The following is a 72,089-nucleotide window of genomic DNA, read 5'->3' as shown; positions in this document are numbered from 1 at the left end:
CCCAAGCTGGGCATTTTGAAATGAGTTATCTAACCTCCGAAAGCAAATAAGCTCATTTCCTTTTGCATCTCTTTACTCCCAGCAATAACTTGACTGAATGTTAACCTGGCTCCGAATGGGGATGTGGCAACTACCTGCCTGACTGAGTATAGCAGGAATCCACATGCATCTTTTCTTCTTTTCTGAAAGCCGGTCTCTTACTATGATTCTTATTAATTTCTTCAAGCATATCTCCACGATCCAACGTGCTTGTCTTGCGTCACAAGGGCCCATGTTTTAGAGTTACTGGTCATTATATAAGGAAAGAGGGGAACATCCTCTGTGCAGCTAAATGATTTAATAATTATTAATGAGACATGATGCCTTTGTCCGTTTCTGACAGATGATTAAGTGCACTCTAAATGTTTAACACTGCTCTCTGAGGTCTGGGAATGTGAAGCCAGGTGCCTACTCATGCTTCACACAGTCAGAAAAGACAAATTAGATTATGGCACTATGGCAGCATTATTGATTCTTTTTTATAATATTTACAAATTTCAGGTAAAATGTAATATGAGAAAAAGCATGTGTGATGATGGCAGGTCCATTTACTTGAAAGTTTTTCCCTAAACTCATTTGGAAGCAATTTATCTTGTAGGCTGTGGTGTTGATGCAACTCTTGGGTAACTTCTTGAGCTGCGCTTCCTTCTGTCAGGCGCTAGACAGCAGGAGGAACCTCACTCTCGCCCTTAGACCCGTGGCCCATTTTTGCCAATCCTTGGACACAGGAACTTTGGCCCAGAAATGTGTCTGCATGTCAGAATCACCTAGAAATTTTTTATTATTTTTATTAATTAATTTATTTTTGTTACAGATGTTTCTCCTTTTTTCCCCATTGACACGCTCTTTCTGTTCTCACCTAGAAATTTTTTAAAATACAGATTCTCTGGCCTCCCCCAACCCAGCTGAACCAGAATGTCTTGAGATGGTCATAGCATTGCTATTTTATTTTTACTTCAAAGTATTTCTAAATACAGCCAGAGTTTGAGAACTTCTGATTTATACCATCCGCTGTGTCAGATTTATAACATGGACTCGAAACTCCTTGATGTATCTCCCATCAAGAGATGAGGTCTGGGACCCTCCCCTGGAATCTGGGCTTCATGACAACTTGATGAATAGAGTTTAAGGCAAAAGTCAAACTATGCCAAGTTTCGGGTCCAGTCCTTAACAACCAGCAGCTTCCACTTCTTTTCTGTCTCTTGACCTCGTTCCCGGAACCCAGCTACCATGCTAGGAGGAAGCCCATGCAACCTTTGGGGAGGCCCATGAGGAGGAGAACTGAGACTGTGAATGAGCCACCTTGGACGAGGCTCCTCCAGCCCCCAGCAGACCTACCCCGCTCTCATCGCGAAGATTAGAGATGTGCTGTCCCTGCCAAGCCCTGGCCAGACTTCAGATTCATGGGCAACATAAATAATCATTGTTATTTTAATCCATTCAATTATGTGGTGGTTTGTTAGGCAATAAATAACTGAAACATCTGCTCACCCAAATGGTGTCATGGGAAGGAATTTACTCTTTTAATGAGCTCAGTGCCTCAAAAAGTGCAGGATTTCACCTTCTCTTTGGCCAAAAGAACAAAACGTCCCTCCTCTCTTAACACATGATGTAGGTCTTCCACAAAGACTTCTCAGTCTGTGTCAATTCTCTATAACTTCTCTAATCATTTCAAAATTAATTAGTTTATCAAATTAATCAGTCCCTTGGGCACATAAAATTATAAACTCAAAATATTGAATACCGATTTTCATTTGGAAGGTAATTTGATTTTAAAACAATCATAGCCTTTGAAGAGCCAAATTCTGGAAAAGGGAATGAAGGCGTGAACGGAATTGAGAAAAACCCGATTGACTGTGTACGGAACATGATGACAGAGGGAGAGATTACAGCACGACAGAGGGGCGAGGGCTGCTCACATGGGGGGAGCTAAGTGTGAGCAGTGGCCTTAGAACAGGTAGAGTCAGCTCAGGCTGCCCGAACAGAATACCGCAGGCTGGGCGCTTAAACAGCAAAAGTTTATTTCCTCACAGATCTGACAGCTGGAAGTCCAACAGCAAGATGCCAAGGTTGGTTTTTGATGAGACCTCTGGGCTCTAGACAGCTCCCTTCTCGCTGTGTCCCCGCTGTGTCCTCGCTGTGTCCTCACTGTGTCCTCGCTGTGTCCTCGCTGTGTCCTCACTGTGAGCGTGTGGAGAAAGAGGGATCTCTGGTGTCTCTTCCTCTTTTTAAAAGGACACTATTTCTATCATGTTAGGCCCCCATTCTTACGACCTCATTTAACCTGAATTACCTCTTTAAAGGCCTTATCTCCGGTTATAGTCATATGAGGGGTTAAGGCGTGGACATATTGGAGGACACAATTTAGTCCATAACAAAATGGAAAAGCCTTAGAGCAAGTGGAGAAGTTCTAGATGGAATTACACCTTTCCTACAGGCCCCAGACTGGGTAGTTATTTTGCCATTATCATCACTAATAACAATAACAACGATAACCATTTATTGAGCAAATACCTAGAGTCTGACATTTCACATTATCACATTTGCTTCTCAAAAGAGTTCCACAAAATACACTACGTTGTCCTTGTTCTATACAGCTGACAAAGCTAAACACAAGAAAGGTCAATAACGTATCCATGTTCCATAGCTGGTAAATATCAGAACAAGAATTGGAATGTAAGTCTGTGGGCTTCAATGGCCCTTTTTGGAACGCTAAACCAGGTTATCTGTCCTTTTTTCTTTTCTTCCTTTGTCCCTTTACAAACTATTAATTAAGCCAGGCGGGTGTGGCTCAGTGTTTGAGCATCAACCAAGAGGGCACCGGTTCGATTCCCTGTCAGGGCACATGCCCAGGTTGTGGGCCAATCCCCCAGTATGGGGCATGCAGGAGGCAGCCAATCGATGTTCTCTCTCATTGATGTTTCTATCTCTTTCCTTCCCTCTTCCTCTCTCTATAAAATCAATAAAGAACAAAAATTTTAAAAAACAAATTTTTAATTGAGCACCCACTGTGATTCAGGTCCTATGTTAGATCCTAGGGATGCAAAGTCAAGCTGACTGTGGTCAAAGGAAAAATTATTCAGATACTTGTTGAGACCATAAGAAAAACTTCATTCAAGGGCGTACTGCAGTCAGACTTCTGCAACAGGGAGGAGGATGGGGCTCGACTCCAAATACAACAGGACAAGTGGGGATTTACAGCCAAAGAGCAAGGGGGAGGTCAGTGGATGAAAAATTACTGAAAGCAAACAGTAGGGGTAAGGGGCGATTCTTGCTAGACAGACAACAGATTCCTGCTGAAGGCAAACCAGGGTGATAAGATATTGAGATATGGGGGGGGGGGGGGCGGGGAATGAGGAATTTGATTAGATATACAGAGTACGGGATTCCCACTACACTGACCCAGCAGGATTCTTGCTTAAACTGGACTAAGCGGCCCAAGGACATGGCCCAAGGTCAGGACCTAGTCAGGAAGAGGGCACAGAGGAGCCTGGCTGAAGTTCCTCAAGGAGACAGGCGATCATTCCGCTTGCACGGAGCTGAGAGTTCATCGGAGAGACAGCAGGCAGCAGCTGCAGGGCGCGGGATCAGCCTGTGGACTATTTACACAAGTCTGTGTGCCCGTATATTCTGGTGTTGAATAGGGCGGAGAAAGTCCAGGAGAAGCGGTGGGCACTGCGGTGGAAGCCAAGCCAGGAAAGCCGGGAGGCAGACTTCTCAGGGCGCTGAGAGCTCTCGAGAGTGGTCCACCATCCTGTGCTTATTTTGGCATTCAGTAACTTCAAACATCAAACAGCCCCCTCCTCAGTCCAGCAGGGTAGCCCTAGAGGCCTCCCACACGGGTTTCCTCAAGGCGAACCAGTCGTTTCTTTACAACACAGGCTTCGCTTTTCTTCTCGTCCTTTTCCGTGATGCCACTAACCAAATTCCCGCTTTGTGCTCAGCCAACCTTAAAACACAGTATGTACGAGACCTCCTATGTTATCCCTCCCTCTTGCTTTGGTTTTTATTTTTAAAGCTGTGTTCCTCGGAAGCTGGTGTGGAGGTGTCAAGAACTCGGGCTCCCAAGGCAGCCCGGGGTACACCGCTGAGCCGGAGGGCAAGGCCCGGGCTGATCCTGCGCTGGCTCTCGGAGTGGAGCCGCCCGCTCGACGGTCAGCACTGACTGCTGTCGCCAGGAGGAGGCTGCTGAGCGAAGGAACCCGCAAAGCTTGTATTGTTCACGATGGTCCTTCTCCGCTCTCCCCCAACCAGTACTCTGTCTCCCAGGGGCCTCTGGCCCACAGCCCTGCTCCACCTCCGGCCCGCCAGGCAGCGACGGCACAGAAACTATGACATATTTGTTTTCATTTTTAGTATCTGAAACTGCTGTTCGCCCTGCCATTTCTAACACATAGCACTGTTGGAACTATTTCACTGTACTGTATAAAAACAAGTAAATTGTAATAATTTGTCACAAAGATTTTCAGAAAAGAATGTAAAACACTGGTATAACCACATGGACTTTAGCTCAGGGGTTCTATTTCCATTACATCGTTACAGACCGCCTCTCTTCTGTTCTTGTTGGATAAAACCGCTTGTTTTAAAACCTCTTAGGTTCTGATATAAAAGTCATAAAATGTATGTCCTGACAAACTTGTGTTTTCCAACTCCAAGCTGTTTCCAGATGACAGAGCAGCCCAGTGGTGTGTTTCCTGGTGATAAAGGATTTAGCCATCTGGGGCTGTCAGGTGAGACTCAGCAGGCAGGGGCGTGGCGCGACCTAGAAAAGAAGAGTCGTCATTGGAGGGAGTCAGTGGAGGTAAAACCTCTCTCCTGATGGGCAACAAAAACACCCTGGGGTTCACCCTGGCAAACAGGGTACACATGTCTGAAATCCTCTTCTTTCCACAGATCAGTCAATCAGGAAGTGAGGTTTCTTCTCAAGACAGAGAATAAACGAGGTAGTTGCATAGTCAAATTGCTGAGTTCTTTTAACTAAGTAATATTTGCCAGTGGAAGTTGTGTTTTTATTTTCTTAGTGGCATAAATAAACCATGTTTAACCTAGTTCTGTTATACTAGATTAGAATAGATAGAATGGGAGTCACAAATTCAGTGACTTCTTAGCTGGTCACAGCCTAGAAAAAGTGGGCAGGCGGGAAATATGCAGAGTGAAGCTCTGTGATATCACTGGATGTAATACAGGCATGAGGGTGGAGGACCAGCAGAACACACCTGAGAGCCAAATCTGACCCTCAGTCGGCCAGTTTAGGACGTCTGTGGCCCAGAAGTTCTAGATTGGTAGGCAGACCAATTCTGTGGTATGATGATTCATTATATGTGTCCACCTGACTGGGCCCCAGGGTGCCCTGATATTTGGCTAAACATCATTCTGGGTGTGTGTGAGTTTCTGGGGGAGATTAGCATTTGAATTAGCAGACTGAGTAAAGCAGAGTGTCCTCTCTGATGTGTGTGGGCCTCATCTGATCTGTTGAAGGCCTGAGGAGAACAAGAAGGTGTGAAGGGAGGATTCGCTCTCTGCCTGCCTTTGAGCTGGGCCATCAGTTTCCTCCTGCCTGTGGACTTGGACCAAACTGGAACTTACACCATCAGCCCTCCTATGTCTCCAGCTTACTGACTGCAGATCTTAGGACTCATCCATTTCCATAATCATGTGATCCAACTCCTTAAATAAATTTCTTTCTATAAGATGACAGGATAGATGATAGATAGACAGATAGATAGATAGATAGATAGATAGATAGATAGATGATAGATAGAATCTCCTATCAGTTCTCTTTCTCTAGATAATCCTGACTAAGACACATGGTGACCCAGGGGTACATAAATTAGGCTCTGCCAAGCCAAAGGAGTCAAGGGAAAGGCAAACAGACACAGAAAGATGGAGACAGACAGCAAAAGATGCAGACAGACAGGTACAGAGCAGAGAGGCACACAGACAGAGGCAGATAGAAAGAAACAGAATAAACAAAAACAGAAAGAGAGCAGACATGCAGACACACAGACATACAAACAAACAGAGGCACGAGAACAGACACAAACAGGAAAAGGGGAGAAACAAACAGTGTCTCATAAGGCACTCTACGGTTTGCTCATGGCGCTTTATTTCTCATTTCAGGAGGCACCTCTGAAGGGAAAACATGCCCTTCATATTTTGATCACACCTCTGTCTGGTCAGAATTTGCTGTCAACCTGTCTGCAACCTACCTGAATACAGTGCCCTGGAGAAAGGATCAGCTCCAACACTTTCCAGATACTCAGATACTAACCTAAAATCACATCCCAAGCCTGACACCTGGTCTTGCCTCATCGCAACACAGCTGCCCACTAGAGTCATCTCAGACCTGACCCCACCAGGACCAATTAAATCAGAATCTCTAGAGCTGGAGCATTACCATTTTTTACAAGCTCCTCGGGGGAACCAGGAAGCAAAGAGAGCTGGCCATGCCTGGGTTGCAGAGTTAGAACTTGCGAGCAATGAAACTGGCCAGGTTCAGTGACATGTGTCACCTAGACACATGACTGTTACCACTTACAACTCAGGAGCTCTATTTTCTGTGCCATTTTCAAAGCTCCAAAAAGCATGTTGTCCCCCTTTGGTGTCAGGCTAAGGGTTCTCCACATGTTGCCTCAGTTAACCTCAAACACCTTGTGTCATGCAGGTGCAATGTTCATTTTTGCAGGTAATGCAACTAAGGTCAGAGAGATCAGACAGTTTGCCAGGGTCAAATAGCCAGTGCATGGTAAAGACCGGATCTGTAACCCGGTCTTCCACACTGCTGCACAGAAAACACACTGAGGGGAGGCTGTGGTTTTATTCCCTTCCTGCTCCACGCTGTCTCCCACACAGATGGTTCTGGAATGAAAACCAGCATTGCTTCTGTGTGGAGCACCAGCCACACACGGGAAGGCACCAGGGGCCTCCGTGTGGGTGGTTTTGTTCTGGCCACGCCAACCGCACAGTACATGGTCTCAGAAAAGACACAATTAGAGCACCAGACCACCAAAAGGAAGAGAGGGCAAGGGCTTAAGCTTCTTCATTGGGTTTAATTAAGCTCACCAGAGAAGTAGATCACAAGGGATTCTGCAGAATTTTCTCTGGTTTTATTTATATTATTCTTAATATCAATTTAACAGGAAAATATTTCCTCAAACCTACTCCACCAGCTCAGGGCTTCCTCCATCTATTAAGAAACAGCGCCACCTGCCGGCGCGGCTTCACGCTGTTCTTGTAAACCATGGGAAAGTACTGTTGCTTATTTATGCCTTCCTTGTGAACACCTTCCAGATGTCAATTCTGCACTTAAAACATATATATTGTTTTCTTATATAGCCACAAATGACAAATCGGTTAGAAGTTACCCTAATACTTTTCAACATATGTCTAGAAAAATGGAGCCTACAAAGCAGGACTTGAAACGGTGCAGCCAGGTGGCAGGTGCTTCGGTAGGGAGCCAGGAGGCCAAGTGCCCTGCACAGTAGTGACCACGCCTGTTTACCTGAGCCCCTCTGACAGCTATATGGCCAATCCAGAAGGATATGAATTCTATATTCCAAAATATGAATTACCCAGGAATCAATGTAAAAATAGATGTGTATGACTGCTACATAGAAAATGACTTCTCTTACTAAGAGAAATCAAAGAATACCTAAGTAAATATTAGGCTGTGTCCTGGATTGGGATTCATATTCACACTGAGGGTAAAATCTCCCCCCAAAGGGGTGAAAATTGGTTCTGGGGGGAAGAAAAAATTATACTGTTTTTATGTGTAAGACACAGATATACAGTATAACTGTGGCATTAAAACTTCATAGGTGTGTCTAGCTGGTGTAGCGCAGTGGATTGAACATTTTCCCATGAACTGAGAGGTCCCAGTTCAATTCCCAGTCAGGGCACATGCCTGGGTTGCAGCTTTAATCCCCAATGAGGTGCATGGAGGAGACAGCCAATCAATGTATTGCTCTCACATCAATGTTTCTATCTCTCGCTCTCTAAAAAAAATCAATAAAAACATATTAAAATGTTTTTCATCTATAAAAAATACTCTTTAGGGATAATATCGAGGGGGGAGGTTGAGAAGCTCTGGATTATGAGATTCAAAATTGTAAATGTGCCCCAGACTGATTTATAGATTCAATACCTTTCTAATCCAAACTCTGAGAGTATGCTTGTGAGTGTGTGTGTTTGTGTGTAAATTGACAACTGGCCATAAATGTATATTGAAGGAAAAGGAAGGATGGGAGATTGCTCTACCATATCTCAAGACGTAGATAGTGATACCGTAATTAAGACTGTGTGGTGCTGGCCCAGAACAGACAAAGAGTGGAATAGACTGGAGAGCCCAGAAACGGATCAGTATGCATCTGGACACTTGGTTTTCAGAACAGTGACGAGAAGACAGTCTTTCCAACAAATAGTACTAGATTTTTATTTGAGAGAAATAAAAACTGACCCTCACTTCTAAATCTCTGGTGGATGATACCTATAAATGTGAAAGGCAAACAAAGCTCTGGGTCAGAGGCTCTTACAGTGTCGTCCCCAGACCAGCACTGCCAGCAACACCTGGGAACTTGTTAGAAATGCAAATCCCCAGCCTCACCTAGACCTGCTAAGGCAGGACGTCTGGCAATGGGCCCAGCAGTCTGCTCTGACCAGCCTTCCAGGGGTTCTGATGCACACTGAAGCTTGAGACGCTCACTTAGGGGAATATTTGCATGAGGGAGCTAAGACAAGACCTCCTAAACAAAATGCAGCCATAAAGGACAAGGTGGGTAAATAAAACTGTAGAATTCCTTTTTATCAAATGATGCCATGAAGAAACAAGAAAGGCGCCCTGGCCGGTTTGGCTCAGCGGTTAGAGCATCGGCCTGCGGTCCTGAGAGACCCTGGTTCGGTTCCCGCTAAGGGCGTGTACCTCGGTTGCAGTTTGTCCCCGGCCCTGGTCGGTTGTGCAGGTGGCAGCCACTCGATGTGTTCCTTTCACGTCAATGTTTCTCTCTCTCTCTCTGTTCCTCTCTCTCCCTCCCACTCTACCTGAACAAAAAATGGAAAAATGTCCTCGGGTGAGGATAAAAAAAAAAAGAAACAAGAAAGGCAAACCACACAGTAGAAAAAGAACTTGCAACACGTAACTCACAAAGGCTCACATCCAGAATATATAAAGAACTCTTATACGTCAACAAGAAAAAGACAGCCCAGAAGAAAAATGAGCAAGACCTCTAAATAGACACCTCTTAGAGGATATCCAAATGGCCAATAAACATGATTAGGTACCTAGTGTCTTTAGAAATTAGGGAAATATAAATTAAAATTATGAGGCAGGTCTTGCCAGTGTGGCTCAGTGGTTGAGTGCTGACCCATGCACCAAGAGGTCGCCAGTTCGATTCCCGGTCAGGGCACATGCCCAGGTTGTGGGCCCGATCCTCAGTGGGGGACATGCAGGAGGCGGCCAGTCTATGTTCTCTCTCATCAATGGTTCTATCTCTCTCTCTCTCTCCCTCTCACTTCCTCTCTCTCTAAAATAAATTTTAAAAAAGGAAAAAATAAGATAAAAAATATAAAATTATGAGGCAGTATAATTACAGACCCACCAGAATAGTTCAAATGGAAAAGATTGGCACCATCCAAGTATTGGTGAGACAGTAGGACAGGAGTCAGCAAACTTTCCTGTAAAGGGACAGAGAAAAAATTATTTTTATATTAATTGATTGATCTTTTTGTGAGAAAAAGAGAGAGAGAGGGAGAATTTGTTGTTCCACTCATTTATGCATTTATTGGTTGATTCTTGTACATGCCCTGACCAGGGATTAGACTCCACAACCTTGGCATGTCAGGACGACGCTCTAACCAACTGAGCTACCCGGCCTAAGCCCAGATAGTAAATTCTTTAGTCGTTGTGGTCAAGAGACAAAAAAGAGGAAATTATATATGCCGTGTTTAACTGGAGTGGACCATTCCAGGTGGTAGGCAGCCTTTGCCCCCAGGTGTGGCTGGGTAGAGACAGGCCTAAGGAGCCCGGTGAGCAGAAAGTTGGGGGCCACCATGGCCAGTTTTCCTCTCTGCCCCAGGGACAACCAGACCCCAATTCTCCCCCCTCCCTTCCCGTGGAGCCTATTTCAGACCAGTCAAGGAGAAGCTGACCAAGATTTCTTCTCTTGGTCCCCCAGCAGTTGGTAACAGCAGTGTCCCCAAGGTGTAAGTAGTGATCACAGGTCGTGGGCAGCGATGACATGCGGCTGTAGGTGGGAGAGCAGCAGTGGTGGGGGAGACCACACAGCTCAGTCTCCACTGCTCCACACCGGACCATAGTTTGTTGACTCTTGTGCACTGCAGATAAAAATATCAGTATATCAGTACTACTTTGCCTGGCTGGTGTGGCTCAGTGGGTTGAGAGCTGTCCCGTGGACTGAGAGGTCTGGTTTGATTCTGGCCAGGGCACATACCTGAGTTGCAGGCTTGATCCCCAGATGGATGTATCTCTCTCACATCAATGTTTCTATCTCTCTCTCCCTTCCTCTCTCTCTAAATTAAAAAAAAAAATCAATAAAAACATATATATATAGATAATACCAACAATTTTCCAAAGTAGTACTGAATATATATATATATATAGTTAGAATTATCTATTAAAACACAAGTAAAAATCATCCTCAGCACCTCCTCCTAAACAGACATGTGTACATGGGTGCACCCAGAGACATGTACAAGAATGCTCTTATTCGTAAGAGCAAACTATGAAAATGCTCTTCAAGTGTCCACCAGCATTAGGATGAAAAAGTGGATGTTAGTATATTCACATTATGAAATTCTTTACAGTAATGAAGAAATGACCACTTCCTGCACCAAGGATGAATCTGATAAAGAGAATGCTGGGGAGAAATACTGTATGACTTCATTAATGTATGTATGTTTGCAGATAAAACTATAAAGAAAATCAAGGAATGTAATAGCATAAAAGTCAGACAGGAGCGAGAGGGTAGGGATGGTGTTTGGGAGCAGACACTAGGGTACTGGCAATATCATGTTTCTAGTCCTGGGTGGGAGTAACACTAGGCTGTGCACTGTAATAAGCCAGGGGTTGGCAAGCTACACCTATGGCCCAAACCTAATCTACCACCTATTTTTGTAAATAAAGCATTATCGGAACACAGCCCCACATTAGTTTACATACTGTCTGCTTTTACATCAACAAAAGCAGACCTAAGTGGTGTGACAGAGGCCACGTGGCCCACAAAGCATAACATTTACCATCTAGCCCTTGACACACACAGTTTGTCAACCCCTATACATTTCTATTTTACATACACACATATGTACACATATGCATGGACATCTACATACATTTCTATTTCATATCTATGTAAAAACATGTTGTGTTTACACACATGCATGTGGTATTCTACAATTTTAAATATATGAATAACTAGATCTCATGCTTAGCTCTGCCTCCTTCTTGACAATAAACATTCAATGAACAAAATAACAATCAAATCAATTGCCTTTAAGAAAATAAGCACCCTTTTCTTTAATTAAATATGTTAATTATGTAGACACTTGCCTTCAAAGCTGATTTTAGCCTGAATTTCCACATTTGCAATAGAATGGATAATTGACTTTCACTCTACATACTTTGATGATACATTTCTTGAAGATGTTTTAAAGGCTGAAGAATGAGATTTGAGGACACTTTCGACAAGTGCCTTGCTAAACATTGTCAGTTCTCTAGAGTTGTTCTTAGAAGATTGAGCTCAGGTACCTATAAACACAACAAAATTCAACAAAGAAGAATTTTCAGCCATGCCTTATTTATTCATTGATGTGGGGGAAGGCAGCTTTCCAATACACTGAGTTTCTCTCTCTGCAATTAGTAATTCATTCATTCAACAAATATTTACGTAGAGCTTACCATGCCAAAACTTTTATTTTCACTATTTTAATGCAAACATTTCTGAAATATTTTATATCTTCCCTGCCTTTTACACAAAGAATGCTGAGCATAATTTAATCTTTTCTTTATATGACTCAGCCTCATTGTGGAACCAAACTATAAATTATTGGCTTTCAAATACACACTTTAACTGAGAAGCCTTTTTATCAGATTCTAACGTGCAAAAGAGCTAAAAAGAAGAGTTAAAAGTCGAGGTTGAGGTGTGGCAGAGGCCCACCCACTCGGTATCCCTGGGTCAACGCAAAACCCTAAGAGTCCAGGAATCACCAGAAACCACTGCTGCCATAGAGTAACCCTCTCAAGGTCTGCTGAGAGGGGAAACTGCTCCTATACTCCGTGATCCTAAACTATGATCCAAAACTGCCGTCATTTTTAGAATTTGCATATTTTATGGTGTCCTTCTCAATGTCAGCAATCACTCCTGCTACCTATCAGTGTGGCTCCCTGTAACTGTTCCTCCTTCACCACCCAGCCCGAAAATCTGGAGTTTCTGCAGACTGGAAAATCAGTCAGCAGTCTACACGAGAGGGTGTGTAAGTTAAGAGTCCAGAGACCTTTATTTCTTGAATAAAGGTCATGGGCTTTACATGCTAGACCTTGGGTGGTCCACTTTGACAGTCAGACTTGTTTGCTGTCTAATTTCAAGCTTGCCAAATGTCTATTAAAAGCAAACTGACCTCTAATAAGTAAGAAAATTTTCTACAATCAACATGAGAATGAATTGGTATTATAAATGATGATTCTCTTTCTCAATTGAGGAGATATTCCTAGAAGCTCTCAGTCTAAGAACCATTAACTACTAGTAACTTTCAAATGCAAATTTGGATATACCTCTATACATTTAAATAAACTTTTATAAAATGCATATCCATAAGTACTGTGAAAAATATGCTTTGCCCCACCACACATACACGAACTGAGAAGACAGAAAACTTGAACAGACCTATAACAACTAAGAAAATTGAAGATGTAATCAAGATTCTCCCAGCAAACAAAAGCTTGGGCTGGGACGACTTCACAGGGAGTTTTACCAAACATTCAAAGAAGAACTAATACCCATTCTCCTCAAACTATTTCAAAAAATTCAAGAAGAAGGCATTCTTCCAAACTCATTCTATGAGACCAGCATAATTCTAATACCACAACCAGATAAAGACACTACAAAGAAAGAAAACTACAGGCCAATGTCCCTGATGAACACAGATGCCAAAATTCTTAACAAAATATTAGCAAATAGGATCCAGCAATACATCAAAAAAATTATTCACCATGTCCAAGTGAGAGTCATCCCAGGGATGCAAGGATAGTACAATATGCAAAAATCAATAACTGTGATATACCACATTAAGAAAATGAAAGGTAAAAACCATATGATCATATCAATAGACACTGAAAAAATATTCAACAAAATCCACTACCCATTTCTGAGAATAATGCTCAGTAATGTGGGAATAGAGGGATCATATCTCGACATAATATAGCCCATATATGAAACACCTATAGCCAACATCATATTCACAGGGCAAACATTAAAGCATTTCCCTTAAGAACAAGAACAAGACAGGGAGGCCCACTTTCACCACTCTTATTTAACATAGTATCGGAAGTCTTAGCCACAGCAATTAGACAACAAGAAAAAATAAAAGGGATCCAAATTGGAAAGGAGGAAGTGAAACTGTCATTATTTACAGATGACATGATATTGTATATAGAAAACCCTAAAGACTCCATCAAAAATCTACTAGATTTAATAAATGAATTTGGCAAAGTAGCAGGATACAAAATTAACATCAAGAAATTGATGGCCTTCTTATACATCAATAATGAACTCACAGAATGAGACATTAAAAACCAATCCCTGGACAGCTACTTGCAAAAAAATGAAGCTGGAACACCAACTTACACCATACGATAGAATGAACTCAAAATGGATAGAAGACTTAAATGTAACTCGTGAATCCATAAAAATTCTAGAAGAAAATGTAGGCACAAAATCTCAGACATTATACGCAGCAGAATTTTCACTGATACAACACCTAAGGCAACAGAAAGAAAGGGGGAAAAAATGAATACATCAAACTCAAAAGTTTCTGCACAGCAAAAAAACAACCATCAGAACGGAAAGGGATCCCACTATATGAGAGACCATAATCGCCAATGATGCATCAGATAAGGGATTAATTTCCAAAATATATAGAGTGCTCATACAACTCCACAAAAGGAAGACAAAGAACCCAATTAAAAAATGGGCAGAGGAGCAGAATAGACACCTCTCCAAACAGGACATACAAATGGCCAAGAGACATATGAAGAAATACTAAACATCACTAATCATCAGAGAGATGCAAATTAAAACAGCTATGAGGGCCTGGCTGGTTTGCTCAGTGGTTAGAGCATCGGTCTGCGGTCCAGAGAGACCTGGGTTCGGTTCCCACTAAGGGCACGTAGCTCGGGTACAGTTTGTCCCTGGCCCTGGTTGGTCATGTGGGTGGCAACCACTCAATGTGTCCCTTTCACGTCGATGTTTCTCTCTCTCTTCCTCTCTCTCCTTCCCACTCTGTCTGAACAAAAAATGGAAAAATGTCCTCGGGTGAGGATAAAAAAAATTTTTTTTAAATAAAACAACTATGAGGTATCACCTCACACCTGTCAGAATGGCTGCCATCAACAAATCATCAAACAACAAGTGCTGGCAAGGGTGTGGAAAAAAAGGAGACTCTAGTACACTGCTGGTGAGAATGCAGACTGGTGCAGCCACTGCGAAAAACACTACGGTGCTACCTCAAAAAGTTAAAAATTGAACTGCCATTTGACCCAGTGATCCCACTTCTAGGAATATATCCTAAGAAGCCTGAAACACCAATCAGAAAGAATATATGTACCTCCATGTTCATAGCAGCACTATTTACAATAGCTAATATCTGGAAACAACCCAAGTGTCCATCAGTAGATGAGTGGATAAAAAAGTGATGGTACATGTACATAATGGAATACTATGCAGCTGTAAGAAAGAAAGATCTCTTATCCTTTGAGATGGCATGGAAGGACCTGGAGAGTATTATCCTAAGCGAAACAAGCCAAGCCAAGAAAGACAAATATCACATAATCTCACTTATTTGTGAAATATAATGAACTAAACAAACTGCTGAACAAAATTAACCCAGAGACATAGAGGTGGGGTACAGACTGACAAGCCTCAGAGGAGGGGAGTGTTGTGGGGGAAGAGATAAACCACAGAACTTACATGCATGTATGTATGACCAATGAACATAGACAACAAAGCTGGGGATGGGGTGGGGGGGAATGGGAGGAGGGTGTCAATGGGGGAAAAATGAAAAACATCTGTAACAAAAACAAATTAATAAATAAATTTTTTTTTAAATAAACAATCCCATTTACCATTGTGGCAAAAAAATTAAGATACCTAGGAATAAACTTAACCAAAGAAGTAAAGGACCTTTTTGCAGAGAACTACAGGACATTGAAAAAAGAAATAGAGGAAGATATAAAAAGTGGAAGCACATACCTTGTTCATGGACTGGAAGAATTAACATTATTAAAGTGTCCATACTACCCAAAGCAATCTATAAGATTCAGTGCAATCCCCATTAAAATACCAAAGACATATTTCACAAAACTAAAACAAATACTTCCAAAGTTCATATGGAACCAAAAAAGACCCTGAATAGCCACAGCAATTTTGAAAAAGAAGAACAAAGTAGGAGGAATCACAATACCAAATATCAGCTTATACCCAAAAGGCATTGTAATAAAAATAGCCTGGTACTGGCACAAGAATAGGCATATAGATCAGTGGAACAGAACAGAGAACCCTGAAATTGGCACAAGACATTATGCTCAATTAATATTTGACAAAGGTGGTAAGAGTATAAATTGGAGTAAAGACAGCCTCTTTAATAAATGGTGGTGGGAAAATTGGACAGCTACATGCAAAAAAATAAAACTAGACCACCAACTTACACCACACACAAGAATAAACTGAAAATGGATAAAAGACTTAAACGGGACTTGTGAATCCATAAAAATCCTAGAAGAAAATGTAGGCAAGAACATTTCAGACATCACACGCAGCAGAATTTTCACTGATACAACACCTAAGGCAAGAGAAACAAAGAAAAAAAATAATACATGGGACTACATCAAACTGAAAAGCTTCTGCACAGCAAAAGATACAATCATCAAAATAAAAAGAGAACCCACTGTATGGGAGAGCATAATTACCAATGATGTATCAGATAAGGGGTTAATTTCCAAAATATAGAGAGTGCTCATACAACTCAACAAAAAGGAAGACAAAGAACCCAATTAAAAAATGGACAGAAGACCTAAATAGACACCTCTCCAAACAGGACATACAAATGGCCAAGAGACATACAAAAAAATGCTCAACGTCACTAATCATCAGAGAGATGCAAATTAAAATGACTATGAGGTATCACCTCACACCTGTCAGAATGGCTGCAAATCAACAAATCGTCAAACAAGTGCTGGCGAGGGTGTGGAGAAAAGGGGACTCTAGTACACTGCTGGTGAAAATGCAGACTGGTGCAGCCATTATGAAAAACAATATGGTGTTTCCTCAAAAAATTAAAAATTGATCCCTGGCTGGTTTTGCTTAGCGGTTAGAACATCGGCCCTCGGACCAATGAGTCGCGGGTTTGATTCCGGTCAAGGGCACGTACCTCTGTTGCAGTTCATCTTTGGCCCTGGTAGGGTCATGTGGGAGGCAACTAGTCAATGTGGCTCTATTACATCAATGTTTCTCTCTGTCTCTCTGTCTCTCTGTCTCTCTCTCTCTCTCTCTCTCTCTCTCTCTTCCTACCGCTCTATCTAATGATAAATGGGAAAAAAATCCTTGAGTGAGAAATTAATTTAAAAAAATTATTTATTTATTTTTTTTATCTAAGCTTTTATTTTTTATTTTTTTTATGAATTTTTTATTTATTTTTTTGTTACAGATATTTTACCTTTTTACCCCATTGGCACCCCCCCACCCCACCCAATAAAAAAATTTAAATTAAAAATTAAACTGCCATTTGGCCCAGTGATCCCACTTCTAGGAATATATCCTAAGAAGCCTGAAACACCAATCAGAAAGAATATATGCACCCCTGTTTATAGCAGCACTATTTACAATCGCTAATATCTGGAAACAGCCCAAGTGTCCATCAGTAGATCAGTGGATTAAAAAGTTGTGGTACATATACACAATGGAATACTATGCAGCTGTAAGAAAAAATGATCTCTTATCCTTTGAGACAACATGGAGGGACCTGGAGAGTATTATGCTAAGCAAAATAAGCCAATCAGAGAAATATAAATACTACATGAGTTCACTTATTTGTGGAATATAATGAACAAAATAAGCTGATGAACAAAATAGACCCAGAGACATAGAAAGAAGTATGGTTCAGACTGACAAACCTCAGAGGAGGGAGATGAGGAGGAGGGATGAGATAAACCAAAGAACTTATATGCATATATGCATAACCAATGGACATAGACAACAATCCTGTGTGGGGGTGGGGGCAGGATTCGGGGGTGGGTATCTGGAGGGGAAAGGAGAAACATCTGTAACAAAAATAATTTAATTAATTTTTTATAATTTGGGAAAGAAAAAAATAAAATAAAAATAAACTTCAAGTTATTTCACATAACAAAAACATTCCTCTTTAAAGAAACTGTGGATGCTGGAGAAACCGCAGTTTTAATGGAACTGAATGAAGTATCTGATTTCACATACGCATAAGACCTGAAATGTGGGCTCTCTCCAGATTCGTGAGGCCTGAATCCCTCCTGCCAATGCTTGCCGAGTGGTTATCTATCACTGAATACAAGGTCAGAGGAATTTCTGGATTAATTCTATATTTTTTCAGTCCTTACTAGAATATATTCATATATTATTAAATGTTTGCATTTTGTACAAGTTTAATATTGAAATCAATGTAGGTTTCAGTACAACGATAAAATTCTTCCTAATACTTGAGAATACTCATACTTCAGATAAGTAATGTTAAACCTACAGAAGTTAAACCTACATATGAGCAGAATAAACAGATATTTTTTATTTCTTCAAAATAATAGAGCCTTACTACTTTTATCTTTTTAAATAGTATGAGGCCCTTCTCCCCAAAAGACATCATTTAAATAAAAATGACAATTATTTTGAAACTTATTCATAATCTGACTATTAGTATCTATCTGAATGTGAGCAATATTTTTCTAAAAATTTAAATGAATTGCCCAGATTAATAAAATATATTTTATGGCCAAAGTCATATCCCCTTTGAACAAGTAAAAGTTACCTTGTAGATACCACAATTAATTATTCACTTGAAAATAATCCAGGATTCTTGAAATAGAAAATCTAAAGTAAAATTCAGAACTAATCTAGTACAAAGAAAGAAATGTTAAGAAAATCTACCACACACTAAGCACAAACCTTGCAAATTCCATGTTCTAGTTCAGTGAAAAGGTAAAGAAACAAAGTTAACTTTTTCTTTTTGCCTTTAATTTTAGAAGAAATGAACCTCTTTTTTAAATTACAATGAATGTCAAATTTACATAAAACCTTAGCTCATTTAAAAAAAGAAAGAAAGAAAAGTCAGTGCATAAAAGATTATTCAATATTACAAAAAAAAAAAAAATTTAAATTAAAAAATCCCCGAGTACAACTAAGCCATTTCAGCAGCTGCTGCTACATTCTGGGTCAAAACATCCATGGGAGAAAGCCAAACTTTGAGCAGGCACCAAGGCACCCCCTCCAATCTGCACTGGGATGTTTTATCTGTGGTATTCACTGAAAATAAGACTATGGTCCTTGAAATCTGATAGACAAGTTTTTGGGGCCCCCTAGTGGTACTTTATAGACCATTGTCAGATAAAACATGACCATGAACCAAATAAGCTAAGGCTGCCAAGGCCAAGCCCAAGTTCTGAAAATTGATATCTCCTCTACATGATAGTTAGCATTTTTAGTGTATATAGTTGATCTATCTCAACCACAGTTGAGTCAATCTCTCTATATGTAGTGTCCTGTAAAGGTAATAGCTTTTTCTTATCTCTCAATTTGTCGCAACCTAAAAAGATGAACATTTAGTATTTTGCCATGCTCCCTGTCTCCTTCTCCAGATAATTTTAACCAAAGCATATTGTACAACAGTACATTAGTGTTATATAATACAAACTCATAAATCTGCACAGAATCTATTTACTTCCTCTTAGAACTAGCAAAGAATTACTGCTGGCTTAAATCATTGAAGTATCAATATGTTGGATAGAAGAGTCCAGTTGTCCTTCAGTATCCATGGGTGACTGGCTCCAGAACTCCCCCCCCCCATGGACACCAAAATAAGCAGATGCTCAAGTCCCTTATACAAAATGCCATAGATCAATGTATACAGTCAGCCCTCCAAATCTGCGGATTCCCAACCACAAATCAAAAATACTATTTTCGATCTGCTGTTGGTTGAATTCTTGTATGTAAAACTTGTGGATACAAGAGGGTTTGGGGGGACGGGGACAACTGAATATAACTGATTTTCATCAGGAACTACAACCCAAAATATCAACTATTCAATGGCCTGTTAAATTTGGAATGCTCTACCTAGCCAGGTGAAATTGATCTATAAAACCACTCCTCTAAATCTAACTAAAAGGTAGATGACCAAATTCATATTTACCAAAGAACCTTCTCAAAGATTCACAGCTCTTGATTAAACATTATAATCAACAGGGGAGTGTTTTTAAAATGAAAAAGCCAGCCTGCTTCCAGAGATCCTGAGTTAATTGGCCTGGGGTGAGTCCTGGGCATCAGTACTTTGTAAACACTCCCCAGGGCATTCTTAAGGATAACCACATCTGGTGGCCACTGCGCTTCCCAGGGTCACTGAGCAGGGCAGAGCTCCCATGTCTGCTGTGGTTGAGTCCAGGCTATAAAGGGCCACTTTCTAAGACCCACTTTTCTCCAACTTGTACCATTTCTCCCTCTTTGCAATTATGTGCAAGACTGTAACATAGCTGATAATAAATTCTTCCCCCTATTTAATATGTTGGGGTACAGACAAAAATTTCATGGTCACAGACATTATAAAGGCTGAACTACACAGAAACTTTGGAGTTATAAAGTTGGTGAGTTCGTTTTTGTATGCTGCCGAACCATCAGGTACCAAAATGTACTGCCTGACTTCTCGGCAGGAGTTTGCTATGGACTATTGCCTACTTGAGACCTACTTTCCCTTTAGCTTCTGTGATACCACATTCTCTTTTTCCTGTCAAACCTCTATGGCTACTTTCTCCTATTCTTATGCAGTAGGTCCTCAAATAACATCATTTTGTTCGATGTCATTTTGTTATAATTTTGACATGCTGTAGGAACTTAACTTTTATTTATATCAATTAATCTGTGGTAAAGTTGGTTTTGTTATACGTCATTTGCCAAGAACCTATTTATGACGTTAAGAGAGGACTTACAATACCCGTTGTTCTCATACTTTAAAGAGATCAGGATCACCTGAAGATCTTGCTAAAACACAGACAGCTTGGCCCCACCTTCAGTGTTTCTGATTCAGTAGGTCTGGGGTGGAACCCGAGAATTTGCATGTCTAACACGTTTAAGTGTCAATATGCTGCCATTGGCCTGGGGACCACACTTTAGGAACCACCATCCTACGCTACGTGTTGAAGTTCCTCAAGGCTCCGTCCTGAGCTCTCCTCTCATTCACTCTACACTCTCCTCCTATACAGTTACTGCCAAGACTCTTAAATTATACAAATGTCTCAAGTTTCTATCTCTGGCCAGGCTTCTTATAAGCTTTTTCTAAGCTCCACTGCCAACTCAGCTTCTCCACTTTGCGGTCTCAGTGCCATCACTGTCTCAACATTCCAAGGTCAGACTTGAGATCTTGACCCTACTCAAACCAGGTCCTCTTCCTCTGTCTCTTCCAGGAATCCATAGCTCAGTGACTGGCTTCCCCATCCAATTGCACATGCCGAAGTCCAATGATTCATCATTGACACCACCCTCTTCCTTCTACCCATAATTAATAGGCAATTCATTCCAAAGTCTGTCTGATCTACCTCCTAAATATTTCTCATAACCACTATCTCCACCCTAATTCAGACCCTAGTCATCTCTCACATGGACTCATTTCCCCACATTCACAATGTATCCCGCTCCCTCCAATTTTTTTCTCCATCCTATAGGCAACTACTTTTTAAAATAAAAATCTGATCATATTACTCTCTGCCCTGCAGTGACATTAGAACTAAAACCAAGATCTACTTAAGCTTGGTCCGCAAACGCCAGAAGCCTCCAGCTTCCGCCTATTACCAGCCTCACCTCATGCTCTGCTCTGCCTCGCTCTCTGAGCACCAGCCGTACAAGTTTTCTTTCAGTTGCTTGAACTCTCCTGGCTCCATCCTCCATGAAGACCTGTCCCATACTGTCTGATCGGCATGCCACCCCACTCCTCCACTCATTCTTTGCCTTAATTAACTTCAGCTTCTCATATTCGGCCATAAGTGGGGTGTTCTTCTTTGTCACACACTGGTACTTCTCAACTCCTTAAGACCCAACACTTTTAAAAATATGTTTTTATTGATCTTAGAGAGAGAAGGAGAGAGAAAGAAATATCAATGTGAGAAAGAAACATTGGTTGCCTCTCACATGCACCCCAACAGGGATTGAGCCCGAAACCTGGCCATGTGCCCTGACTGGAATCAAACTGGCGACCTTGTGGTACACAGGATGATGCCCAACCAACTGAGCCACACCAGCCGGGCAGGGCCAACACATTTTTCATAACAAAACTTTTGTAATGACATCTCTACTGTCCTAAAATTAAATTACAGACCATATAAATTCCCTGTACAAATAATTTAAAACATTTCAATGTAGTGCCTAAATTGTAATATAAAGCCAGAATGAAAGTAATTTATAATAAAAAGTAATATGCATTTTGATCTATAAATGATTGTTATAACCACATGAAAAGATCCAATAAAGTAACCACACAGGCTTACCCATGATTTCATATTTAAAATCACTGTGAATAAATGAGACCCAATGTAAACCAATACAGATTTGTTGTATTGTGACTTAGATGCCATCCACAGCTTTGCCACTAGTGACATGGTTTTCCAAAATGATGAATAACTCTCATTAAAGTTGCAAACAAAATAAGGTACAATCTCTCCTCAAATGACACCAAGGCTACATTCTTGGAAAATTCTATGTTTGCTAAGACAATGTAAAAACACTTTGTATTTCTATGTAAAACGGAGTTCAGTTCCAATCTCAGTAAATGAAACACACGAGCATCCAGAAGGATGTTTGAAAGTCAAGTGTAAAGTGAGTCAGAACTTTGTCTCGAGGGCTGTCAGGTGAGCTCTGGGATGTCTAACACTATGCTCTTCTCCCACAAAATGCCTCCATTATTTGTGGGAACAAACAAAATGCTCCCACCGACTTCCAAAGTTCCTCCTGGGCGGCAGTACTGCCCCCATGAGAAGCAGGTGACAGGAGCCTCGCCCTTAGCACGTACACATTCTATGCTCTCACAGGACCCTCCTCTTCCTTTGTAGTGATACATCCATGTGGAAATGTTCAATGCCTACCGCTTTCCTGGACTCAGAGCACAGGAAAACAAAGACCACGCGTGAATTTTGCTCACCACTGTGCTCCAAATGCTTTGTATGGTCAGCACAGTAGGCACGCAATGGATTTTGCTGAGTGAGTCATTGAATGTGATTTCTCTAGCACCGGGTGCTGGAAGAGGAGACAGCCCCATGCCTGGCTCTGCACTTGTACCAGAAAAGGCGCAAATAGGAATCCAGGACAGCCAATGGCAGTTTTGATTGCCTTGACTGAGTTCATATGTGTCTTTCCTGCTGTCTTTCAGTCAGTTCAGGTTGCTATAACAAAATTCCATAGACTAGGTGGCTTATAAACAGTAGAAAAATTTTTTCATGGTTCTAGAGGCTGGGCATCCAAGATCTGGGTGCCAGCATGGTGGGGGCTCTCTTCCGATTACAGGCAACCAAGTTTTTATTGTATCCTCACATGGCAGAGAGAAGAAAGGGGAAGCAAGCTCAGACAGTTAAAAGGGCACTAATCTCCTTCTTGAGGGCTGCATCCTCATGACCACATTGAACCCCAACCACCTACTAAAGACCTCACTTCCTAATACCACCACATTGGGGTAGAATTGCAACATATGAATTTGGAGGGAACACAAACATCCAGTCCATAAGAGCTATTAAATGTAATACATTTTCTTTTTTGTTAAGAACGACCAAGTTAAGCTTGTGCTTAACATTTATGACGATGCCAAAGCAAGAGCTAAACCACACAGTTCGTAACAGGCCCTCGAGTAGAGTGAAAGGACCAGAACACAGGTTCGTTACGAAAATTGATCTGGAAAAGGCGGCCAAACAGCTTCCATTCAACTTCTGCCTTCAGGCTATTCACAGGAAACACAAGTGTCTGGGACAGTTAGGCACCCAGAAAGGTATTCAGATCACTATTGCTGTATTTCACTGGTGACTATTAGAACCAGAAAGAGTGACTGGGTTACTCCAAGTTAGAAGACCATTGAAAGCGAGCCAAAACCGTGCTGGATTTGTGATGAGATAGGAGAGAGCGCGTTCTAACACAAGTCACTAATGAGAAGAAAGATAAATACTTTTTGGTATCAGATCTTCGGAGCTTCATTATTATAAGTGATATATGTTTAAGTCTCTTCTCCCAACACACTCTTACGATTTAGAAGGATATATTTGTTAAGCCATATAAATCTGCCCCAATTTATTGATAACCTTAGCATCAGGTAACAGGTCCAAAGAGCAAACAGACAAGATAAAAGAAATAGGATAGACTTCCAAAAGGAACGGCTCTGGGTAAAAGGATAATTTAATGGTTATAAAAGTTCCATGATATTACAATGTGTATTAAAATTTTTAATATGTGGATAATAAATTATTTAAATAAAAACAAGACAATTAAAACATCAAAAGGTAAGCTGCATGCTTCTGCCCTGAATAGTATTTACATGTGTATAATGAGGTAAGCATGAAGTAGTAATTAGAAACAGTAACAACTACATCAGAAAGCACTAAGGGGAAATCCTATTTAAGAGAGGGAAACACTCCTATCATTATAGACAGTAGAACTTTTTAAATTAAGATAGAGCAATTAGTAAGTTACTGAGAAATACCATATCTACCAGAAGATTAGACGTTAAAAGAACTTGCGATGGGATTACCACTAAAGTGAAGAAGTTATTTTTCATTGTAAATGTCATGATACTGTTTTTTTATTGTATAAAACTATTACCTTGATAAATTTTTATCACTTAAGCTTCTGAGAATGTTCATAATCAAAGACTATGCACCACATGAAACATTTAAAGGACATATTTATCCCATTCTGAGTCCTGTTAAAAATGGTGTGGTTTAATACATTGTTTCAGTCACAAAAATCCAAATTCTTAAGACCTTCAATACTTTGCAGAACTTGAGCAATGATGGCTGTAGTTTCTCAGACATTAGTTTAAGAGCAGATTGTGAATTAAAATGTTACACCCACCACCATAGTGACTTAATGAAAAACTGTACATACCTGAATGAATTATTGGCCATAACTTACTTTAGTGAGTTAAGTCTACAGGTTTAGACCATATTCCAATTTGTGTGTGTATATGTGTGAATCAATCTTTCATCGTGACTTCTTTTTTTAATCATTTTTTATTTTTCAGTTACAGTTGACATACACTATTATATTAGTTTCTGGTGTACAATGCAGTGATTAGATATTATATAACTTACTAAGTGATCATCCTGGTAAATCTCATACCCTTCTGACACTATACATAGCTATTAGAATATTATTGACTATATTCCCTCTGCTGTACTTCATAGACCCAAGATTATTCAGTAACAACCAATTTGTACCTCTTAATCCTTTCATCTTTTTCACCTATCCTCCTAAATCACCCTCCCATCTGGTAACTGTCAAATGTTCTCTGTATCTATGAGTTCAAACAATGTAGCTCAGTGACTGAGCGTCGTTCCATGGCCTGAGGTCCTGGTTTAATTCCCAGTCAGGGCACATGCCTGAGTTGTGGTTTAATCCTCAGTAGGGGGCTTGCAGGAGGCAGCTGACTGATGTTTCTCACATCAATGTTTCTATCTCTCTCTCCCTTCCTCTCTTTCTAGAAAATCAATTAAAAAGACATATTTAAAAAAATATTTTCTGTATCTATGAATCTGTTTCTGTTCTGTTTGCTTTTTCTATTCAATTGTTGATAGATAGATAGATATTGCCCTTTTATTTTTTTCTTCTTCTCTTTCTCCTCCCCCTCCCCCTCCCCCTCCCCTCCTCCTCCTCCTCCTCCTTCTTCTTCAAGAAGACCCTTTAACATTTCATGTAATACTAGTTTGTGGTGATGAACTCCTTCAGCTTTTTTTTTTTTTTTTTTGGTCTGGGTAACTATATGTCCTTTGATTCTAAATGATAGCTTTTCTGGATAGAGCAATTTTGGCGTAGGTCATACTTTTCATCATTTTGAATATTTCTTGCCACTCCCTCCTGGCTTGAAAAGTTTCTGTTTTGAAATTTGCTGACAGTCTTATGAGAGTTCCCTTGCTTTTCTCTTACTACTTTTAAGATTCTCTCTTTGTCTTTAATCTTTTGCATTTTAATTATGATGTGTATTGGTATGGGCCTCTTTGGGTTCATTTTGTATGGGACTCTGTACTTCCTAGACTTATATGTCTATTTCCTCCACCAGGTTAGGAAAGTTTTCTGTCATTATTTTTTCAAATAGATTTTCAATTTCTTGCTTTCTCCCGTGTCCTTCCAGCACCCCCACGGTGCAAATGTTGGTATGCTTAAAGTCACAAAGGCTCCTTACACTATCTTCATTTTTTTGGATCCTTTTTGCTGTTCTGATTGGGGATTTTCTGCTTCCTTATGTTCCAAATCGCTGATTTGATTCTCGGCTTCATCTACTTTACTGTTGATGTCCTGTAAATTATTCTTCATTTCTGTTCGTGTATCCTTCATTTCTGACTGGTTCTTTTTCATGCTGTTAAAGTTCTCCCTAAGTTCCTTGAGCATCCTTATAATCCTTGTTTTGGACTCTGCATTTGGTAGTCTGCTTGCCTCCATTTCATTTAGTTCTTTTTTTGGAGATTTCTCTTGTTCTTTGATTTGGGACCTGTTTCTTCATCTCTGCATTTTGGCTGCTTCCCTCTGTTTATTTCTATGTAGTAGGTAAAGATGTCTCCTGGACTTGGTAGAGTGGCCTTGTGTAGTAGGTGTCCTGTAGGGCCCAGTGGCTCAGCCTCCCCAGCCACCTGAGCCGGGTGCTCCAGGGGCACTCCTGTGTGGGCTGTGTGCAGTGTCCTGTGGCAGTTGAGCCTTGATTGCTGTTGTCATCATGGGGAAGGATTGACCCCTAGGCCAATTGGCTTCAAGGACCACCTGTGACTATAGCCGAAGAGCTGCTGTGCAGGAGTCGACCCTGTGGAGCAGGACCTGCTTCAGTGGAGCTTAGGTGCCCACTAAGTCTGCCCCTTGAGTGTGTCACTTGTGAGGTGGTAGGGTTGTAGTACAGCATGGTCTGAAGCTGGGGCACTGGCTCCGGGGTCTCATGAGAAGTGCAAGGCTAGCCACCACTGGTGTACTTCCTGGGGCCACCTGCCACAAGCTACAGAGTGATCTGAAGGTGGTTGCTACTTGTGCCAGGCCTGGAAATGCCCAGAAGACGCCAAGCTGTGAACCAAGGCTGTCTGCCACTAGGGCCTAGAGCCACTTAGCAAGTGGTACAGGATATGCAGAGGCCAGATGCTGCTTGTTTGAAAAATTTTAGGAAAGTTTGAAGCATAAGGAAAGTGAGGGCATTTGTATGGAAAGGCCACTGGAAATAGCTTGGTTGGGCCTGGAAGTTGGGTGGGGCAGGGTCTCAGGGAGTCACCAGGGCAGGGTGAAGAGTGTGAGGCAGGTTGACGGAGACTCAGATATGGTACCCACCTGCCAGCTCTATGGGAGGTGGAGGTGGGGTCTCAGAAAAGGAACAATGGCCTCTGCTAGCACTTTTGCCTGGCTGAAAGCTGCCCCTCTGTTCTAGTCCTGATGCCAGACAGTGCAGTTCTTTCCTGTGTGTCCCTGGTTCCTTTCAAGCTGCTGCCCCAGTGCTGGAGCTCAGAGGGAGTGAATCTGAGTAAGTCCGTGTGTGGGCCCTTTAAGAGGAACTGCCTGGGACTCCAGAAGCCCTCATCTTCCTCAGTCTCTATCCCCACTGATTTTTACAGCCAGAAGTTATGGTGACTTTTTTTCCTGAGTCTGGAACCCTGGACTTGGAGGGCTGGTATGGGGTTGGTACACCTCGCTCCTCATGGGGGGACCTCCACAACTGAGATCTTCCTCCCAAGTTTTAATCACCACACTTGGGTATGGGACCAGCTCGTTCCAAGTCTCCACCCCTCCTGCCAGTCTCAGTGTGGCTGCTTCTTCATATCCTGAGTTGTAGGACTTGTTCAGCTAGATTTCAGGTGGTTCTGAAAGTGGTTGTTCTGTAATTTAGTTGTCATTTTGATGTGGTTGTGGGAGAATGTGAGTATTGTGTATACCGGTACTGCCATCCTGACTGGAAATCACCATCATGACACCTTAAAACATGTTTTTTAGCTGAATAAATATAAAGAATTGATGTGCAGTCCTGGCTGGTGTGGCTCAGCGGTTAGAGTGTTGGTTTCAGGACTGAAGAGTCACAGGTTCGATTCCTGGGTTGCAAGTTCAGTCCTTGGCTACAGTTGGGGTGGATGTGGTAGGCAACCTATAGATCGATCTATCTCTATCTATCTATCTATCTATCTATCTATCTATCTATCTATCTCTTTCTCACTCTCCCCCTCCAGCTCCCTCCCTCCCTTCCACTCTCTCTAAAAAAATCAGTGGAAAATAATATCCTTGGGATTAACAACAAAAATAATTGAAGGAAAATAAGATGTATTCTTGTAATATGTTTTTATTAATTTTTTAAAGAGAGGGGAAGGGAGAGAGAAATGGAAACATCAATATGAGAGAGAAACATCAATCAGCTGCCTCCTGCACACCCCCTACAGGGGACTGAGAACCTCCATTCTACACATGAAGGAGGAAGCAAGAGAAATGAAATTATGCTACCAAAAATCACATAGCCAGGGAAGTGCTAAAGCCTGTTAGACTGTGAGAGCAACTTTTTTTTTTCTTTATTGATTTTTTAGAGAGAGAGGAAGGGAGAGGGAGAGAGAGATAGAAACATCAATAAGAGAAAACATTGATTGGCCACCTCCTGCACACCCCCAACTGGGGGATTGGGCCCACAACTTGGGCATGTGCCATGACCGGGAATCGAACTGGGACCTCTCAGTCCATGGGATGACACTCAGTCCACCGAGCCACACTGGCCAGGCAGAGATTGTATTCTTTTTATTGAGAACCTTCATGTTAAAGAAAGAAAAAGAATAGTTTATCATAGAAAAGCCCTGTACCTCAGGGAAAATTATGATTTTAAGGATTATGAGCCTGTCATCTATAAATTATGAGCTAGAGGCAGCACCTGAAGTTTTGATTAATCTGCTCATTATTCAGTTGACCCTCTTGCTAGCCCTGACAGCAAGTAGAAAGATCTGCAGGGCTAATGCTACTTCAAGTAGGAAATACAGAAGTAGATCAACAACAAGACTCTTTGAAGTGTTCCAAGCAGATGGTAAGGGCTGTGGAGAGGTGATCTAATACAACAGCTCCTTGGTGCTTTGTAGTTTAAATTCTGTGCCTCTAAGAGGCTTCATTCTCCCCCAGCTCTTTGAAGAATTTGAAGCCAATGGGTCTGAGCTGAGCTGTACTCTGAAACTCACACATATGCACGGATGAAGGGGGCATGCCAAGGATTAACGAAGGATTGAGAGCATGTTCGTCTACTCAGCTCATCCCACAGAGCATGGTCCGTGTGCACCACACTGCACGCTGGAAGATGAATATAACAAGATATGTTCTCTTGGCACCAAGACCTCAGAGCCCAGTAAGCACATTTGTGATGAGCTCTCTGGCAGGCTCCTTTCACGCTGCATAAGGCATTATTTACAGACACAAAATAGCAGGTGAAAAGGAATATCTTATTGACATTATTTAACTTTTATCAAGTTTTTTTGTATGTGACGGGACTATTCTAAGCATTCGGTGTACGTTTATTCATTTTATTCTCTTGATAATCCCACAAGGTAGTTACTAACATTATCCCTATTTATTTATTTATTTATTTATTTATTTATTTATTTATTTTTATCCTCACCCGAGGACATTTTTTGATATTTTGTTCAGACAGAGTGGGAGGAATAGAGAGGGAGAAACATCGACATGAAAGGAACACATCAAGTAGTTGGCACCCGCTTGTAGTTGACCCAATCAGGGCCGGGGACAAACTGCAACCGAGGTACGTGCCCTTAGTGGGAACCGAACCCGGGTCTCTCCAGACCTCAGGCCAATGCTCCAACCGCTGAGCCAAACAGGCCGGGGCTATTTATTTATTTTTAAACTCATCTTTATTGTTGAATGTATTACATATGTCCCCCTTTTTTTCCTCATTGACACCCTCCTCCCCAATCCCGCCCCCCTCCTGCCTTCCCCACACTATTGTCTGTGTCCATTGGTTATGCATATATGCATAGATGTTCTTTGATTTATCTCATTCTGCCCTCCCTCCCCCCTTCCTTTTGAGGTTCATCAGTCTAACAACCAATTTGTACTTCTTAATTCCTTCATCTTTTTCACCCATCCCTCCAGCCCCCACCCATCTGTCAAGCAACAAAAAGTTCTCTGTATCTAGGAGTCTGTTTCTGTTCTGCTTGCTAATTTTGTTTATAGATTCAATTGTTCATACATATGTATTAATTGCCTTTTTATTATTTTTTTTATTTTATTTTTTCAGGGTCTCCAGAAGTGCAGACTGCACTTGGGAATCAGCCTGCAGGACTACCTCTCAGGAGAGAGTAGCAACCGGCTTGTACAGACTAGGGATTTTTAAACTCAGGGCTGGGAGGGTGATTGTTCAGCTGAGGAGACATGGTTGTCTTTGATTGGTCGGGCCTGGGGTCTCTCGAGTTCTTGATTGTTCAGGGGTTGGGGTCTCCCAAACTTGTTCCTCTTGTCCGGCGACCGTCTGCAGCCTTGGGTGGGTTAGGGTGGCTCCATCATTCCGTTCTGGTTCCATCATTCCGTTCTGCCTGACTGAAGTGATGGGTTTGGGTTTTCTTGGGCTCTGGCAGAGGGAGTGCAGATTGGACTGGAACTGTGTGGGGACACTCAGGATTTGAAGGGCGCTCAGAGCATTTGCTGAGTTGCAGCCATGCAGGACTGTGGTCATCTTATTCCTTCCCAGGGTACTAGGGAGAGTACTGCCATTTTACATATTTTTGTTCTTCTTCTCCTTCAAGAAGACCCTTCAACATTTCACATAATACTGGTTTGGTGGTGATGAACTCCTTTAGCTTTATCTTGTCTCGGAAACTCTTGATATGTCCATCGATTCTAAATGATAGCTTTGCAGGATAGAGTAGTCTTGGTTGTAGGTTGTTGCTTTTCATTTTACAGATAAGGAAACAAAGCACAAAAAAAAAAAATTAAGTAGCTAGACTCCAGGACTTTGTAGGTATTGGGAATGCCAGTTGGTTATCCTTCTCATGCAGACATTAAGCAAACCAAATGAAAAGGTAGAGGAGAATAAAGAGACATTCTTGTTTCCTACTCACAGAAGGAAACTCCACAAGATACAGGGAAGAAACACCGATGCAGCTGCCCAGATACGCACTGAGCTAACACACCTTGTTCACAGCTCAGGCCTCCCTTTGTCTACACCTGAACTCTTGCTCCAGGAAGTCTTATGCTTGTGAATTCATAAACAGCTACTTGTAAAATAAGCCCATGATAATGAAACACTAAGTATAAGAGTTGTTATTATCAGGTTGAGCAGAGAAGCCTTAAAGAAAGAGGCAAAGGAAAATACCTAACTGCGCATATTTTTTCATTTTTCTAGTTCTTTTAGCTCCATTGCAATTCCTTACCCTAAGAAACTTGGAGGAAGATAAATCATTGCAGGAGAGGCCTACAAAATGTAGATGAGATTGTGGCTGTAGACTTGCTGGCAACATCTCCTGCACAGAACACGATGCGTGAGCAGGAAGGAAGACACAATGAGGCTGCTACCTGGCAGCAACTAGAAGATACAGGTGAATCGCAGGCGGACCACCCATGCCTACAGGTACTCCTTAGAACTAAGTTGTTGTCCATGGAACCTGCCAGGGCCACCACCTGCCCAGGTCTTCAGGCACAGAGCTAGATGAGGAACGGTAACCACAACAATAGGGAGAGTAACCTCCCCACCACCAATGTGTGGTTGTTTAAGGAGAAAGTACTTGGAACCAACAAAGAAAAGGAGAATCAACTCACCATTAAAAAAATCAAGAAATGAAAGGATTCTTTACATTTGTTCCCCTCGCTCCCCTACGCAATGCCCAAGGGACAGGCAGGAGAAAGAGGAAGGAGAAGAAAGCACGTGCCTCACCCTCCCCTTGCAGTCTCTGGAGAGGAAGGCTTGCCCGCGCTGAAGGAGACAGGAAGATTCGAATTGAACGTGGGATTGACATGGTCGAGAGGCTAGGTTTTTTAACAACTAAAGATGACAGAAAAATTACAGAATCAAACTATCAAACGAAAATATTGTTAAGGGACCCCACAACACAATAGGAACAGGGTGCAGGGTAAGAATTAAAGAGTCAAACTACAGTATTTGCACCCCAATGAGTCTGAGATCCCTCAACCAAACTAGTTTCAGGCTGACTTGGCAAGTGGGGTGGGAGGGGGGAGAATCAACAATTAATATGGAAATAATCTCAAGGTGTATCTTAAACTATCCCAGTTCAGAAAAATGAGACACTTTTGTAAAATCCTAGGATAAATAATTCAAGTTTGAGGCTTATTCAAGGGCTAATCATTAACATCTTAATACTATTAATGTATACTTGATATAAAACATGCAATTTGTCAATATGATTAATAAATAGATGATATCAAAGTGTCCAGCATGTACTGAACAGCAATAAACAATGAATGTCTATGTGATAGATGAGATAGACAATAAATACATGATTTCAAAGGAAAAAAATGATTTCTACTTGGATTCATGCCTGAATCCTGGGCCAGACTGGCCACCAAGCCATCACCAGTATTTCTTTTGGTATATCCCAGTTCATATATTTCATGAATAGTGACCAAGAAATAACTTTTAGGAACAAATACACTACTGTATTAAATTACCAAAAGAAAATGTACCTTCTTGTATCTTTTTGCCTGAAACAGTATTTTAACCTGAGGTGCAGGTGAAGGCTCAGACCTCACAGGACAAGGCACAGAGACCCCACTAATAACTCCCCTTTCTCATTATGAGGGTGCTGGGCCTCTTTGTTTGAGTGGAATTATCTTCCTTGCCTAGAAGCAGGAACGTGGTAGCTGTTGCACTGCTTCCTCCCAGTGTGTGGGTACATAGAACATACATTCCAAGTCTTCTACTACCCTGATGTTTGCGTTGGAGCTGCATCTCGCGCGTGCCCCATCCCCGGGAAAAAGGCCTTCCCTGTTTTCCCTGGGCCTGTACTCTGGGGGGCTGATACCTCAAGACTCCTTCCAACCCTGGCATTCCATGAATCCTCCTGAACATAATACCCCTGCCTTTCCTAGCCCAGATCAGGCCCTCAGATCCTCTGTTTAGGAATTCAAGTCAGACATTCTGTTGCATAGGATGAGTTAGTCTATGCACATCTGCACATAAACCCAAGCAAGGAACCCTCTGCCAGCTTGCAGCAGCTGTTCTCTGTCACAGGCTGGAGAGTCCAGGCAGCTCTTCATAAATTTCATATCTTATTATAAAGTTCAGTTAAGGTATATGAAGATACTGCTTTTGGCTTTTGATGACCATATATTTTTCTGTCTTCTAGAAATGGATATACAGCACCCATTTTCAGCATGAGGCTCCAACAATTATAACCCTGGACCTGGCTAACACACTCTCTTTCCTCTGATACAGGAAGGTGACTCTGACTTGGGCATAGTCCTCCCGATTAGTCACATGAGTGTGGTTAGTATTTCAGCCCACATTTCCTGTATAAAATTCTTTAATGAGAGGCTTTGATAGGTGCTGTTTAATCAAACTTACTCAAAAGTGATTACATGAATGTATGAGAGATCCATTGTCCTCGTCCCTCATTTTCTCACCTTGAAATTCCAGTCCACAGTTCAAGAGCTTCCCCACTGTTATTAGTTTTAACTGGCTGTCCCTATGCCTATCAAACTTTCCTTTAACTCTGCTCCATGTGCATGAATAATATTGACCCCTGTCATTTATAAAAGCTGAGCATTAGGCTAAATGTGCTTAACATGTGTAAACACATTGAATATTCACACAGTTCTATGAGATGATTATTATTACTAATCCCTTCTACAGATAAATAAATTGAGGCTAAAAAGGGGTAACTATTTGCTGAAAGTAACATAGCCAGTAAATGGCAGAGCTGGGATTCAAGTTTACTCCGTCTTATTCATACTTAAGCCCTTAAACATTAAATTTAATTTTTCTCTTGGAATCAAAACACTTAGTATTTTATAGATTCCAAATTAAATGTATGTGTGTAAAGGACATATATGTGTGTAAAGGGATATATATATATATATATGTGTGTGTGTATATATATATATTTGTGTATATATGATTTATACATATATAAAATTTTATACACAATTTATATTATACATTAATTATATACTTATGTATACTACATAATACATTATTTTATACATTATTTTAAGCATATATTATATATTACTATGTATTATACATATATGATGCTGTTCCAGACCAAATTCATCACTCCCAAAAAGCCCACCCTTCCATACCCTCAATGAATACATCAAGTCTATGTGACAGCTCTTCTTTCTTTAATTCAATTAATCAGTAAACCTTACCAGTTTTATCCTTCTCCAAATATATCCTTGTCTCATTCTTTTCTTTCCAATCTCCCTGTCATTAATTTATTAGCTGTCAATTTATTGAAATCAATTTACTGACTGCCTGTGTGCTAGGCAGAGTTCTGGAATCCAAGGATAATATCTCTGTCCTTGAGTAGCTCATAGCGTACTAGAAAAGAAAGATAGTCAAGAGAATACATTACCATCCAGTGTGGAAGGAGGATCAGTAGAAATCATACCCAACACACAGGCAGCCCTGAGGAGGGAATGAGCAGCCCTGGCCCAGGGGGGGTGGGGATCTCCCCAGAGTGGGCAGTGTTGAAGCTGAGTCTTGAGGGATGATGAGGAGGCTGACAGGTGAACAAGACTGAGTGAAGACAGGGAAGGAGGGGAGGGTGTGCCACGCATGGGAGACCACACGGGGGCCTCGAACAAACACCATGAAACCCCATCACTTTCTTCCTAGATTATGGAAATAGGCACCAGCTGGTCTCAATTCTCCCTTATATCCAAGTCCACGTGAACACTGCTGATAAGTCCTCCAAAAGCATAATTTTGATCCTCCACCACTGTCCTTCACTGAAGTCTACATTGTCATAAACTACCAAATTATGTCCAGACTGCAGCCTCTTATTTGAGGCCTTTATGCATGATCTATTTCCATATTTATATTTCCTTATCTTCATTATTACTTACCCAACTCACCTCAAAAACTTCTGAGTCTACTCCCTTGCTGACAGGAGGTTCAACCCCTACCGTACACTTTGCTATACCATTCCCCAACCAAATTCTACCCATGCTTCAGACCCAACTTCTGTGGCATATGTTTTGGTCCTCCCTTACCTGCTCCAGCTGCCAAATCTGCTGGGAAATTGGCATCACAAACTCAGAATTTTTTACGGAAAAACATTTAGCCCCATTTAGTTCATCCCTTTCATTTGTCCATAGTTTCTCAAGTAGGGGTCCAATTCCTACCTTCACCCATTCAAAACATATTTGTGGATCATCTATGATATTTAATTCTTCTCCATTAAATGTTCCCTACTAGCTCGGCCAGTGTGGCTCAGTGGTTGACCATGTACCAAGAGGTTGCCGGTTCAACTCCCAGTCAGGGCACATGCCCAGGTTGTGGGCCTAATCCCCAGTGGGAGGCATGCAGGAGGCAGCCAATCAATGTTCTCTCTCATCATTGTTACTATCTCTCTCTCTCCTTCTTTCTTCTTCTCTCTCTAAAAATTAATAAAGACAAAATAAATGAATAAATGTTCCCTACTAAACTCATTTTCTCATTCCCGTTCCTCCTCTCTACCACCATCCTCCAAATTTTTTTGTTGCTGTTCCTATATTCTATATAACACAACCCAAGCTGGAGATTTCAGAAGCATCATCTTGCCTCTGTTCTCTCCACTGCTGTCAGAGCGGGTTACCAAAACAGAGCACCAAACATTTATTGAGGGGCTGCTTAAATACTTAACTCCAGATCCTGTTCTGGGCATGGGAAGTTTAAAGAGAAACAAAGATGTCTTGGACTCTCACCACACGTGTGAGCATCTGAGGGTGGGCGCTTTGGCTTACTTCACTTTATAATGCCAGCACCGAGCCAATTACCTGGCACATCATTGTTGGTTAATCAATACCCGTTTGAAAGAATGAGTGAGGGAATGGAAAATTCTAACTATGGGTGATCTCTAAAGATCAATGGAATAACATTCCTTTCTTCAAGAAGGCAGAATTAGCAGAGAAGTAAAATATAACACGGGTAGGTGGTTTGACAAATTGTGTAAAATTAGTTGGTGAAGCGTCAGCCTTCTCATAGTTGCCACTGCAGTAAAATATCTAGGCAGAGGATCGAGGTGTCGCTGCTTCCCTAACCTCGCTCTCCAAAAATAGTCCATGTTCAGAAATGTTAAAGAAATAAGTTGACATGGTGGTTGTTAAAATTACTGTGAAAAGACTATGTGAACCCCAACACCACCCTGGGAAACTATGTGGTAAGTAAGCATGTGGCAGGAGGAGATCTTGGGATGTACGTGTGTAAAATTTTTTAAACATCAGTACAAAAGACATGTTAAGAGCTCAGGTGTGAAAACTACCAGCTTCCCGCTGGTAACCACTCCCCTTAATTATGCCTTCACACAGATCGCTTAGGAAATGACAGGATTATATTTCCGAAAATTCTCTACATGCAATGTGGCATCTTAGCTAGGATCCTGGGAAGGGCAGAAAATCTGGTGAAATCTGAATAAACTCTGTAGCTGAGTTAATAGTAATTTACCAATGTTAGGGTCTTAGTTTTGACAACTGTCTATAGCTGCATGAATTGTTAATATAACATTATGAAAAACTGGGTGGAGAGTGTTATCTATGCAATGGTTTTATGAATCAGAAATCATGCCAAATAAAAATTGTATTAAAAATAAATCCCAATTCTGGACTCTTATTTCCACAACATACTGGGGTCAGTCTGTGATTCAATCATCAGTGGTCAAACTGCATGACTCACCCTCCCAAACCCCTACCAATAGTCAAGCCTCATTCCCCAAGCCTGGCCCAGGCCCTGGCCTCTCTCCCCTGCACAGCTGTTCTTGTGGTTCTATTATTACTATTTAATGCTATATTGGGCTTGTCTTTGCTAGTCCTTTCTCTGACCTTAGTTTGCTGCATAGATGACTTTGTCTCCACATAAACACCTCACAACCTGGGTAGCATGCTGCCCTGCCCGCCTACCCATCTCTCTCTGTTATATTACATCATCTTGTTTTAATGTCTTCCCAGCATTTAGCTTCACTCACTAGTTGACCTGATTAATATCTGTCTCTCCTTCTCTAGGCAGTAAGGTCCCTAGGAACAAGGATCTTGCTTGTCTTGTTCACTGTTGATCCCCAGGGCCCAAAGCAGCACCTGGTACAGAATAGATATTCTTTTAAAGTAATAAATGAGTATATTTCTTGAGAGAAACATTTCTGTTGTGTCTTCTGGACCCTGTCCAGTTTGTAGAACCACTGCAAAAATAATGACTCGGAGAATTGTGGCGATGATCCCTAAAATGATGTCTCATTTTCACATCCATCAGCTCACTAAAGAAGACGTTTCTTAAACCCCCGAAAACTGCTTGGTCCAATGCAGAAATACGGAGAACCAGAGTCTGATCCCAGAATTCAAGCCACAGGAAGGGAGCAACACCCCACTTATTTACAGTAATATATCACTTTTTGAGTGATTGACCTCATAGAAAACAGCAGTTGAAAGTTCCCAGAACATCACTTCAGGAGTCCTGAGGCAGTGATTAGACAGAGTCAGTTATTTTCTTCCTCAAACTCCAAGGGGTTTGTGAAATAGATAGATGTCTTTTCCCAGTGACTTGAGGGATTTTATTTTGAATGAAAAATAAACTACTCACAAATCTGATTTTTACTTTACAAATAGTTGTCTAAGGTTTACAGATTTCAAATAAAATTGGAAGAATAGTATGGGTAAGGCACGGCCCACATGAAATCTAAATGTTGCTGGCTGGCAGGTAAAAGGCAGTGCGTCCATTTCCTGCTCTGCCTGTTGATAGCTCTGTGCCTGAGCACAATGGGTGTCAAATGAAAGTCTTCATCCCCAACCCCATCTCTTCTCAGAGCAGGGTGTTGCCCAGATATGTGCTTTCCTTATCAATACTGCGTAGTTTACCATAGTTGTCTAAATTTCTATGTTCTCTGTGTAAACTCTGTAAGCCCCATGCAGAAGAGCTACATTGACCTTATCCACCATTTTATTCCCAGCACTAGCACACGCCTATCACATACTCCTAGCATAAATATGCTTAAAGAGTCATTGCTAAACAAGTGAACAGTTGGCAGATGAATGTATTCTGAGGCATGAGACGTCTGGGATGGGGAGCCCACGTAAGAAGTAATAAAGACGTAAACATATACTGAGAGATACTGGGATGGGCTCTAGCAGTGAGGGACAACAGGACATTCAGAGGCACATGATTCGTCCCCACCTCCCCAGACCTCACAGATACTTTCTGAAATACAATTTAATGATACGTATTTGCTTACCAGACCTGGTCTCGAAAATTCACTTAGTTAAAATAACTCCCACCCCCAATTTTGAGAGTTGATCCAAGGTTATCATCTCTCATTCCTCTCCTAAAAATCCGGAAAAACTGACATCAGTAGCCTTATATATGGCACTTGAAAGGCATTGATCCCTAAAATAAATCATTTCTATGCACCAAAGGGACCAGCTTTCCTGATTTGAACACCTTGAACACCCCAAACTGTGGGTTCTGTGGTCTTATGGAGATGATTCTGCCAAACCTCACTATTAACTGGAAAAGGTCACACTATAGAGAGAAGGAACTATCTTCTACTACTACTAAAGCATTCTCAGACCCACATATTTAAGTTACAGCAGAAAGAAAATAATAATTTTCAGCACTTTTTATATGGAAGACATGCCAGTTGTTGCATCTAAGAGTAGTGGGTGTGAATTTTAGTCACAGGCCTAATACTTGGGTGTGTAATCACATGACTATAGATGTAGAAGTAGATATGTATTATGTGTCTGCTTTTTTATGTGATGGTCAGTCACATGTGGCTGCAAGAGAGGACACAGGAGAGGCTCAGGAAAACAAAGATTATTATACTCACAGGTTGTAGAAACTGGAGGCACACCATACCATGGGAAAGCACCAGCATCTGTTAAGAGGCAGAAGGAACAGGACCCCGAGAACAGCCAAGACCATGGCCTTTATTGAAGTTCCATTGGAAAAGGCAAGTCAGGACAGGGTAAACAGTTTAAATTACATGGGCTAATTTAAGTAATTGAGGAGGGCTCTAAACTATTGGAGGGTTCCCTAGTTGCCAAGTACCTGGCTTTGGAATGATTAAGGCAGAGGAATATTGCTTGCTAGGGTGCACTGGCCAGATAAAGAAATTATGGCTCTGGATGGGCATTGGTTCAAAACCACAGGTCTCCCAGAGTGAAATCTGAAACTAGCTCACCCACATAGAGCAGGGAGAGACTGAAGAAAAAGGCAGACCACTCCAGACTGGTAGGTGGCAGGTTCACTAAACAAGGGAACTTACTCACAGGGCTTGTCTTAAATGGCTGGAAAGAGTAGATCTCTGCACCCACCCAGCGGAGTCTTAAAAGTTTATATAGTGTCTTAATGGGGTTCAGTCACTTACACCATCCAGATGGTCTCACAACACATTGCACTCTCAAGGCTTCGTCCTTGAAAATACTTCCCACTGTGGAAATTTTGAACAGGCTAAGTCTTTCCCTAACTCTAAGAACTGGCTCGTCCTTGGAGGAAAAATCTTTCCCAAGTGGAAACAATCATCAACAATCTAGGCACATCCTGATGTATTTGTCTTAGTTTTCCAACCCAGTTCAATGGGATTTCTGTCAATTCATTCCTATTCTGTTTAAACTTCCCCCAAGTTTCTCCCTCTCCCTTCTTCCCTATGATCATGACTAATCCCCATCAACTCTTTGCCTGCCTCTCCAAGTAAACAATAAAAATAATGCAGGTCTCAATGACACTTCTCTTTATTGTTCAGCCCAAATTGGCTACTGCCAAGAGGAACTGAAGCAAAATTTTCAAGAAAAATATCTTCTGTATGAACTATCCCAATTTTTTCACAGTGGTAACTTTTTAAAAATTAAACACTCTATACATATACCCCTCCCCCCATTAAAAAAAAAGTAGATAAATAAAATAAAATAAGAGGCCTACTAGCTAGCCATGCTGTTCTGAACTCCTAGAAGGTCCATGGGTGAGCTGTGGGGATTTATAAACCTGTTTTTCAAACTGCAGCCAACCCATTAACGCCGCCATGAAATTAATGTAAAGCCATAGTATCAAATTATCTTTGGTTAATCCTCACCTGAGGATATTTTTTTCTTTTTTTTAATTTTTATAGAGAGTGGAAGGGAGGGAGGGAAAGAGAGAGAGAGAGAGAGAGAGAGAAACATCATGTGAGAGAATCCATTGGTTGCCTCCCAAGTTGCCCCCTCCCCCACAGGTACGGATTGAATCTGCAACCCAGGTACATGCCCTTGACCAGGAACTGAACCCTCAACTCTTCGGCCTCGGGCTGAGGCTCTAACCACTGAGACACACAGGCCAGGGCATAATGTGAGTTTTTAATGGCTCAGAATAGAATATGTATGATGGAATGAATGGAATGCAAAGAAAAATATGAGTGAAATACAAGATTAAGGGTGTTGCTTTGATCAACGTTATATTTATGTGACTATGTGTAAACTGGAGACTTCCTCAGGCCCTCCATTGGGTTCTTCCTTCTCCTCTTGGGCCACTCAAACTCGGCCAGGACTCCCAACCCCTTAGCTGTCCTGCCAGCTCTGGCCGTGTGAACCCGGCGCAGGCGCGGCCGCCAACCCACCAGGAGGCGCTGCACACAAGCCGTTCGCAAGGGAAGCATTTCCACCCGGGACATATTTTCGGTGCACAGGCCACTAGCGTTTCCTGTGGCGTGTTTCCTGCCGGCCGGCCGCTCCGTGCGGCCTGGGAGGAAGTCACGTCACCGCGGAGTGGACCGGCCGAGCAGAGGCGCCGCTCCGAAGCGTTTCGTCAACATGGCTCACCTGCCGATGAAGCTCCTGCGCAGGAAGATCGAGAAGCGGAACCTCAAACTGCGGCAGAGAAACCTGAAGCTACAGGGTGAGATGCGCGAAGTTGCGGGCCTCGGTTTGCGCGGGAGCCCACGCTCGGGCCGAGGCGGCCGCGCTGTGGCTCGGGCCGCGAGCACGTGTGCTTGTGGAGCGTGGAGAGGCGGGTGCCCACTCGCCCGTGGGCTCACCGCTGCCCTGAGCGTCTCTGTCTCCTCTCTGAGCTAAAGCCTCTGGGGTGTCCGTCCAGGCGCCGGGGTTCTTCCCGCTGCAGCGGCCGTTTCCACCCGCTGCCCGTTCGGGCTCTCGCCGCCTCAGCCCCCACCTCCTCCCCCCTCTCCCCCGTTTCCGATCGGACACCTGGAACTCTGTCTCCACGCACCTGGCTTTTACGTCATCTACTCGGTGTCTTTATTTCTTTAAAAGCAGCTCATCGTGGCTCTTTTCACAAGCTTTCCTTCCCCCATCGTGCGCCCGCTTGCTCTACTCTCCTACTGTAGCCCTTGCACGTTTACAGCTTCGGAGTGCCTCCTGCCCACGTCCCTCCATGCCTCCAGCCCTGTCTTCCCATCACCTCCAACTTTAGTTTATAAATCCCTTAAGAGCTTCTACATAGTTGCATCTTTCACAAAGGCACCTAAAAAGGATTTTACCTAAATGTCACCTTACTTACCTACCCCATTTGCAGTCCTAACGCCCGGACGGAGCGCCGGAAGTCTTGAAGTTGTTCTGATTAAGCTTTGGGGGCCCTGTGTACTTCGGGGTAAACCTGGGAAGGCCATTTTTGAGGTCTCGTGCCTTACCCCAGTCAGTTTTCAACAGAGGTTAGTCGATCGCAAGAAATCCTGGAGGAGCAAGGTGTGTGGGTTTTAGAAATAATGGTTTTGAAGTTCCCTTTTATCTCCAGTTCTTATAAAGCATTACTAACTACTGTACTTTCTGGTAGTAAAGGTAATGACAAAAATAAAATACGGTGTTACCATTTTCTGTATATAAACATGGAAACTTCTGTAAAGACATCTTCAGATATTTTATATACATAACTATTGGGGCAAATGAGTGGTTTCATCACCAATTTTCTGTTCACTAACATCTAGGAAAGTTAAGGGTGAATGTTTTAAAGTTGTATTTATATGAGAAGCGGTACTTGTGTGAATAAGATGTAAGTTTTAATATGTCTGTTAGTCACATACTTATCAAACACCTAATATTAAAATGTATATTTTGTAACTATCATTGTCTCGCCCTGGCTGTTTAAATATTTAACCTCATGAAGTTTTCCTATCCATCCCAGACCTTTAACTCTTAAGGACAGAGATGGTTTTCTGAAGTGAAGAAATGCAGCTTTCACTTTTCCAGGATTTTTTCTTAAAGGAAATTGACTTGTCTTGTAGTGCAACACCATAAAATTACAGGGTGGTTTTGAAAGAATATAGTTTATTGATTTTTTTTTAGAGTGAAACATTGATGTAAGAGCGCAACGTCAGCTGCCTCCTGCACGTCAATGGAGCTGGAAACCTGGCCATGAGCCCTGCCTGAGAATCAAACCAGCAACCTCCTGGTGCCCAGGAGGACACCCAACCAATGGAGCCACACAGGCCAGGGTGCAAGTGGTTTTAATAATGTACAGTAGGCCCTCGAATAATGTCATTTTGTTCAGTGTCGTTTGTTGTAACATTAATGAGATGCCATAGGAACTTAGCTCTCATTTGTATCTATTAGTCTGTGGTAAAACTGGTTTCCGTATATGTGGTTTCACTGCAGTTCCAAGAACCTGTCAATGATATTAAGTGAGGACTTACTATATGTGAAAGGGAAGTAAAAGCTAAATCATTTCAGTTGTGGAAGTCATGGAATTTATCATTTGATATTCCATTTTTTCAAATTAAACTTCCCCCCTTCTTTGTTACAATGTGTTCTGTTTTTAAACAGGGACCTTGGATGTGAACCTGTCAGAAACTCAAGATGAGGATGTATCTGAAGAAACAGTAGGAAAAATTAAAAAGTCCCTAAAACAATCTATGAATGGAGGCTTGTCAGAATCCCAAAATGGAGATATATCTAAAGGAACAGTGGGAGATGGAAAAGTTAAAAAATCCCTGAAGCGGTCTGTAAATAAGGGCGTGTCAGAAGCCCAAAATGCAGATGTAGCTAAAGAAAAAGTGGAAAATGTAAAAGTTAAAAAATCCCCCAAGAAATCGGCCATATTAACGAATGGGGAAGCAGCAATGCAGTCTCCCAGTTCAGAATCAAAGAAGAAGAAGAAGAAAAAGAAAAAGAGAAAAATGGTAGATGATGCTGGGCCTGGTAAATTCTTCATTTTCTTTGAATTTAAGCCTTTTAAACTGTTTTTCAGTTATTATTTTTTCTTTTCCTTTCTCTGTTATTATTGTGCCCACATGACATGCAAGAACCCCCTGTGCTCGCTACTATACCAGAAACTATCCTGGTGATGTTGGGGGAGGGTGTTGCTTATATTTTAACTTCTCAAAATATTGAGCAATTTATCATGGCTTTACCTTCCCTGACAACCTTGAATAAAACCTCACACTTACAGAAGAATCTCCTTAGATGTCTAGAAATTTGCTCTTCTGTTAGCTGATAAACAGAACATACTGTGGCATAGTATTTTAGGTTTACCTGTTTACAAACAACTGTGGAGTTACTGGGACTAAAGAAATCCGGTTGGTGGTAGAATCTACCTTCTCGGGCCCTTTGCATTAATGATTCTTTTCATTTACCTCTTTTTTGCCCCGTTCCTTTTTCGTACCATAAGTTCCTCCCTTTTGAAAAAAGAGTTAGTGATAATTTGAATGTGCAAAGTGTATAAAATAGCAATTAGGAAACTTCTGAATGAATGGAACATTAATTTCCAAGTGAGATGAAGGCCAAGATTGTATTGAGGAGGAGTGAAGTTTGTTGTGTGTGTTTTTTTTTAAGGTGATTGGATTTGAGTAAGCTTAGGTGGAGGAATAGCCATTGTGATTGAGGCCAAAGCAGGCAGGGGTTGCAGGGGAGGGTGGAACAGGTGTCAGCCTTCCGCCTACTTTAGTAGGTAAAGCTTTACTGGAACGCTGCACACCCGAGTGTTCGCGTGGTCTTTGTGGTGGCAGCACATGGTCTACACAGCCGAAAGTGCTTGCTTTCTGGCCCTTTAAGAAACAGTTGTGCCAGCACCTGGGTTAGAATTCCCTATTTATCTGTCGTATCTGAAATAAAGCTTACATTTAGAAAAGAGCTTTGAACTTTTCTGAACATGTGCGGCTATCTTCATTCTGCCTACAGACTAATGTAGTTTATGAGAAATTTCTTAAAGCTTAAAACAAGATAGAGAAACGCATGAAGATAAGACATTACAGTTTTTATTTAAAGTGATTGTACTAAAATTATTAGTGCCTTTAGGATTCTTTTTTTAAGTATACCTGAGGAAGTGATCTGTTTATATTCTTAAGCATTGAATTACAGATTAGACCTATTGGTAAACTTTAAGAACTGTTTTAAGGAAAACAAGTAATAAGTCTGAAGAGCCCGGCTGGTGTGGCTCAGTGGTTGAGCGTCAACCCATGCACCAAGAGGTCACCGGTTTGATTCCTGGTCAGGGCACATGCCCAGGTTGTGGGCCTGATCCCCAGTGGGGGCATGCAGGAGGCGGCCAATTGATGTTCTCACTCATCGATGTTTCTGTCTCTCCCTTCCTCTGTTTCTAAATAGTAATAAAGAAAAAAAATTTGTTTAATAAGTCATGAAGACCAGCTGGTGATATCCATGGCTTTTTGACATGTGGGTCCTGCAGAACTGACCATTTCCCAAAGGGGTGGTAGTAAAGTCTAAGGAAGAGGCCAGTCCTAGGCTGCAGAGTCCTGTTCTGACTAGCGTGGTGCTTAATCCATTTGACCCAGAGGAACACTGGGGAGTGTGATGAAAGTTGTGAATATGAAGTAAAGAGCCAGAGGCCTTGCCTTTGCTCCCTCACCACTCACTCAAGGACAGGCCAGTTTTCTGTCACCCAGCTAAATGGGTTGCTGCTCCTGCTTTGTAGGGTCTTTAGGTCACATGGAGAACCTTTGGTATTTCTGTTCATATTTTTTAAAAAATTAGCTTTTATAGCCATGGTGGAAAATCAGTGCTTGTTAACATTAATGACATGCCCTTTTTTTCTCAGTGAATTATCTGGAACTTGGTGTAATTAGAATACTTAAATATTTAGCTAGCCTTTTTAAAAATTGGTTACTTAATATGGTATAATACAAAGTTTTGTTGGCAAATCTGCATGTCCCTCTGGGTTTTTTAATATAACCAAATCTTTAATTATGAAAAGAGACATTCTTAGCAAATTAAAACTGGAAATGTGTTAAGATTTTGAAAGTACGCCTCTTTGCATCACACATCCTTTTTTTTTTTTTTTTATCCTCACACGACATATTTGCATTTATCTTCAGATAGAGAGGGGGGAGGAAGAGAGAGAAACATCGATGTGAGACACATTGGTTGCCACCCACACGACCCCAACCACGGCCGGGGACAAACTGCAACCAAGATACGTGCCCTTAGCAGGAGCCAAACCCAGGACTCTCTGGTCCATGGGCCAATGCTCTAACCGCTGAGCCAAACTGGCCAGGGCACATCACACATCTTTTATTTTGTGATCATGTTTGGTACTTTTATTTGAAGAGAAAAAATGGGGTTTTGTTCTTTAATACTAAAGATACCAAAAAAGCAAAGACCGAAGACAAAGTAGAACCTGAAGAAAGTACCCAGGCCCTTGAAGAAACAGAAGACAGTGTGGAGAGGCCAGGCGATGAAGAAGAGGACGGCGAAGTGCCCAGCCTACCCCTGGGACTGACAGGTAACTTCTAGCAAGCTTTCCAGACAGATAAAAATGCCATGCCTCTGGATTGTAAGATTTGAAGGTTCCATTGTGACTTACCTGAAACAAGAAAGTATTGACAAGAAATGTTAAACATCTTTGGTGCTGCTTTTGTCTTCCCTGTTGTGTGCCTTAGCTTTTGTTGCTTCTTTCTCTAGTTTTTTCTTTATTCCTGACAGTTTTTTAATGATGCACACAAACAGCTTCTGGGGTCCTGTGTTCCTTTGGTTTATCATTTTTAAAGGCTCATTGCATGTTGTAGTAGGATTGTCATTGCCCCAGAAGTCTGGAGACCAGAGGTTAGCACTGGCTTAGTTACTAAGAAGGAAGGGGGAGGAAGGGCTTAACATTATGGGAGCTTGTGTCAGGTTAACCCCCTCTGGCCCATGTTTCTTCATCTGTAAAGTAAAGAATTTAGACTAGAATTTGTTGTTCCTAACCAAAAATATCTAGGAGTTACTTGAATTGTTTGGTTTGGATTTTCTGTTAAAATACTGAGACCCAACCCCGACCTGAATTGCAAAGGTTATGGAAGTAGTTCGCATCCAGGGCAATTTTGTCTCCCAGGTTGGGTGACCAGTTCATCATGGTTTGCCCAGAACTTGACCAGTTTCAGCTTTGAAAGTCCAGCCTCTCATAAACCTTATCTGTCCCAGGAAAATCATGAGGGTTGGCCACCAACATTCTTGCTTGTCAGAACAGGGCAGTCTGCTGGCATCTTGTGGGGAGAGGTCGGGGTCACTGTGGAGTGTGCTCTAGTGTAAAGGACAGCCTCTCACAACAGAATTGTCCAGCCAACGTGTCAGTAGTGCCAAGGTTGACAATACCCGGGATGTGGCCAGTGCGTGTTGGAGTAGGGAGCTCCGGGGAGGGAGGAGGTGCTTCCCCTGCAGAGGAACTGCACCCCTGATATGTAGATCTAGTCTAACAGTGTGGCTGAATCTGACTATTTTGGGGAGAATAATAACTACTGTTTTGATTGACTTCTCACTATGTTTTTATTATCCTGAATGTTTTCTGTTTTTATTTCAGATTTCTTAAACACTTTATTTGAACTCTTGTCCCCACCACCACCCTTGGTTGGCATGTTCATTTCATACAAGTCCTTAGATTGTACTTCCTCTCTCAACCTTATTATTTTGTTACAGTATGGGCTCTGGACTTTAAATTAACAGCAGTGGAGACATTTTAAAAGTATAGGGTTTTGATCTTAACGTTACATAGGAATGGTTGGGAATTAGTTGTAATGGAAGAAGCTTTTCAAAGCTTGACTCCAACCTGGTAATGCTTTCAATCAGCAAAACTAATTTAGGCAGCTCGAGATACATTAACTATTAAAAATGATAAATTTGCTGATAATAAACTGTCTTCCATTTAGGAGCTTTTGAGGACACTTCATTTACTTCCCTATCTAATCTTGTCAACGAGAACACTCTGAAGGCAATAAAAGAAATGGGCTTTACGCACATGACTGAAATCCAACATAAAAGTATCAGGCCACTTCTGGAAGGCAGGTATGATTAACATTGATATTTAACTATGAGTATCTCTGTTTTTAGTGCTAGTGCTTTGGAAAGGAAGTACCCGTGTGTTCTGTTGATTCTTGCACTGTGTTGGTTTACATATCCCATCTCATTAAAGGCTTTAAGTTATTTTCTGGTGTTTGAAGAAAAGTGTTCACTTCTATTTCATAGCACAGTTCTTGTTCCTGAGGGGTTGATTTCAGGGATAGGGAAGGTAGGAACTTTGTCTTTCTTGATCCTGTTGTAGTCTTGGAGCCTAAAACATGTGAGTGTGCATGGTAGCTGTTGGGTAAGTACTTGCTGAATGAGATACTAAGTCTCCTTTTCCTTTTTAATCTTTAGGGATCTTCTAGCAGCTGCAAAAACAGGCAGTGGCAAAACCCTGGCCTTTCTCATCCCTGCAGTAGAACTGATTGTTAAGTTAAAGTTTATGCCCAGGAATGGTAAGCCTTTGATCCCATTGTTTCTTGCCATTGTCTCACTAGAAGTTTATTGCAGCAATTATGAGCTCATGGTGGTCATTACAGTTTGACTTTTTCCATATGTCATTTTTTGCCTTTTAGGAACAGGAGTTCTTATTCTCTCCCCTACTAGGGAACTGGCCATGCAGACTTTCGGCGTTCTGAAAGAGCTGATGACCCACCACGTTCACACATACGGGCTAATCATGGGTGGCAGCAACAGAGCTGCTGAAGCACAGAAGCTGGCTAACGGGATCAACATCATTGTGGCTACCCCAGGCCGTCTCCTGGACCACATGCAGGCAAGAGAACTGTTACGTAGTACCTGTCTCGTCTTGTGTGGCATACACTTGACAGCTAATAGTGTTTCTTTGTCCTTTGTCTTGTTAGAATACTCCAGGATTTATGTATAAAAACCTACAGTGTCTGGTGATTGATGAGGCAGATCGTATCTTGGATGTTGGTTTTGAAGAGGAATTAAAGCAAATTATTAAACTTCTGCCAAGTAAGTGGATAGCATCTGCATGTGGTTTGCAAAGTGGTGGTTAGAAACAGGTGAGGGGTGTTCCTGTCTGAACATTATGAATACCAGAATTGTATAGCCAAGTGAAGTAGCTGTACCAGTTGGCCTTAGAGGTAGTTTGCAATATAAGTATCAAACTTACTAGTAATATTGGTTTTGCCATGTTAGAGGTTTAATGCAAGTTAAACAGTCCAGGCGTATGTCTCATTGCCATCCGCCCCTGCCACCCATCTTACTTTCTCTTCCTCTGACATCTCCCAGGTAGCCATAGACTTACTGCCTTCTGTGTGATATTTGTCGTGCATGCCTTGGTTATAGTGCCTGTAACATTATTAACTGCATATATCTGTAATAAGGCCCTTATTCCATTCATTAAAAGATTTGTTTTTTTAATGTCTTACTGAAATATAATTGACATAATCTGTAAATATTTTAAGTATACAATTTGATAAATGTTGACATTCCTCACCTCAATATGGTGAACATCTCCATAACCCTCAAGTGTCCTCATGCACCTTTGTAACCCCTCAGCCTCAGTAGAGCAGCCCTCGCCTACATCCAACAGCTGCTCACACAGCACTCGCCCAGGCGGCTGGAGCTGCTTCCTGTCACTGTAGAGAGTGTGTCTTCCAGAGAGAAGGTTGCCATCTACAGCTCGTTCTTCACGGGCACAGATTTTCTTTTCTCTTGGGTAACTACTGAGGAGTGCAGTGGCCAGCATATTTGTACCATTTTACATTCCCATCAGCAGTGTATAGAAGTTCCAGTTCTATCTACTAAATCTTGGGATTAACTCCTAATTTTGTTCTTTTTCAAAATCTTTCTGGCTATTCTTGTCCTTTGCATTTCCATATAAATTTTACTATCAGTTTGTTAGTTTCTACTCCCTAAAAAAATCTGGTTGATTATGATTTAATTGACTATACATCATTGGTGGATATTGAGTCAATTGAACCCATGGATAAGGTATATCTCTATTTATTAGCTCCTTAATTTCTCTCAACAGTGTTTTCTGAGTACAAGTTTTTTCATATCATGTCAGATTTATCCCTCAGTATTTTATTAAAATTTCAATTTTAAATTGTTTGTTTATTGTATGTAAATATATAGTTGATTTTTGAATGTGTATTTTATGTCTGGCAAGGTAATTCTATGTTCATCTGGATTGTTCGGTATGATCCTTTAGCTGTAGCAGCCATTGGATTTTCTGCATAGACAATAATATCATCTACAAATTTTTAAAAAGTAAATTAAATTCTTCACTTATTTTTCTTGCCTGATTGCACTGGCGAGAACCTCCAGTACAATACTGAATAGAAATAGTGAGGCAAGCCTTGGCCGGTTTTGCTCAGCGGTTAGAGCACCGACCTGCGGTCCATAGAGACCCAGGTTCGGTTTCCGCTAAGGGCACGTACCTCGGTTGCGGTTTGTCCCCGGCCCTGGTTGGGTCATGCAGATGGCAGCCACTCGATGTGTCCCTTTCACGTCGATGTTTCTCTCTCTCCCCCGCCCACTTTATCTGAACAAAAAATGGATAAATATCCTCAGGTGAGGATTTAAAAAAAGAAAAAGAAATAGTGAGGCAAGCCCTGGCCGGTTTGGCTCAGTGGTAGAGCGTCGGCCCTCAGACAAATGAGTTGCGGGTTCAATTCTAGTCAAGGGCATGTACCTCGGTTGCAGTTTGTCCCCGCCCTGGTCGGGTTGTGCAGGAGGCAACCAGTCGATATGGCTCTATCACAACAATGTTTCTCTCTGTCTCTCTTCCTCCCTCCCACTCAATCTGATAATAAGTAGAAAAATATCCTCAGGTGAGGAATAAAAACAAACAAAAAGAAATATTGAGGCAAGATATCCTTGTCTTGTTCCTGATACTAGAGAGGAAAGCTTTCAGTGTGTCACCATAAAGTATGATGTTAGCTGTAGGCTTTTCTGTAAATGCCCCTTTTCAGATTGAGAGCGAGCCCTTTTGTTCCTGGTTTGCTGAGATTTTTAAAATCAGAAATAGATGTTACATTTTGTCAGAAGCTTCTTCTGTGTGTGTTGACATGACCTGATTTTTTTCTTTAGTTTGTTAATATAGTAAATTGTATTGGTTAATTTTCCAATGTTAAAGCATCCAACCTTGCATTTATGGAATAAACATGCATTATCCTTTTTATATATTGTTGGATTCACTTTGCTAAAGTTTTGTTTAGAAAGTTTGCATTTATGCTCATGAGTCCTTGTTGGGTTTTGGTTTTGGAGCAGTGGCTGGCTTCAAAGAATAAGTTGGGAAGTAAATTCTTTTTAGTGTCCTGGAGAGTTAAGTGGAGAATTGGTAATATTTCTTCCTTAAATGTCTGATAGAATTCACCATTGGAGACCATTGGGGCTGGAGTTTTCTTTACATAAAGATTTTAAGCACAATTTCTTTCATAGATACAAGGCTATTCAAGTTTTCTGTTTCTTTTTGAGTGAGCTTTAGCAGTTAGTCTTTCAAGGAAATTGTTCATCTCATCTAAGTTGTCAGGTTTATGAACATGAAGTTGTTCGTGATACTTCCTTAATGTCAGGTGATGCCGCATCTCCACTCCTGCTAGTTCTGCTTAGGAGCATTTGTAGTTGTGAAGCAGTTCTAAGGATTCCCTGAAAGTTTTCACATGTGTCTGTTTCAGCACGCAGACAGACCATGCTCTTCTCTGCCACACAAACTCGGAAAGTTGAAGACCTGGCGAGGATTTCTCTGAAAAAGGAGCCATTGTATGTCGGTGTTGATGATGATAAAGACAATGCAACAGTGGATGGTCTCGAGCAGGTATTGTTGTCAGCACCTTAGATTGTAAGAGTTTTTGTTTTGGGGGTTTTTTTGAAGGGTGTTTTCTTGTAATTGGAGTATCCTCGAGAAAGCAGGTGAGTTATTGAGCTCTTAATCCAAATATAGTGAACTTGGGTGTTGGGTCTCTGGCTCTCCTGATGGAAATTATCTTGAACTCTGAATAATTTATATATATATTTTTTTATCCTCACCCGACGACTTTTTTGCATTTATCTTCAAACAGTGGGAGGGAATGAGGGGACAAGAGAGAGAGAAACATCAATGTGAGAAACACATAAACTGGTTGCCACCCACACGACCCCAACCAGGCCAGGGACGAACCACAACGAGGTACGTGCCCTTAGCAGGAACCGAACCCGGGACTCTCTGGTCTGAGGGCCGACGCTCTAACCGCTGAGCCAAACCGGCCAGGGCAACGCTGAATAATTTAATTGGCTCTCTTTACTGTCTTTTAATACTATTTGTCACATAGGAAACGTCATTAACCATTACTGTTTTTTGATGCAGTAAAAAAATGTTCTCGTTTAATAGTCTCTGGCTCTGAGAGGTGAATTAGGAGGTGGAGAGACTCATTTCCGGCACATAGCTATGGAAAATTGGAAATGAGGGGACAAAGATCCAAACTAGGTTGATTAAAAATAGAACTTTAAAATCCAGTCTTTGGGTGAATAAAATATTTCCTATAACATGTTAGCTTTAAAACTTTTCATTGGTTTTTGGTTTTAAAAAACACATTCACCCAGCTTTGTTATCTTTTTAGGACTGTGCACTTAATGTGTGGCTAATTGAGATCTTGCTATTAAAGATCTTTCAAAAAATGAATCATTGATATATCTTGAGAGTTCCAGTTGGAACAAGTGTTAATATATTATGATTACAAAAACTGTTGATAACCAGTAATTTCGGAAATATGAAAAGAATTCAGTGTCTAGTGATTACAGCCTATTAAAGGAATCGAAGGAATGTAACTCGTCCGTTTTAGGAATGTAAAGCGTGACAGCATTCCGTGTGTCCTGTGCTCTCGTCACGTCACCGCTCACGCACCTCTGTTCATTTGAACTACTTCCAGGGATATGTTGTTTGTCCGTCCGAAAAGAGATTCCTCCTGCTCTTTACGTTCCTTAAGAAGAACCGGAAGAAGAAACTAATGGTCTTCTTCTCATCTTGTATGTCTGTGAAGTACCACTATGAGCTGCTGAACTACATCGATTTGCCTGTCTTGGCCATTCATGTAAGTGATTATGAAAAAGTAGTTAAAAGCAAGTTGTGCTTATCAAGTTGTATAGACTATGGGGTTTGAGGTCTGTCTCTCCTCTAAACAGAGGTCAGTCAACACTGGGTGATGGTCCTGTGTGGAGGGAGCTTTGCTGGGTGTTGAGTGAGAACCACAAAGGAATAGGAAATGCGTCTGCTTGGGAAAACGGCACAGGCCAGGGGGTGAGCTTAAAATAAAGTGGGTTCACAGTTGCACATTTGGGGGTTCTGCATCTAGACCTTCCAGAAACAGCCTCAAGTTGCCAGCTCTAATGGATATTTTGATTTGATTCTAGGGAAGACAGAAGCAAAATAAGCGTACAACCACGTTCTTCCAGTTCTGCAATGCGGACACGGGGATACTGTTGTGCACAGACGTGGCCGCTAGAGGGCTGGACATTCCTGAAGTCGACTGGATTGTTCAGTATGACCCTCCAGATGACCCCAAGGTAAAGGGCATCCTTGGGGTGTGTCAGAATGGCTCAGGATTGAGGAACGTAGTTACTCTCCAGGTTCCCTGAGCAATACCACATTTCACATTCAAAGGTTTATTCCTTAGTTATGCAAGTCGTGCTTTATTAAGCACAGTGACTTCGCAGTATTTCTCTGTTGCTGATAGTACTTAGGGCTTTTGCAGGACCCAAAGTAGGGGTATGTAAGAAGATTTTAGAGGTGGCAGTGGGACTTAAGTTAGGAATGTTACATGCTCGGAATGATTTGTTAAGAGCAGGTGTCAGAAAATAAAATTTGTTTACAGAGGTAGATAAGACTAGTATACGTAGTAAAGTAAGTTTATTAAGTTTTTTTCAGCAATCAGTGGATTATATATATTGTCAGCTGGCATTTCAACATGTTTCAAAAAGCTGTTTTGAGGACAAAGCATGTTTACTGGTCATTTTATTAGCTCATAGAGTTAATATGAATAGCATTCCAGCTTTCTTTGGCCTCAGCCATCTTCTGTTGCCTCTTTGGGGGTGGTACGTGCAGAAGGAATGGTGGGCTTGCTTGCGGAACAGCCCTGGGGGAGGGGCGCCATTCATGGGATGTGCTGACGTGCTTTGCCCACTACCGTGCGAGTGCGAGTGCGAGTGCGAGTGCTGGGGTCCAGGCTGCCACGCGCCTGTGCGAGTCAGCGTGAGCTCAGGCGCGCTCTCCACCTAGGAGTACATCCATCGCGTGGGAAGGACGGCCAGAGGCCTGAATGGGAGGGGTCACGCCTTGCTCATCCTGCGCCCTGAAGAGTTGGGTTTCCTTCGCTACTTGAAGCAATCCAAGGTAAAGATCTCTGCTGCTGCTGAAAGATACTAAGTTGGGAACACATGCCTCTTTTTTAAAGTTTTTTTTTTTCTTTATTGATTATAGAGAGAAAGGAAGGAAGAGGGAGTGAGAGGTAGAAACATCAATGAGAGAACATCGGTTGACCACCTCCTGCATGCCCCCCACTGGGAACTGGGCCCACAACCCGGGCGTGTGTCCTGACCAGAAATTGAACCAGCGACCTCTTGGTCCATGGGTCAACGCTCAACCTCTGAGCCACACCTGCCGGGCACAGATGCCTCTTTGTAGGCATTGTGCAGATGGCGTTAAGCACTGTTTCTGGAGGTGTCCAGGGAGTCAGGAGTCATCACAGTACTATCAGAACAGTTGTTACAGAGGTTAAACAAGAGTTTGTGTGGGTCTTGCCCAGGAAATGTGAACAGAAACAGCTACCCACATGGCTAATCCTTGAGCAATTGGTCAGCAGTACCTCGGTGTCCCTCGCCTCTCTTCTACCAGTCCCCACAGCCTGTTTGAAACCACCTGCACTCCTGTTAACCCCTCGCCCTGGTCATCTCTGCCTCCTGCTCCCCTCCCTGCATCCTTCTCTGCATCTTGTTTTCCTGGTGCCTGCCCGGCGTGGTGTGGATCCTCATTCACTCCTGCCTCTCCCTCCCCCCGTCCATCCATTGGGTCACTTCCGTCTCTCCCGTGCACTTAGCTCTTTACCATCTCAAGTCTTTCACTAAGAGAAATAACTTCAGCCTAAACCCTCTTCTACCGCCACCTCCAGCCTGGCTGCTGCATTACCTGTCTTCAGTCTGCCATTTGGAAACGTGGTTTCTATCTGCTCCGTTTGTTCTGCTTCACCCTGTTGTCCACCCCACCCTAGTCTGACTTTGGCTTCATCCTATCCTACCAGACCGAATTTGTTAGAATTGGAAGTGGCCTCTTTGCTGGGTCTTGTGAATACCAGGCAGGCCTTCTCGTCCCGGACATTTGCCTCCTTGTTGGATTCCCCAGCACAATCTTGCCAGGTGCGTTTTCTTCCGTCAGCAACTAGGTGCAACTCTCAGAAATGGCCATGCAGACTTGGCACTTTTTCTCTGGAATGGCCTCCTCCTGGTTTCAGCTAGCTGCTGCTGTCTCTTCTGGGGAGCCGGCCCTGACCTGCCTGCCCTCACGTTCCACAGCAGGCGTGTCACTGAGTTGTCTCATCACTTATCTGTCTGCTCCTAAGACTGCAGGCCCTCTGAGGGCCGGGTCCATGGCTGGGCAGCTGTTGTCCCCCCCAGCGCCTGGCACAGGTCTGGCACTCTTCCATCCTCTCATCCGTGATGGCTGGTAAGAGATCCCTCCTGTAGGAGTTTGTGGTCATCGTGACCTCTGGTGTCGCCCTGCAGTCCGAGGGCAGTGTTGTGGCAGGGCAGCCTCCCGACATGGGGAGGCGAGCTAGTGGTCCTTCGACTGGGAGCTTCCGGCTGCTTCGTCCCCGTTGACCCTGTTTAGAGAATAGGGCCTCACTGACTCGGGCCTGGGAAGCTGCCCCCCTCTTCTCAGCTGTCTGTAGGACAGTGCTCACTTTCACTTTGTCCTCGTCTGAACATGTGACTGCGGAGCCCTCCCAGTCTACTAAACGCCATGCTTCTGTTTTCTAGGTTCCGTTAAGTGAATTTGAGTTTTCCTGGTCCAAAATTTCTGACATTCAGTCTCAGGTATGCTGTTGGTTGGCAGTCTCAGCCTCACCCTGGCATTGCCTGTGTGGTGTGTCCGGGCCGCCGTCGTTCCTGCCGCAGGGAGAAGGGTGGGCGGTGTCAGTCAGGCGTCTGGCTGTGCTCTGTCGTTTCGGGCCAGGCCATACAGGGACGTTGTGATTATTCTTACTGCGGCATGATTTTGCGATATTACAAAGCTTGGAACAAGTGTACTGGGACAAATGTTTTCATAGGACAGTTTTTTTTAATACATATGAAATCTGCTGTTCTATTAAATCGATGTTTCTTTCCATTTCAGCTTGAAAAATTGATTGAAAAGAACTACTTCCTTCATAAGTCAGCCCAGGAAGCATATAAGTCATATATTCGAGCATATGATTCCCATTCTCTGAAACAGATCTTTAATGTTAATAACTTGAATTTGCCTCAAGTTGCTCTGTCATTTGGTTTCAAGGTGCCTCCTTTTGTTGATCTGAGTATCCTTTCCTTTGTTGTTAGGAGTTCATGCGGGAGTTAGGGGGCAGAAGCTGCAGTGGGCAGTGGGGCTTGGCACTGGGTGGGCATGGGCTCCGGCTGGGGCTGGAGGAATGGTGTTCGGCCTGGGGACTGCGTGGCGGTGGGCAGGCGCTAGTGGTGGGAGTGAGGATGGCAGAAGCGAGGCAGGTTATGACTTGGGCCTGGAAAAGCCAAAGGGATTTGACTTGTAGACAGAGCAGTGGAGGGTGTGCAGTCTGGAGAGAAGCACAGGGCTTTGCAGGGCTCGGGCTGCTGGGAGGCTGCACTGAGGTCTGGAGGGCAGGACACCCTGAAGGTGAAGAGAAGACAACCTTTCCGAGAGCTCCTGTCCCCTCGGCGCCCTCCAGGGATGTCGTACAAGGGAGCTGCGAGATCAGCAAGAGAAAACAACACTTAAGTGCTACTCAGGACAAATGGCAAAGGGAGAATCTCCAGTTGCTTCTGTTGCAGTTTATAACGAGGTTTATTACCACATTTTCAACGGAAGAAACAAGCAGCTAAAGAGAGGCCGCTCATGAACACTGCGGTGTTGGGAGAAAACCAGCCTGGGGTTGCCGTCCCCGCAGCGGGCGCTGAGTAAAGGCCTCCATGCTGAAGCATGGGGAGCAGCCCGCTTGCTTAGGCGTGCCTGCATCGGCCGGACGCAGGTGCGGGTCGTTCGTCTTGACGCGGACTCGTTTTGCGTTCCTGTGAACATCCTGATTTACCTCTTCACTTCTTAAAATTGTCTTGCGTTTATTGTGTGGAGAAAATAATTAATGACTAATACACTAGGCTTAAAATCATACCTGCTAATTTTAGTCCACAGTCACGTGGACACTTAATCTCCTGGAAGTGTGTTGCGTAGGCTCATGTTTCTGTTGTTCTGGGAGGGATTGTGGTGGAGAGACAGCGTGTGCATGCTGCTTGATTTCCTTAACCTGCACCTTTAGACGTGAACAGCAATGAAGGCAAGCTGAAAAAGAGAGGAGGAGGAGGTGGATTCGGCTACCAGAAGCCCAAGAAAGTCGAGAAGTCCAAAATCTTCAAGCACATTAGCAAGAAGTCTTCGGACAGCAGGCAGTTCTCGCACTGACAGCTGTCCGTCGTCCAGGGCTGAGTGCTGAGAGGATTGGCTCTCCGAGCTCTGACAACGGAATTGTTGGCTGTAGGGTCGGGACTGGCCGAGCAAGTGTAAATGGACGTGGGTTGCAAGTGCTGAGCACTGATACTTCCTTCAAGTCTCATTTGTTTCAGGTTGAAAACGAGATCAATTTTTCTTCTTTCCCAAGGACAAAGCAAAGGGATCTTTTGGTCTCTGTTGTGATTATAGAATATTTTAAGGTTAAGTTTTTTTTTTCCTCTCTCATTTTGTCATTTTTGTACCTTTTCTTCTGGTGTCTGAAGATTTTTGCGGCATGGATTGCTATAGCAGCCTGCTGAAAAGGACAGGTGGCCCAGGACACTGGACAGAGGTGGCGTGGTGGTGACTGCTGGATGCTGTCTCAGTTTATTTTTGTTCTTTTTTGTTGTTTTTTGGACCTTAATGGTAGTTCTTGACGCCTCCTGAAAATGCCGCCATGTAAAGGGCAGGGGGCTTTTGGAAATACGTGAGCAGCACCTTCACCTAAAGGCAGCATTGATTTTTTCACATGTGCCAGATTTTAAAACAGCCTTTTTCCCTTTTATTGTTTTAAGAGCAAGAAATAAGAGTTGTGATTTGAGTAAATGCCCCTAGCAGTTGTGCCTGGGGAAGAGAGGGAAGATTTCTGAGCCTCATTTACACCAAGGCAGGTGTAACAGTCTGCTGTCCTCTGTGTGGTGACCAAAGACCTAAAAAAAAATGGGTGTGTAGCGTGGTGGTGACATGCCTCCTGCAAACTTGCTTAGGTGGTTTGGGTTTTAGTGAGCCCTTCCAAGTCTGCAATGCTTAGGCAGAGCGTCCTTGTGAGAAAAATGCTGCCTCTTCCAGATCCGTGAAACATGTCGTGGGAGCTCGTGATCTGTTTTGTTTTATTTCCAGGGTGTTTCATAACTACAAATGGTTAGGACATGTAGCAGTTTGAAACCAAAGTTGCTGGCGTTGTTTTGCTGTTGTGCCCGTTAATGTTTGTAGACTTTGTTAAATACGAGTACACTGAGAACATGAGGTGGGGAGAAAACAGTCTGTCGCGGAGACTCCCAGGAGAGGAAGGAGTGACGTTCTGCAGCCAGCTCACTCGGTCGCTGGAGCGCCCCTGTCTGGGTCAGACCTGGATTGTCAAGTCCTGGATTTAACAACTTGATCTTGTAACCGGTTTTTCTTTGTTTCAGAAATAATCACGTTTCAAAAAATATACAAAAGCAAAGGGATGAATATTTAATCACTGAACAGAAGTAAAGACTGTGCCTATTTTGGTATATAACCTTCCAGTGTTTTATATACCCATTTTTAATTTTTTTATCAAAAGTGAGATCCTCTGCCCACTCTTTGTGACCAGCTTATTTCATACCGTTATTTTCTCGTGTCATTAAATAATCACATCAGTTTTGTGTTAATATCCTTTGTTAGCCTTGCTCGGTCTGCCTGGATTTGGGTTCTGGACACCTGCTTGTCCCAGACCGCTCTCTGTCTCAGCACGTCTGAGAGCAGGTAGAACGATGGTTTCTGCTACAATAGGACTTGTTTCAGGTGCTTCCTGAGAGCCTGTGTGGGATTCTCCGGGCTACGGACATGCGGGGAGCCGGTGCCAGGTGAGACAGGGTCGGGGCAGCGGCCTCTGCAGGGCGTACTCACAGGTCAGTAGTGGCCTGGTCTGCAGACCCGCGCTGCTCTGCTCGGCCCCAAACCAGGGCAGGTCCCGTTTGCAAAGCGACTCCGAGGCGGTGAGGGAGGCTTTCCTGCTTTCCCAGGAGGGACAAGCGAGCACCGGGGCCCGGGGCCCTAACAGTGCTGGCGGTGCAGGGCGAGGCCCTGATGCTCCAGTGAGGACGGCTTCCTGGCAGATTTGCTAGAGGAGAGTAAAGACTCCGTGTGGCCTCAGCTTTTTTCAGATAACATGTATTTTAGTTTTACTAAGAGCAAGACGCTGGGGGTGCAGGGGTGATTCGTTCCAATCTCGAAGCTTACTGTGAGGGAGATGAGAGGTGGGAGAACAGCACTGAAAAGGAAGGAACCATCTGCAAGGGCCAGATGGTGGAGACTAGCTTTGGGAAGGTGACGTCAGAGCTGGGTCTTGCCTGGAGCCAAGTGGGTGAAAGAGGGGAGACGGGGTGTCCGGGCACCCAGAGCAGCAGGAGCAATGGAGCAGCCTGGGTCACTGTGAACTGCAAGAGGCCCCGTGGAGCGCTCTGGGCCGCATAGGGTCCCGGAACTGGCGCGGTGCCCTGAGCATCTCGGAAATAGTAGCTGCTGTTGCCCAAGCATGATGTCTCCTTTGGAAGGCACAACGCACAGAAACAAGGCCAGGAAGCCGAGCAGCGAGGTCCGAATTGGGTTTGTAGTAAAAGGGAATACAATGTCCGGTGTGCGTTGAGATTCATTCTGGCTAATGTTTAGGGTGGAGAGAATCGGGAAACTGGAATCTGAGAGGGAAGGAGGAACAGATGTGAGCCACCTCGTGACACCACCAGTCCAGGTGCGACCGCTGGCGGCTGCTGTGCTGGGGGTGGGGCAAGAGAAGAAGGCAAGAGAATGTGAAGACGGGAAAGATGGGGTGGTGGAGAGAAAGGTGGTCCCATTAGCAGGTACAAAGAAACTGATGTGTAGCCTTGAGAGTGTAACGACTTCACTCACTTCCCTTCTCCAATACAAGATAATCCCTGCCTAGGAATGAAACAGCTCAGCAAATATAAAGCAGTTTTTGCACAGGGAGGACTAGACAAGTGTTAGTCCTTTGTCTCATTATGAAAAAGGCTGTCTTAACGTCTTTTAATTTTATCATGAGGCTAAGCTTTACTTATTGGCCAGTTGATCAGTGTAGATACAAGTATTTTCAAAGCCTCCAATTTAAATTCCTTACAGACCATTTTTGTACTTTGTGCTTATATCTATCTCATGTTGCAATTTTTAATGACTTTTTAAAAATATTTGAGAGAGGAAGCAGAGTGGAGAGTGAAAGAAACAGTGACTCTTTGCTTCACTTTTTTATTGGTTGATTCTTGTATGTACCTTGACGGTATTGAACCTATAACCACGGTGTATCAAGACGATGTTCTAACCAACTGAGCTACCCAGCCAGGGCTCGCTCTTTTGTCTCTCTGTCCAGATGAGTGGTTCTCAATAGGGATTGGTTTTTGTCTCACGGGACATTTGGCAATGTCTGGAGACATTTTTGGTTGTCACGACTGGGGGAGGATTGCAACTAGCACCTTGTGGTCAAGGCCAGGGATGTTGCCAACCATCCATCCCACAGTGCAGAGGACAGACCCCCCACATCAGAATTATACAGCCCAAATGTCAATAGTGTCAAGACTGGGGAACCTTGATCTAGACAATCCTTGAATACATGGATAAGAAAAACGTAGACAAATGAGACTTTCTCAAACATAATTTGAAATTTCAGGAGTCAATTATTGGGGGAAAAAATGGAAGTTCATGAATTTATCATCTTCAGCGCAATGATATTGTCAAATATTCTTGCTTCCCAAACCCCAGGAGCTGCCTGGTCTCTGACTTAGACAGCCACTTTGTGTTACTTGCGACCAGGGTTCCTTAATGGAGAAGAGGTTGAAAGAAGTAGAGTAAGACAGTAGAGAGATAGGAGAACCAAAATAATGACCTGATATAGAAGCCATAGTAAATTTGTATCATTTTTTTAAGGAAAAATAGCAAGTATTCAATCTCCTTTCTATTTGTGGATGTTGCAAAAACTGTCCCCTAAGTCCATTTCGCCCTTCTCAGGTGCAGAGCCACTGATACTAACTTGGCACATGGGTGCCCAGAATAAGACAACCTTGTTCAGCCTCCCTTGCAGCTAAGTGTGACTGTGCAACTAAGTTCTGGCCAATGAGATGTCGGAGAGAGAGAAACATTGATGTGAGAGAGAAACATCAATTGGTTGCCTCCTACACGTGCCCCACCTGGGGATGGGGATCAAACCTGCAACCCAGGTATATGCCCCTGACCGAGATCAAATCTGCAACGCTTCGGTGCATGGGCCAATACTACTCCAACCATTGAACCACACTGGTCAAGCCTCCAACAGCTGTTTTGCTAGATGAGTTCAACTGTCAAATTGTCCAGGAAACAGAAAATTCTCCGCTGGACCATACAGGCATTTAGGAGACTTGAAAAAGAAACAAAAAACAGGGAAGCAAGAAAATACTCCTTGACAAGATCATCTGGGAAGTGAAAAGCTATTTGTAACTCTTTTTTTTTTTTTTTTTTTATCCGCACCTGAGGACATTTTTCCATTTTTTGTTCAGGTAGAGTGGGAGGGAGAGAGAGGAACAGAGAAAGAGAGAAACATCGATGTGAAAGGGACACATCGAGTGGCTGCCACCCACACGACCAACCAGGGCCGGGGACAAGCTGCAACCGAGGTACATGCCCTTAGCGGGAACCAAACCCGGGTCTCTGTGGACCGCAGGCCGACGGTCTAACCGCTGAGCCAAACCGGCCAGGGCTGAAAAGCTATTTGAATTGAGAGCTTCATAAACCAAATTGTGAGCTCCTATAAAGCAGCTTAAATTCAGTTGTCTTATGTTTTATTTCCTTCTTTTGTACATGATTTAAATTTTCCAAAAACATTTAAATAAAAAATAGTAAGCCCTGGCCGGTTTGGTTCAGCAGTTACAGCGTCGGCCCACGGTCCAGAGGGACCCAGGTTCGGTTCCCATTAAGGGCACATACCTCGGTTGCAGTTTGTCCCCAGCCCCAGTTGGGGTTGTGCAGGAGGCAGCCACTTGATGTGTCCCTTTCACATCGATGTTTCTCTCTCTCCCTCTCTTCCTCTCCCTCCCACTCTATCTGAACAAAAATGGAAAAATGGGTTCGGGTGAGGATAAAAATAAATAAAACAGTAGACCATAAACAAAAGAAATAGAGCTAGTTTATTTAAATTACTGCAAAGGAAGTGAAAAGAAATAAATTCTGCAATTAAAAATTAAAACCCTGGCCGGTTTGGCTCAGCGGTTGGAGCGTTGGCCTGTGGTCCGGAGAGACCTGGGTTCGGTTCCCGCTAAGGGCACGTACCTTGGTTGTAGTTTGTCCCCGGCCCTGGTTGGTCGTGTGGGTGGCGGCCACTCGATGTGTCCCTTTCACGTCGATGTTTCTCTCTCTCTTCCTCTCCCTCCCACTCTATCTGAACAAAAAATGTCCTCGGGTGAGGATAAAAAATAATAATAATTAAGTACAAACCACAATGAGATACCCACTCATGCCTACTAAGATGTGCATGGTTTTAAAAATGGGAAGTAACAAGTGTTGAGGGAAATGTGGGAAGACTAACTCGTACAGTGCTGGTGGAATGTAAAGTGGCTCAGCTGCTGTGGGAACAGTCCTGTGGTTCCTCAGTAAATTCCACAGAATTACCACGTGGCTCAGCAATCCACTCCTAGGTGCATATCCAAAGGAATTGAAAACGGACTGTCACATGCCTATATCCATAGCAGCTCTATTCACAGTAGCCAAAGGGTGGAAACAAGCCACGTGTCCATCAACAGATAAATGGTTAAACAAATGTAGCTTACACATTTCAATGGAGTATTATCCAGCTATGAAAAGAAATGACCTTTTGTTACTTGCCTTGTCCCACCTGAGTCCAAGCACCCTTCACGCCCATTTGCACCAGTGAAACTGCCACCCAACTGGTGTCCTTCCTCCGATTTAGTCCCACTGCTAACCCAACTGCTGGAAAAGTAATACTGGCAAAGACACAGACCTGGTGGGGGGCAGGATGGTGGCACATGTCCAGGTACCTTCTCTCGAGCTCCCAGGAGGAGACAGTGCAAGTGCAATGGAACAGTCATCAAATGCTCCTAAAACCACGTATGGTGAAGCCTTTACACGTGTGGTGTTCTACTTTACAGCAAAGAGAAATCTAGCAGATTTTTTATAAAGATATGTTTTTATTGATTTTTAGAGAGAGAGGGAGGGAGAGGGAGAGATAGAAACATCGAGACAGAAACATCGATCAGCTGCCTCTTGCACACTCCCTACTGGGTTTCGGGCCACACCTGGGCACGGGCCCTGACCGGGAATCGAATTGGGACCTCTGGGTGCATGGGTCGATGCTCAACCTCTGAGCCACACTGGCTGGGCTAGCAAATTTTTTTTTCTTTTAATAAGTAAAATCAGTAGTGATTTTCAATTATTAGCATCAAGTATTACTATGAAATCTCTGCTCAACTGGCCCCACAGTAATTAGGGTCACCCTTACAGACATATCATCCATTGTGGGCTTCTTCTGCTTCAGTATGCCCAGCCGTTCCTCCTGTGGGTACTGGACCCTCAGCCTGGCTGCCAACATTCTCCCATGTCTGACACCACCTGCTTACCCACACAGTATTTGTAGCTCCCTCCCACCCTCCAACCACGTCAGCTTTGCCCACATAAAACTGCTATTTCACAAATTAGGGATGGTCATTCTCAAATCACCTGACCAATTCCTTCTACCTAAAGTGTCCCATGTTTTTCTCCTTTTCAAATTCTATCAAGAAGTCCCAGCTCTCACTCCACCTCCCCCGGGAAGCCTCCCCTCACTGCTATTGCCCAGTGATGCTTCCCTGTGAATGTGTTTTATGAATGACAACTTACGACTCTTCACTAGTGAGCATCTGGTATTGCTATCAACCTGTTTAATGTGCATTCCCTTTGTCCATCAAAATGTCTCCTGCATCCCACCTCCGCGGCTGTAGCAGGTGGGGTTCCCTAGGACACCGTTGCTGAAATGGAGACTAGCATGCAGGAAGCTTACTGGGGTGTGGTTTAGAGGGAAATATCACAGTCAGGGGTGAAGATAGATGGTTTGGGCTAAATAAGAAGCTGAGACATGATGTAGCGTTGACCATGGTTGAGGGCTGCTCCTAGAAGGGGCTGTGCCCTTGGGCAAGGGACCCCCTTAAGCGGAGGCAATTCTAGAAGAAGCTAGGGGTGGAGGATTATTTGTGATAGTCTCCCCAGCAGGCAAGGGAACAGGTCCTTCAGGGGAACATGGGTGTCAGCTCTGATGACTTAAAAGGGAAATGAGAAAAGAAAGTGGAGGGAGAAGGGGAAAGAAAGGGAAGGAATTCATCAAGTTCATTTGTCAGGTCCTATTTGGAGCAGAATGTGGCAAGGTGGGTCCTCCCTTAGCAGGGAGGCCAGGTGCAAGGGGCACGAACACCACTGCCGAGCAGCACATACCTGCCCAGGGCTGCGCTGCGCTGGCCGTGGGCTGACCTGCAGCTGCAGCCAAGCCTGCCAGGCTCCAGAGTGCCCTCCATTCTCCACTCCGCTGGCACAGGGAGCGTCGGGCCCAGCCCTGCTCAGGAAGTGTCTGGAGAAGCTGAAGGAAAGTGGGCATAACGCAAAGGTAGAGCACCTTGCAAGTTCTCTCCCTTCTTCGTAACCCTGAGAGAGTGAGAGAAAAATTTCATAGAGGAAAAATAATCTGGCACACAAACCTTTTTTTTAAAGATAAAAGTTAAATTTGCCTGAAGTGACAGTGTCCAGAGACTAGACTTCCTGTAAAGCCCAGAAGAAAAAGCTCAGACTTGGTGAGACAAGAGTATGCCTGGAATGTGTTGGAATCAGAAATTACAAACATCGGAGGAAGTCCCTGGGGGAGGCGTGCTGACTCCTACCCTCCACAGGGAACAGGCTCCAGGGAAGATCAAAGCGAACAGAGCAGGCAGAGAAAGCAGGGGGCAGAGATGAGCCCAGCTGGGCACCAAATTCTGAAGTTTATTTGGTGGCTGTTAGCACACCAGGAGTGGAAGCACCAGGCTCTTCAGGAGCCCAAGTCTAGGGCTTCCAGAAATCACAGTACCTTCTGTCCCCAAGGACTTTGGGCAGAATTAGGGTTTCATCCAGGATGGCGAGGCAGGACACTGAGTGAGCGATTTTTCTTAGAATCTATACTTAGACCCATGCTTTTTTCAAAATATTTTATGCTTTTCTCTAAAACATTACATCTAAAATTCACCAGCAAGCAACAAATTGGTAGGATATTTCTTTATGGCTCTCTATATTCACCCTATAAATCTTACGTTAAACTTATCAAGTATCACCTTGCCTTGGTCTGGTTTTCTAACCTATAATTCTCAGTGAGGCACTTCCTAATTGACCTTTCCAACTAAGAGCCTTGAAGCTCTTGGATTCTTTTTCTTTTTAGCACTTTTCTCTTTTGCTCTTCTGGGGTTAGAAATTGCAACTGTTTGCCATCCCAGGGCTGATGATTTAGTTATCATCGGCCCTTGCAGCTCAGAGCTGGGTGCAGGATGTCAGTGGGTACAGGGCACAGGGGGTAACTCCAGACCTCACTACAGCTCTCCTCCCCAATCTCGCCTTCCTGTGAAAGGTTTAAAAATGCAGAAAAGGTCAGAGGAGACACATATTCTCTTCCATGGAACACTTCTTCCCCACCTTATTCTGCTTGTATCCCCCCATCTAATGGGGGCCCCACAAGTGGCAAGATGAGCCAGAGGGAACAAGACTGGGCAGAAACAGACCAATGGGCCTGAAGAACACGGAGCTGGGCTGAGTCCTCAGCTACCCACGTGGATCCACCCTGGCTGTGGCCTGTTTGTGCAGGTCCTGGTGGCTATGGGAGGTTCTAATTATCATTCACTGGAGAAATTTTAGCCTTAAACAAAAGGTCATTGCTAGTGGTCTTTGCTTTATGAGAAAGAGATAGTTAAGTATGGTTTGAATGCAGGGAAAACAAAAACTGCCTTTGATCTCATAAAAGAAAACAGCTAGGGGAGGGGAAAAGAAGTCCATCTGCTAATTAAAACTCCAAGAGTAGTAGGAGGAACAATTACTCTAATGCACTTTCTCACATTCCTGCAAACAAATTAGTTGCAACACCCACACTGGAAAACAAAGCCAATTATGCCCAGATTGTAAGGAATCGGGGGCGCCGCCGAATAAAACAGAGAAGAGACTGGAGAGCCAATCAGCCGAATAAACAGGGATCAGGCTTTATTGGGTGCACTCCGGGCGGGTTCACAGACTCCGGGGGTCCAGTCCTAGAAGCCGCGCTCAATGTAGGGGCTTGTGTCTTTTATATCTGCCTGTTGCAGCTGGAATTTGTCCCTTAGGGTTTGGCCCTGCGGGGGTTATGCATGGAGCCTCTGGAATATGAATAGATAAGATGGGAGTTAATCTATAGGCTCGAGGCAGGCCGTTCAGGGTGGGAGACAAGGCTGAGCAAGGAGACAATGGTCGAGCACTTTGCCTGGTGCCAGTTCCCCAGGCCATCGGACATTCCCGACTCTGTGATAATGACAAAGGGGCGCAGATGTCTTTCTGGCTACTTCGAGCTGGACAGGGGCGGCGTAAGGGGAGGGGGCCCATGTCGGCATGATCCGGACCTGAGGATCTGGTGAGAGGTTGATAATGGCTTAGCATCATGATCTCGTGCACCGTCTGGCTGGTGAGGGCCTTCAGTCGGTTTTGTAGCAGGGAGGAGAGTAGTCGCAGGAGACAGGGTCCGAAGGCTAGGGCTAGAAAAAGGAGAGTTAGGGGACCCATAAGCGGCAAAACCCAGTGTGCCCAGTTGGAATCGAATCAGGTGCTCCAAGATTGATCTCGCCTTTCCCGAATGCATTGTGCTCTTTCTTTTAAGTTATTGGCAGCATTTCGGACGAGGCCTGACTGGTTAAGATAGAAGCAGCATTGCTCTTCTAGGAAAACACATATACCTCCCTTTTCTGCAGTGAGGAGATCTAGGCCCCTTCGATTTTGAAGGGTGACTGCTGCTAAGGAGTCTAGTTGATCTTGGATGCTGAGAAGGGTGGAGGCTATTTCTTCTAAAGAATTTTGTGGGTTTCAGATAGGATGCGAAAATATGATAGAGAGGTTCCTAACCCACCTGCCCCGAGTCCCAAAGCTCCTGTAATGCTTAGGGCAGTGAGGAGGGGTACCAGCTGTATAGCCCATTTGTGTCTTCTTGTATTAATCAGGGTGACGTCGGGAACAGGCAGGGAGGCGTCCTGGGGGACTATATTGATGTTGGGGGTGAGATATACCAAGGTGCAGGTGCCGGTCCAGTTAGTGGGGAGACACATATAGGTGGTGGACCCACACATAAAGAAGGCACCGGCCTCTGTAAGGCAGGCCAAGAAGTGTAAGGAGAAGAGGTGTATTAAGGGTTGGGTCCGTCTTACTGTTTCTGCCTCCCAGACGGTGAGAGTAGAGGATAAGGCCGCTCCGATAAGCGGAGAGAGGCCGGCAGTGCGCTGCTGGGTGCATTGGTATCTCTTTTTGGAGCGTAACCAGGGATGTATAGTCTGTGGGGTATGAGCAATTATGGCCAGTAGCAGACACCTGAGGAGCCCCCGAAAAACGGACCTCGTTTGCGAAAAGCCCGTTGGCTTCAGGGGAGATGGCATAATCCACCCGGTTATTCTGGTGGTCCCAGGGGTGAGAGATGGTTATGGTGGTGTTGCAATGCTGGGAAGCTAGGCTTCCGAGGGACACGTTGCCCCCTTGAGCCGAGAAGCATAAGGGAGCCTGGGTTAGGAGGGGGGTGTTTATGGTTACTGGGCCATGGACGGGCGGAGTGGAGCCCTGAAATTGGGTGAGTCATTGAATATAGGACTGGAAGAGTTTATTCGCCCGGTTGGCAGCAGAGGTGGGATATCCACCAATTAAGGTGTCTGCTCTTTCAATGAAGGTGGCTCCTTTCTGTACCTTATAGGGCAGAGTAACCTGGAGCTTTGAGGCCTCATATTCAGGTATGGGTATGGCAGAGTAGGCTGAGGAGGACAGGGATAGGCAGACCCAACAGTCAGGCGCAAATGTGGAGTTGGCCTTATAGAGGAGACGTTGGGTCAAATTCAGGGTACAGAACAGATGGGAGGATTCCAGAAGCGAAGGAGAGAAGGCGGCAAGAATGAGTGGGCAACCAGGGGCGAGGCCCAGAGTCAGAAAGATGTATAGCAGAATCATAATGACTTATCGTGGATGATCCAATTAGGGCGTCTTGTGTATTCTGATTTTCGTCGGCCCTAATGGAGTGCAGGTGAGGCAAGGCTCCAGGACTGGTTGCTCTTCTGGAAATGGGGCTTTCTTTATCCTAGAGAGATGGATCCAGGCAGAGATCCCCAACACCTTAACTGCAGAGGGAGTCTGAACCATGGTGTATGGTCCCTTCCATTTAGGGTGTAGGGGTTTGGGACTACAGGGGAGATGGGTATGACCGCTGAATTAATTATGTGAAGGTCTTGGACAAGGCGGTACTGCCCCGAGGGTTTCTTAACAGGCAGAATGGGGGAGTTACAGGGGGAGTTGGTAGGAATGAGGAGGCCCTGGCTTCTGAGTTTAGATATAATGGGGTGGAGTCCTAGTCGGTGAGCCTGAGAGATGGGAAATTGGGGGCGATTGGGGTAAGATGATGGGTTTTTTAATTTGATGAGGATGGGGGCGTGATGTGAGGCAACCGAGGGGGTGTTTGTGTCCCAGACCCCAGGGTGGACTGCCGGTAAGAGCTGGACCGCGGAAGCTGAGGCAGTAGCCTGGGTGGGGCCAGAGAGTAAAGCTATTAGGTGCGGCTGCCGGGGGAGGAAAGAGATGGTAGTATGGAGTTTAGATAAGATATCTCTCCCCAAGAGTGGAACTGAGCAGGCAGGCATCACTAAAAAGGAATGGGAGAATGGGTGGCCTTCGAAGATGCAGTTAAGTAGGGCCGTTCGTTTGGGGGTTGTAGGGAGCCCATCAATTCCCATAACTGAGACCTGAGAAGGAAAAGTGAGGCCCGAATGGGAGGGGAGGACAGAGTAGGTAGCCCCCGTGTCTATTAAGAAGGAAATAGACTTACCCGCTACCTGGAGCGTGACCCTGGGCTCGGCGAGGGTGACCGGAGTCGCAGAACCAGGGCCGCCTCAGTCGTCCATGAGCCCTAGTAGCTCCAATGCTGGGAAATCCTGGGTCTCATTTCCCCCGCATTGAGGTGCTGAGGATTGAGCCAGGGTCGGGCAGTCCGACTTCCAGTGTCCCATTTGTTTGCATTGGGGGCAGGGCTTGGTAGGTGGCCTGGGCTGTGGGCAGGCTTTGGCCCAGTGACCTTCCTTGCCGCATTTGAAACAGGCGCCTGGGGGCGAGCGAGGTCCCCCTTTTGGGGCCTGGTGTCTTTTCGGGTTCCCTGCCGGCCGTAGGGCAGCTACCAGAGCCTGGGTTTGGAGGCTTACCTTCTGCTGGAGCCTCGCCTGGCGGGCTGCTTCAGCCGTCTCCTCCCAGGCATTAAAAACCTTAAAGGCCATTTTTACCAGGTCTTGGATGGGAGTTTCAGGGCCCTCCTCAACCTTCTTGAGCTTCTTTCTGATATCAGGGGCAGACTGGGAGATGAAGTGGGAGGCAAGGACAGTGGCCCCGTGGGTGTGTGGGACCAGGTGTGGGCAGCGACAGGGGAACTGAGGGGATTATCTGGGGGGGGGGGCGGCGGAGTGTATCCAACAAAGCCTGAATATAAGGGACTTCAGAATCTTTTCCGGTGCCTTGTGTAGACTCTGAGAATATCCCAATTTGGAAAAATTTTGGAGGAGACACCCGAGGGGGGTCTTACGGTCGAGTCTGGATTCGGAATTGCCCATGGAGACAGGTTAGAGGGGCTTTGAGTGTCGGGAGAGCGGACATACAAAAGGGGTCCCTTTTGAATGCCCGTCCCCGGACGGATGTCTGTCCTGGATGGACAGGGTGATCGTGAGGAAGCCTCAGGCATCCCTAGAAGCAGCTTCAGACCGGGAGTTCCTGGAACTCCGGCGGAGAGGCGGGGGCGTCCCGACTTGGCCAAGGTTTGGACGGGAGACCCGAGCCCCGGACGGACGACAGATCAAAACCCCAGAAAAAAGCGAAACGGTTCTAGAGCCTAGCTCCAATGGGTTTGGAGAAACGACTTACGGTTTTGGAGCCTGGTTCCAAAGTCAGTGCTGGGAGATTCCGAATCCAGAAGACGGGTGGCGGCGCAAGGAGAGGAGGGGGACTCTCGTCCCGACCAGAAAGGCCGGGCCGGGTCACAAAACCCTCCTCCCGGGTTTCGGCACCAGATGTAAGGAATCGGGGGCGCCGCCGAATAAAACAGAGAAGAGACTGGAGAGCCAATCAGCCGAATAAACAGGGATCAGGCTTTATTGGGTGCACTCCGGGCGGGTTCACAGACTCCGGGGGTCCAGTCCTAGAAGCCGCGCTCAATGTAGGGGCTTGTGTCTTTTATATCTGCCTGTTGCAGCTGGAATTTGTCCCTTAGGGTTTGGCCCTGCGGGGGTTATGCATGGAGCCTCTGGAATATGAATAGATAAGATGGGAGTTAATCTATAGGCTCGAGGCAGGCCGTTCAGGGTGGGAGACAAGGCTGAGCAAGGAGACAATGGTCGAGCACTTTGCCTGGTGCCAGTTCCCCAGGCCATCGGACACAGATGTTTCCTGGAACATGTTTCATCTTCCCCATCACCACCTGATCATTAATATTACTTTGGTGGTGGGTTGAGATAAACCCATTAATTATCTGGAAAAATTATTTCTGCCCACTTTCATTCTAAAGCAAAATCACAGCAGCCTCGAGGTTGCAGCCAATAAGAAGCTGGATCAGTTTCCTCGTGGGTGCAGGGTGTGAAAGACCATCTTCAACCCCAGAAGTCTGCATGACTGAGAACCAGTAACAGTAGCTTATAGCTTTTAATTGTTAAATTTTAATGTGAAACATAAAGAGATGGGGATAGTTTTACAAAGGCAGATGACACTAGGGTATATGTTACACATAGAGATACACATTTAGATTCATCTCCAACCACAGGGATAATGGGGTACCTGTCTGTGACTGGCCCACGTGCTCTTTCAAACCTTGGTAAAGACAAGCAGTGGGTGTGAGGAGGGGGAGGAACAGCTATTTTAAATTTGCCGGCAGATTGTTGGCTTCTCTGGGGGTAGAGGCCTGAATGTCACCTTTGCTGGCAGGCATTTCTTTTGGGCATTTTGGTTATGACAAAGTAAAGTCCTTTCTGGAACAGAGAGGTTCCGGGCCCACCAGGAGGTAAAGTGGTCTCCATGGTCCCATAGAAGAGCACTCATGTCCTGGCCAGTTTGGCTGAGAGATTAAAGCATTGGCCTGCAGACAGAAGGGTCATGGGTCCGATTTCTGGTCAAGGCCGTGTATCTGGGTTGCAAGTTCAATCCCTGGCCCTGGTCTCAGGGTCATTCGGAAGCAACCAATCCGTGTGTCTCTCTCACATTCCTCTCCCCCCCCCTCCCCTCCACTCTGTCTAAAAAATCAATGGCCCAGCCGGTGTGGCTCAGTGGTTGAGCTGCGACCCATGCACCAAGGGGTGCCAGTTGGATTCCCGGTCAGGGCACATGCTCAGGTTGTGGGCACCATCCCCAGTGGGGGGCATGCAGGAGGCTGCCAGCCGATATTCTCTCTCATCGGTGTTTCTATCTCTCCCTTCCTCTCTCTCTAAAAATCAATGAAGAAAGAACAATTTTTTAAAAAGAGGATGCAGATTCCTTTTAAAAAATCAATGAAAAAATATCCTCGGGTGAGGATAAAAAATAAATAAATAAAAACACCCGCACTGAGTGTGGACCGGGGCTCTGCAGGCTGCGCTCCTGCAGCGGAGAGAAAGCCCAGGCGTTTCTCATGGGTTCTGCAGGTGCGGTTCTGCAGGTGCGGTTGGTTCTGCAGGTGCGGTTCTGCAGGTGCGGTTCTGCAGGTGCGGTTCTGCAGGTGCGCCCGTTCTCAGCTGCGCCGAGGGGGCGGTGCCCGCGGGGGCGCAGGGCCGGCTTCCTCCCACGCCTCCTGCGGCAGGACGCCCCGGGCACTTTGCAGACTGGAGAAGTGACTCGGGGAGTGTACCTCATCGGTGGGGGTTTCGGTACTGTTTAGGTGAGGGGCGCGGCTAAGATAAGGTCTTAGAAGTAACGTTTGTCTCTGATGGGAAGATATTCTGAGGGCTGAGAAGCCCCAGAAACTGGCGGGGGCGCGAGGCCTGAAGGACGGAAGCTGCAGCTCCAGGGAGGTAAGGCACCTTCAGGGCCCCCCGGAGGGAGTGGCTAACCCTGCAATGTGGTGGTTCGGAACAGCCACGTCCAGCATTCCTGGTACTCTCGGTGTGAGTCCTTGTACAGACCAGTTATCACACGGGTAAAGCAGGGCACCCCGCCAATGCTGAGGAGCTTTCTCTGGGAAACCACAGGAGGCGACCCAGTAGGACTGAGACTTCCTGTGGTCAAGCAGGACATTTGACAGGGAGATGCCAGCTGGAGAGAGACATCTGCGTTACCTAGACCTTGGGTCTCAACTTCAGCCATTTTCACCCCCAGGGGACACTTGGCAGTGTCTGGAGTGGTTGTCACAACCTGGG

General features: G+C 43.9%; 1 protein-coding gene across 1 annotated transcript; it reads left to right on the top strand.

Annotated features, from left to right (window-relative positions):
* Positions 1-40,590: 40,590 nt before the first annotated feature.
* On the top strand, positions 40,591-58,313 carry DDX18 (DEAD-box helicase 18). The gene is made up of 14 exons (XM_036254723.1): positions 40,591-40,752; positions 42,633-43,007; positions 45,406-45,546; positions 46,946-47,081; positions 47,433-47,533; positions 47,654-47,853; positions 47,942-48,056; positions 50,729-50,868; positions 51,959-52,120; positions 52,440-52,592; positions 53,305-53,418; positions 55,059-55,115; positions 55,414-55,591; positions 56,564-58,313. Exons 1-14 carry the CDS (start codon positions 40,668-40,670, stop codon positions 56,704-56,706), a joined length of 2,100 nt encoding a protein of 699 aa, XP_036110616.1. The 5' UTR covers positions 40,591-40,667; the 3' UTR covers positions 56,707-58,313.
* The last annotated feature ends 13,776 nt before the right edge of the window (positions 58,314-72,089 follow it).

The sequence above is a fragment of the Molossus molossus genome, unplaced genomic scaffold, assembly GCF_014108415.1.
Source record: "Molossus molossus isolate mMolMol1 unplaced genomic scaffold, mMolMol1.p scaffold_m16_p_11, whole genome shotgun sequence".
Lineage (NCBI taxonomy): Eukaryota > Metazoa > Chordata > Mammalia > Chiroptera > Molossidae > Molossus > Molossus molossus.
This window is presented reverse-complemented; position numbering and strand designations above follow the sequence as displayed.

What these genes read in the sequence shown, in the direction of transcription:
- DDX18 (XM_036254723.1), top strand. Translation starts at nt 40,668, where the DNA reads ATGGCTCACCTGCCGATGAAGCTCCTGCGCAGGAAGATCGAGAAGCGG. An exon ending in GAGAAACCTGAAGCTACAGG is followed by an intron (nt 40,753 to 42,632) that starts GTGAGATGCGCG and finishes GTTTTTAAACAG; the next exon opens with GGACCTTGGATGTGAACCTG. An exon ending in AATTATTAAACTTCTGCCAA is followed by an intron (nt 48,057 to 50,728) that starts GTAAGTGGATAG and finishes TGTCTGTTTCAG; the next exon opens with CACGCAGACAGACCATGCTC.